Below are 72,089 nucleotides of genomic sequence, written 5' to 3'. Positions count from 1 at the left end.
GGGATGACGATCGACTCCCAGCAGCAACAACAGCAGCGCCAGCAGCAGTAGGCGTTACACTCAAGGATGCATCGGAGGAATCCCAGGCAGGAGAGGACTCATCAGAATTGCCAGTGACATGGCCTGCAGGACTATTGGCATTCCTGGGTAAGGAGGAAATTGACACTGAGGGAGTTGGTGGGGTGGTTTGCGTGAGCTTGGTTACAAGAGGAAGGGATTTACTGGTCAGTGGACTGCTTCCGCTGTCACCCAAAGTTTTTGAACTTGTCACTGACTTATTATGAATGCGCTGCAGGTGACGTATAAGGGAGGATGTTCCGAGGTGGTTAACGTCCTTACCCCTACTTATTACAGCTTGACAAAGGCAACACACGGCTTGACACCTGTTGTCCGCATTTCTGTTGAAATACTTCCACACTGAAGAGCTGATTTTTTTGGTATTTTCACCAGGCTTGTCAATGGCCATATTCCTCCCACGGACAACAGGTGTCTCCCCGGGTGCCTGACTGAAACAAACCACCTCACCATCAGAATCCTCCTGGTCAATTTCCTCCCCAGCGCCAGCAACACCCATATCCTCCTCATCCTGGTGTACTTCAACACTGACATCTTCAATCTGACTATCAGGAACTGGACTGCGGGTGCTCCTTCCAGCACTTGCAGGGGGCGTGCAAATGGTGGCAGGCGCATGCTCTTCACGTCCAGTGTTGGGAAGGTCAGGCATCGCAACCGACACAATTGGACTCTCCTTGTGGATTTGGGATTTCGAAGAACGCACAGTTCTTTGCGGTGCTTTTGCCAGCTTGAGTCTTTTCATTTTTCTAGCGAGAGGCTGAGTGCTTCCATCCTCATGTGAAGCTGAACCACTAGCCATGAACATAGGCCAGGGCCTCAGCCGTTCCTTGCCACTCCGTGTGGTAAATGGCATATTGGCAAGTTTACGCTTCTCCTCCGACAATTTTATTTTAGGTTTTGGAGTCCTTTTTTTACTGATATTTGGTGTTTTGGATTTTACATGCTCTGTACTATGACATTGGGCATCGGCCTTGGCAGACGACGTTGCTGGCATTTCATCGTCTCGGCCATGACTAGTGGCAGCAGCTTCAGCACGAGGTGGAAGTGGATCTTGATCTTTCCCTAATTTTGGAACCTCAACATTTTTGTTCTCCATATTTTAATAGGCACAACTAAAAGGCACCTCAGGTAAACAATGGAGATGGATGGATACTAGTATACTTATGGATGGACTGCCGAGTGCCGACACAGAGGTAGCTACAGCCGTGGACTACCGTACTGTGTCTGCTGCTAATATAGACTGGATGATAATGAGATGAAATCAATATATATGTATATATAATATCACTAGTACTGCAGCCGGACAGGTATATATTATATATTTATTATGTAATGACTGATGACGGACCTGCTGGACACTGTCAGCTCAGCAGCACCGCAGACTGCTACAGTAAGCTACTATAGTAGTATGTATAAAGAAGAAAGAAAAAAAAAACAACCACGGGTAGGTGGTATACAATTATGGATGGACTGCCGAGTGCCGACACAGAGGTAGCTACAGCCGTGGACTAACGTACTGTGTCTGCTGCTAATATAGACTGGATGATAATGAGATGAAATCAATATATATGTATATATAATATCACTAGTACTGCAACCGGACAGGTATATATTATATATTTATTATGTAATGACTGATGACGGACCTGCTGGACACTGTCAGCTCAGCAGCACCGCAGACTGCTACAGTAAGCTACTATAGTAGCATGTATAAAGAAGAAAGAAAAAAAAAACAACCACGGGTAGGTGGTATACAATTATGGATGGACTGCCGAGTGCCGACACAGAGGTAGCTACAGCCATGGACTAACGTACTGTGTCTGCTGCTAATATAGACTGGATGATAATGAGATGAAATCAATATATATGTATATATAATATCACTAGTACTGCAGCCGGACAGGTATATATTATATATTTATTATGTAATGACTGATGACGGACCTGCTGGACACTGTCAGCTCAGCAGCACCGCAGACTGCTACAGTAAGCTACTATAGTAGTATGTATAAAGAAGAAAGAAAAAAAAAACAACCACGGGTAGGTGGTATACAATTATGGATGGACTGCCGAGTGCCGACACAGAGGTAGCTACAGCCGTGGACTAACGTACTGTGTCTGCTGCTAATATAGACTGGATGATAATGAGATGAAATCAATATATATGTATATATAATATCACTAGTACTGCAGCCGGACAGGTATATATTATATATTTATTATGTAATGACTGATGACGGACCTGCTGGACACTGTCAGCTCAGCAGCACCGCAGACTGCTACAGTAAGCTACTATAGTAGTATGTATAAAGAAGAAAGAAAAAAACAACAACCACGGGTAGGTGGTATACAATTATGGATGGACTGCCGAGTGCCGACACAGAGGTAGCTACAGCCGTGGACTAACGTACTGTGTCTGCTGCTAATATAGACTGGATGATAATGAGATGAAATCAATATATATGTATATATAATATCACTAGTACTGCAGCCGGACAGGTATATATTATATATTTATTATGTAATGACTGATGACGGACCTGCTGGACACTGTCAGCTCAGCAGCACCGCAGACTGCTACAGTAAGCTACTATAGTAGTATGTATAAAGAAGAAAGAAAAAAAAAACAACCACGGGTAGGTGGTATACAATTATGGATGGACTGCCGAGTGCCGACACAGAGGTAGCTATAGCCGTGGACTAACGTACTGTGTCTGCTGCTAATATAGACTGGATGATAATGAGATGAAATCAATATATATGTATATATAATATCACTAGTACTGCAGCCGGACAGGTATATATTATATATTTATTATGTAATGACTGATGACGGACCTGCTGGACACTGTCAGCTCAGCAGCACCGCAGACTGCTACAGTAAGCTACTATAGTAGTATGTATAAAGAAGAAAGAAAAAAAAAACAACCACGGGTAGGTGGTATACAATTATGGATGGACTGCCGAGTGCCGACACAGAGGTAGCTACAGCCGTGGACTAACGTACTGTGTCTGCTGCTAATATAGACTGGATGATAATGAGATGAAATCAATATATATGTATATATAATATCACTAGTACTGCAGCCGGACAGGTATATATTATATATTTATTATGTAATGACTGATGACGGACCTGCTGGACACTGTCAGCTCAGCAGCACCGCAGACTGCTACAGTAAGCTACTATAGTAGTATGTATAAAGAAGAAAAAAAAAAAAAACACGGGTAGGTGCTAGGTGGTATACAATATTATATATATATTATATACAATTATATATATATATATATTAAACTCATAAACTGGTGGTGATTATTAAACTGGTGGTCAGGTCACTGGTCACACTATCAGCAACTTGCAAGTAGTACTCCTGAGTCCTAAGCAGACAATCACAATATATATTATACTGGTGGTCAGTGTGGTCACAAACAATGGCAGTGTGGCTGGCACTCTGGCAGCAAAAGTGTGCACTGTACGTTATATGTACTCCTGAGTCCTGAGTCCTGCTCTCAGACTCTAACTGCTCCCCACTGTCAGTGTCTCCCCCACAAGTCTGATAATACAGTCACACTATCTCTCTCTATCACTTCAGCAAGTACTAGTAGTAGTAGTACTCCTCCTAATGCTCCCCAAAATTACTACTGTGTCTCTCTCTGTCTCACTCTCTTCTCGAATCTCTATAAACGGAGAGGACGCCAGCCACGTCCTCTCCCTATGAATCTCAATGCACGTGTGAAAAATGGCGGCGACGCGCGGCTCCTTATATAGAATCCGAGTCTCGCGATAGAATCCGAGCCTCGCGAGAATCCGACAGCGTGATGATGACGTTCGGGCGCGCTCGGGTTAACCGAGCAAGGCGGGAAGATCCGAGTCGCTCGGACCCGTGTAAAAAAAACTGAAGTTCGGGCGGGTTCGGATTCCGAGGAACCGAACCCGCTCATCTCTACCAAATATACAACCAAAATGCTTAGTTCTCTTTTCTATTAAACTTACTTTGTATCTTATATTATTTAATAGCAAATTGAAAGCACAATGAGCCCTATTGGGAGAAAAGTGCAATATAAAGAACATTATTATTATTATTATTATTATTATTATTATTATTATTATTATTATTGTTATTTACGAAACAGCGTCATTGGAAAATGTAAAGCGGCATTAACTTTAAGTGCGAAGCATGCCAGGCTTTACATTTAATGTTAATAGTGTTTTCAATTTTTACCAGAATCCCACCAAGAAGCATCGACTTCTAAAAGCCGTACTATGTAAATATAACCCAATTACTGCGCCTATACTCATCACAGTGTTACATATGCTTGGAATACGTGCTTATAACAGTGGATCTCAAAGATCCTTGAATAACGGTGCACTACAGTATTCAAATATTTTCCACAGCACCCCTAGGCAGCCGGCTCCTCCATTAGGCAGCTTTAGGCACCTGCCTAGGGCACCGGGATCTGGGGATGGGGGGGCACCACTGAGTCGGCCTATCACAAAATTAAGGCTGTCTCTGAAAGAAACATCCATGTTGTACTTAATGCAAGTGGTGGCTGTGGAACTTATAAGTCACACTTTCATCTGGACGGCTGGGATGTGGGTATTAGTGTCATCCTTAGGTTCCGTTATGTGCTGGCGGCGGCCATGATTGTGCCACCAGCACTGATTTTGCTTATCATATTAACCAAAAATCAGTGTATTTGGTACTGGACCACCAAATCAAGGCATTCCCCTGCAAGTGCCTTGCGGCACCCCAGGGTGCCACGGCATCAAGTTTGGGAACCATTGGCTTATAAGACAATATTTGCGTTTTTACTCTTTGTGCTTGGACTACATGCGTAGTAGAAATGAATGCAAGAATAAAACTAGAAAAACAATTGTCTAAGATCAACAGCAACAGCGATGGGTTTTATAGATGAGGCTGGTAAATGTCTTAACTAAAACACAATCCCCAGCGATACAAATATGAGCTGAGACGGAAAGAATGCAAAAAACAAAATGTAAATTCTGAAAATGCTTAAATTTCAAGAGATATAATACAGATGATAGAATAGAAAGTAAATGCCCCCAAAAATTCAATTCCCAAGTGCACCGTAAGTGGGAAGAAATGTTCCGTTGAAGGCAAAATTAAGAAAATCATCCCACAAATATCTAATCATGTATTGAAGAGGCGAATTGATTGAAGGATACTGCAGGCTACAAAAGAAAGACGGAGAGCACAGAGGCCGAAGCGAAATCTCTTGATAATTGGTTGCTAAGCAACAATACCCTTAGCTGGAGGGGTCAGGTCTGATGTCCATAGGTTCTCGTCTCATTTACTGCCCAGTTTTACACAACAAACTCAGCATTTGAGCTTTTATTATTCCGTAACTGTTCTTTCAGGAAGCCAGCCAGGGCAAAACAATCGTTTTAGCATCTGAATTGTCTATATTGCATTTACCTGGAGTGGGCTATTTGTCAGCCGAGGCACTCATCCGAAATCAGTCACGTCCAGCTCAGCCCTCAGGGGTCACTGACCAATTTTGGAACTTCTTTAATTAATATGCAATAAGCCAATTACATTTCTTCTTTCCATCCCCGAACGCTATGCTCACGCTTGCTTGTTAGCTGAGATAATTGGAAGGTCCTAGTATACAGAATGGTCACAGTTATTTAATGACGTGTCTTAGGAAATGTGTCTTATCACTGACATCTGCTCTCCATGAAGTATATGAGGAGGTAGAATTTTTCCATAGGGTCTATTATACATGCAGGCAGATTTACTAAGACATCCAGATCAGTTTTGTACCTCTCGGTGTGGGAGATTTATCAAACCTTGTAAAAAGGACAAGTGAAGGTGTTGCCCATAGCAACTAAGACGATTCTGTTATTTTATAGAATGCAAGATAAATGATAATTAGAGTTTGATTGGTTGCTATGGGTAACATATGCACTTGTCCTCTTTAAAGGTCTGACCGACTGACCAAGCCCCCCCCCCCCCACCACCGCCCAGGTCTGTGAAGACGCTAGTAGCCCAACATTTATTTCCTGTGGTCCACAAATCCCCTAATGTTATCATCTTCCATGTACACTGGGAAGTACGCTGGGGGAAATAAACACACCTCAGGTGAGCCGGACTAGTATACAGTAGACTGGCAGGAGGATATTACAGTCTTTACAGATACATTATACACGCAGGGATGGGGAACCTTTAGTCCTCCAGCTGTTGTTGAACTACACATTCCAGCATGCCCTATAACAGTTTTAGCATGGCTAAATAGCAAAACTGTAGCAGGGCATGCTGGTATGTGTAGTTCAACAACAGCTGGAGGGCCAAAGGTGTGCCCCACCTCCCCCGCCCGTTATACAGCAAAAAGTTAAACTCCTTATATAGGGGAGATTTATCAAAGCTTTGAGAGGGGTTGGGTACGGGATCCTGATAGTCTTACCCAGAATTACCCCTCCCTTTTAGCACCTGAGTGGCATCACAATTTGATTGAGCACCTTACCAATAAATGTGCATTGTAGTCAGGATCCCGGCAATTAAAATACCGTCAGCAACATCCCGACTGTCATAATCCCAACACATTTCGGTAAGTACCATAACCCATACTCTTTCCCATAACCCTAACCCACCCCTCCCACGGTGTAACCCTAACGCACCCCTCCTGCAGCCTAACCCTAACGCACCCCTCCTGCTGCCTAACCCTAACCGACCCATCATGCAGCCTAACCCTAACCCACCCCTCCCGCAGCCTAACCCTAATCCACCCTTCCCGCAGCCTAACCTTAACTCCCTCGCTTGCAACCTAACCATACAGGTGGAATATACCGGGATTCTGACAGTCAGGTTGCCGTTGTCGAGATGCTGACTACATCCCCTTGGAGAAAGATAAAGTACTAACCAATCGGCTTCTAGCTGCCATGTTACAGGCTGTATTTGAAAACTGACAGTTAGGAGCTGATTGTTTGGAACTTTATCTCTCTCCGCTTTAAAAAAATATATTTTTCCAAGCTTTGATAAATCTCCCCTTTAATGTGCACATATTAAACTCCACCAACTACTAGATTTTACATTTTCTACAGAGTTCTACTTTAAGATTGAAGTTTATGTTACCTTTCAAATTCGTGTTTGTGGTAGGGTTTACTATGGTTTAGGATTAGTTGGGTAAAATGATCTAACCCCTCTCCCAAATCCCTATACCTAACTGCAGAGCAAAAAATAAAAAAGCCCTGTATTTCCAAAGTAATATCAGCATCTGTGATTACAGTCTGGTTGGGGAGCGATAGCAGCAAAGCAATGTGCCCTGGGCCAGTTCTGCTACCTATGCCCCCAGGACATATGGCATCACAGAAGAAGGGGTCAGGAAGAAGATGAAGATGAGTAGTGAATGTGTCCTAAGGATGCCCATATGGCTTTCTAGGCTGCAGTGTGCTGTGCCAGACAACCCGCAAGCCAAATACTGGGGAAACAGCAGTGCCACCTCCTCGGCTCTGCGCCCTGGGTGCCAATACTGGTTGCACACCCCCTAGTTACGGCCCTGAGGGTTGCAGTGAGAAAGGTGGGTGCTTGTTGCCAGAAATTATAGTCCCCAGAACTATCCAATGCTACCGACCACTGTTAGAAGCTGTATGCTGCTAAAAATAAGCAGCAAACGTGAAACCTCTCTTACCAAAGGTGAACTATCCTATAGAGAGGTAATTTACAGCCAATCATCGCAGCCTATCCCTATGAGTCTTCCTAGGCAAAGATAAAAGGTGAGATTAAATTAAATCATACTTACCTACTCTCCCGGATTCTGCAGGAGACACCCGGTTTCTCGGGTAGTCCCCCACAGCCCCGGAAGAGTGGGCACCCCTCCCACATTCTGCCCACTTCCTAGTGAAGTGGACAGAATGGGGAGTTAAATAGGGTGTAATTGCGAAACCGGCGGATGGGGCAGGGCCTACTGATCGCAATTATATGCTAATCGTGTCATTGAAGCTCCTCTCATATGCAAATATTGCCCATTCGCAATATTTTCCCATCCAGTGGGCGGTACCTAATGACGTGATTGGCTAAGTTTGAATTAGCTCCAGCTATATGGAAATCAGTGATGAACCAATGCGTCTTTGGATGCAGCTGCTGTACGAAAATATCTGATCAGTTCCTGCGTGAACATCAGTCATATGTACAACCCTCAGGTAACTCAGGATTACCTGTGTTTTTGACGCTGCCGGGGACAGTGAAGCTACGTCATTTTTTTAAACGTTTCCTCGCCCCCTCATACATCACAGTCACGGATCTGCACATGCTCAGATAGATCTACAAGCATCAGATATGTATACAACCATTGTACAGTACATCTCTGAAACTGGCCCTATGACAAGTTAAGGTTTCCGTTTTACTCCATTCATTTCAGACATAAACACAAACCTATAATTCTGCAATAAAAGAAGTGTTATGCTATATTTATATCAATTATTGTAACTAATAAACAAAGAGTCGATTTACTTTTTGCACAGTCACTGAAAGTATTGAATGTAATACCTTGAAAAGGTTCTATTCTTTCAGATCTGTAAAACAAAGAACAGAACAGCGTCCATGCTATTGTATCTGTAAGATAAGACACTTCACGTGTACTCAGAGGTTAAACTGATAATACTGAGTCTGTAGGTTTCAAAGGGCTACTAACATGGGAGTTATTGACCAACAAATTAAAGATTTTTGAAGAATAAAACCAAGGACAATCTTTTAGATGTTATTGAGAGTACATATGTTCTGCGGTTTTAGGAATGGGATCAGTCAAGAAACCCAATAGTCAATATATAGACATTAGCTTGCTATGGTTTCCAGTGAGCCTACACTAACCTGTGTTTACTATCACTCCTATCATTCATTTTACTTCTGCAGATTTATACAATGCATACTATGATAAATGTAATGCTATAACCAGGGGCGTTTTAAGAGGCCCGTGTGCAGGCTCCGTCTGGCTGGCAGCATTTAGCTCTGAGCACTAGGACCCTAGCGCTATCCCAGAGTCTACAGTGCATGCCCATATCTCCAGAAAAATTTCTTGGCGGCCATTTTGTCAGTGATTTTCCAATTGCACATGCGTGAAACGAGAAAATGGCACCGAACAGTGATTTCTGCAGTGCTGCTGCTGCGCCACGGGACTCCGAAGGGTAAGTATTAAAAATAATGGGTTCAGGGTTTGCAGTGTGGACCCCCATGGACCCGGTGTGCACCACAAACTCTGCACCCACTTTAAATATGCCAGTGGCTATAAAATAACATAATACACAACACATCATTGTGTTTTATCATAACTTTTATCAAAGTGGCCCTGTGGTGGACGCAGCTGAGAGATCACATATTAGGAGCAATAATCAGTAAACTGCGCATGTGTAGCCCATACGAAATTCTTACTGCGCACGCATGACATGAGTGTGATGCGTACGCATTTGCATAAGATGTCACAATTAGCTGAGACGACTTATGTGGTGGACACTGGGAGTTGACATAAAGTCTTCACAAAAAGAGGAGGAGTCATGGGTGTGTTTTGGGAGTGTCATGTTCGCAGCACCATAGCCTCTGTGACTACAAATTAAGAAAGTTAGAAGGGAGAGTGGAGAGATAGGATCAGCCAGCGCACTTGAGCATTGCTCAGATGAGAAAATAAGAATTTACTCACCGGTAATTCTATTTCTCCTAGTCCGTAGTGGATGCTGGGAACTCCGTAAGGACCATGGGGAATAGCGGGCTCCGAAGGAGGCTGGGCACTCTAGAAAGATCTTAGACTACCTGGTGTGCACTGGCTCCTCCCACTATGACCCTCCTCCAAGCCTCAGTTAGGTACTGTGCCCGGACGAGCGTACACAATAAGGAAGGATTTTGAATCCCGGGTAAGACTCATACCAGCCACACCAATCACACCGTACAACTCGTGATATGAAACACAGTTAACAGTATGAAACAATAGAGCCTCTCAACAGATGGCTCAACAATAACCCGATTTAGTTAACAATAACTATGTACAAGTATTGCAGATAAACCGCACTTGGGATGGGCGCCCAGCATCCACTACGGACTACGAGAAATAGAATTACCGGTGAGTAAATTCTTATTTTCTCTAACGTCCTAGTGGATGCTGGGAACTCCGTAAGGACCATGGGGATTATACCAAAGCTCCCAAACGGGCGGGAGAGTGCGGATGACTCTGCAGCACTGAATGAGAGAACTCCAGGTCCTCCTCAGCCAGGGTATCAAATTTGTAGAATTTTGCAAACGTGTTTGCCCCTGACCAAGTAGCTGCTCGGCAAAGTTGTAAAGCCGAGACCTCTCGGGCAGCCGCCCAAGATGAGCCCACCTTCCTTGTGGAATGGGCATTGACAGATTTTGGCTGTGGCAGGCCTGCCACAGTATGTGCAAGCTGAATTGTACTACAAATCCAACGAGCAATAGTCTGCTTAGAAGCAGGAGCACCCAGCTTGTTAGGTGCATATAGGATAAACAGCGAGTCAGATTTTCTGACTCTAGCCGTTCTGGAAACATATATTTTCAGTGCCCTGACAACGTCTAGCAACTTGGAGTCCTCCAAGTCCCTAGTAGCCTAGGCACCACAATAGGCTGGTTCAGGTGAAACGCTGACCCCACCTTTGGGAGAAACTGGGGACGAGTCCTCAATTCTGCCCTATCCATATGGAAAATCAAATAAGGGCTTTTACAAGACAAAGCCGCCAACTTTGATACTCGCCTGGCAGAAGCCAAGGCCAATAACATAACCACCTTCCACGTGAGATATTTCAGATCCACGGTTTTTAGTGGTTCAAACCAATGTGATTTTAAGAAACTCAACACCACGTTGAGATCCCAAGGTGCCACAGGAGGCACAAACGGGGGCTGACTCTGCAGCACTCCTTTTATAAATGTCTGAACTTCAGGTACTGAAGCTAGTTCTTTTTGAAAGAAAATCGACAGAGCCGAGATCTGTACCTTAATGGAACCCAATTTAAGGCCCATAGTCACTCCTGCTTGCAGGAAATGCAGAAATCGACCTAGTTGAAATTCCTCTGTTGGGGCCCTTTCGGCCTCACACCATGCAACATATTTTCGCCATATGCGGTGATAATGAGTTGCTGTAACCTCTTTCCTGGCTTTAGTAAGCGTAGGAATGACTTCCTCCGGAATGCCCTTTTCCTTCAGGATCCGGCGTTCAACCGCCATGCCGACAAACGCAGCCGCGGTAAGTCTTGGAACAGACAGGGCCCCTGCTGCCGCAGGTCCTGTCTGAGTGGCAGAGGCCATGGGTCCTCTGATATAAATTCTTGAAGTTCTGGGTACCAAGCTCTTCTTACTCCTCGCCTTCTTATTATTCTCAGTACCTTTGGTATGAGAGGCAGAGGGGAGAACACATAAACCGACTGGTACACCCACGGTGTTACCAGAGCGTCCATAGCTATCGCCTGAGGGTCCCTTGACCCGGTGCAATATCTTTTATAGCTTTTTGTTGAGGCGGGACGCCATCATGTCCACCTGTGGCCTTTCCCAATGGTGTACAATCCTATTGGAAGACTTCTGGAGGAAGTCCCCTTTCTCCCGGGTGGAGGTCGTGTCTGTTGAGAAGATCTGCTTCCCAGTTGTCCACTCCGGGAATGAACACTGCTGACAGTGCTAACACATGATTTTCCGCCTATCGGAGAATCCTTGTGGCTTCTGCCATCGCCATCCTGCTTCTTGTGCCGCCCTGTTGGTTTACATGGGCGACTGCCGTGATGTTGTCTGATTGGATCAGTACTGGCTGGTTTTGAAGCAGAGGCCTTGCCGGCCTCAGGGCATTGTAAATGGCCCTCAGGTCCAGAATATTTATGTGTAGGGAAATAACCTGACTTGACCAAAGTCCCTGGAAATTTCTTCCCTGTGTGACTGCCTCCCAGCCTCAAAGGCTGGAATCCATGGTCACTAGGACCTAGTCCTGTATGCCGAACCTGCGGCCCTCTTGAAGATGGGCACTCTGCAGCCACCACAGTAGAGATACCCTGGTCCTTGGAGACAGGGTTATCAGCCTATGCATCGGAAGATGCGATCCGGACCACTTGTCCAACAGGTCCCTCTGAAAAGTTCTTGTATGGAACCTGCCTAATGGGATTGCTTCGTAGGAAGCTACCATTTTTCCCAGGACTCGCGTGCAATGATGCACCGCTACCTATTTTGGCTTCAGGAGGTCTCTGACTAGAGATGACAACTCCTTGGCTTTCTCCTCCGGGAGAAACACTATTTCTGGTTTATGTCCAGAACCATCCCCAGGAACAGTAGACGTGTCATAGGAACCAGCTGTGACTTTGGACTGTTTAGAATCCAACCATGCTGTTGTAGCACTTTCCAAAATAGTGCTACCCCGACTACCAACTGCTCCTTGGACCTCGCCCTTATAACGAGATTGTCCAAGTACGGGATAATTACAACTCCCTTTTTTTGAAGGAGTATCAACATTTCGGCCATTACCTTGATAAAACACCCTCGGTGCCATGTACAGTCCAAACGGCAGTGTCTGGACTTGGTAATGGTAATCCTGTACCACAAATCTGAGGTACTCCTGGCGAGGATGGTAAATGGGGACATGCAGGTAACTTTCGAAGAGCTCAGGAGAGCCCCTAGTGTGCATCCAACCTCGGCCGGGCACGAAATCTAACTGAGGCTTGGAGGAGGGTCATAGTGGGAGGAGCCAGTGCACACCAGGTAGTCTAAGATCTTTCTAGAGTGCCCAGCCTCCTTCGGAGCCCGCTATTCCCCATGGTCCTTACGGAGTTCCCAGCATCCACTAGGACGTTAGAGAAAAGTGGGTGTCACTAGGTGTTCCCAGTCTGTCGCACGGAAGTACGGAATATGGAATGTATTCACACATGCATATTTTTGCACTTAAATATCCTCTGAATCAGGGGCCTAATTCAGACCTGATCGTAGCAGCAAATTTGTTAGCTAATGGGCAAAACCATGTGCACAGCAGGGTGGGGGGAGGGGGGGGGGCAGATATAACATTTGCAGAGAGAGTTAGATTTGGGTGGGTTATTTTGACACTGCAATTTAGATTTCAGTTTGAACACACCCTACCCAAATCTAACCCTCTCTGCATATGTTATATCTGCCCTCCCTGCAGGGCACACGGGGAGAAATTAGACCTGATTGCTTGCTAGCTGTATTTTGTAGTCCCGCGTTCGCATAATCGCCGCCCACCGGATAGTGTATTTTAGCTGTGCAAGTGTGCGATTGCAAGTGCAGCCGAGCGGTACAAAAAAACTTTGTGCAGTTTCTGAGTTGCCCACAACTTACTCAGCCGCTGCGATCACTTCAGCCTGTCCGGGGACGGAATTGACGTCAGACACCCGCCCTGCAAACGCTTGGACACGCCTGTGTTTTTCCAAACACTCCTAGAAAACGGTCAGTTGCCACCCACAAACGCCTACTTCCTGTCAATCTCATTGCGATTGGCTGTGCGAATGGATTCTTCGTAAAACCCATCGCACAGCAACGATCCGCTTTGTACCCGTGCGACGCGCCTGCGCATTGTGGTGCATACGCATGTGCAGTTCTGACCTGATCTGCAAAAAACGCTAGCCAGCGATCAGGTCTGAATTACCCCCATGGTTTTGCCCATTAGCTAACAAATTTGCTGCTGTGATCAGGTCTGAATTAGGTCCCAGGTTCCATGTGCACTGTATAAAACACTCCTTATATGATGGTATCAAACAGAATGATCATTGGGCAATTTAATTACATGCAACATTGCTTAATGCGTAGTTCCAAAACTAATCATATTTCCAGAAAAATCCTTCTGGCATGATCAGGAATTTGCTCTGGTCATGCTGATAAATCTATACCCTTTCACATCGCACAAATAACCCGGTATCGATCCGGTATATTGCCGTGTCGACACGGGTCACTGTGCGATTTACACGGGTCCCTTCAGAAATCCCGTGTCACCTGACCCGGTAATTCCCGGGTTGAATACTAGGTCAGGGGCAGTGTGAACGGGTTCACCCGGGACCCGTTCACTACATAGGGAGAGGCGGCGCGGAGATGAGCTCCTCTCCCAGCGCTGCCTTCGCCCCTTGCCGCTATGGCAACCTGACCCGGAATACTGCCGGGTCGAGAGGGCAGTGTGAAAGATCCAATGCCGGGTCCCACCCGGGAAGGACCCGTTTCCAATTCCCGCGTCGGACCTGGCATTGCGTTCTGAAATTGGCTAAAGTCAGTCGATGACCCCTAAATATCTTACAAATGTGAATTAGGTCAAATATAAGCATTTACTTCTGTGTATGCAATGCAAGAGCAATTACAGCCAGCTTGCATTCAGCTACTGACAGGCGCAGTGAGTTGTCAGCGTTATTACACTGCGTGATCAGGAATGTAATGAGATGACATAACACAGTGTTCTTAATCAACACGCTCTACTGCCACCATGCTGGCCACACAAAGACTGATCATGTTGAGCATTTAGTTATTTTTTACTTTATTCCATGTGTTCGGCTATAGCACCCAGCTTGTCTGGTGGCCACTTATCTAGTACTTCAGGGTTCTGCGTGAATAATTGGATCAGCAAAAAAAAAACATGAGACAGCAGGGGCAGTGGTGTAAATTCGTCCCAGTTACCCGGAGGCAAGATATATATATATATATATATATATAGTAGAGATATGCGTCGGGCACTTTTTGTGCTTTGTCTTTTGGTTTTGCTTCTAATTCCCCGCTTGTGTTTTGGTTTTGGGTTGGTTTTGCCAAAACCACCCATTCGTGTTTTGGTTTTGGATCTTGATGATTTAAAAAAAAAAAAAAAAACAGCTAAAATCACAGAATTTGGTGGTAATTATTTATCCTATGGTATTATTAACCTCAATAACATTAATTTCCACTAATTTCCTGTGTATTCTGAACACCTCACACCTCACAATATTGTTTTTAGGCCAAAAGATGGCACCGAGGTGGCTGTATGACTAAGCTAAGCGACACAAGCAGGTGGCACAAACACCTGGCCCATCTAGGAGTGGCACTGCAGTGTCAGACAGGATGGCACTTCAAAAAACTAGGCCCCAAACAGCACATGATGCAAAGAAGAAAAAGAGGTGTAAGATGGAATTGTCCTTGGGCCCTCCCATCCACCCTTATGTTGTATAAACAGGACATGCACACTTTAACAAACCCATCATTGCAGCCACAGGGTCTGCCACATGACTGTGACTGAAATGACTGGTTTGTTTGGGCCCTCACCAAAAAAAAAGCAATCAATCTCTCCTTGCACAAACTGGCTCTACAGAGGCAAGATGTCCACCTCATCCTCATCCTCCAATTCCTCACCCCTTTCAGTGTGTACATCCTCCTCCTCACAGAGTATTAATTCGTCCCCACTGGAATCCACCATCACAGGTCCCTGTCTACTTTCTGGAGGCAATTGCTGGTCAAGGTCTTCCCGTAGGAATTTATAATTCATTTTGATGAACAATATCTTCTCCACATTTTGTGGAAGTAACCTTCTACGCCGATCGCTGACAAGATTACCGGCTGCACTAAACACTCTTTTGGAGTACACACTGGGAAGGGGGGGGGGGGGGCAACTTAGGTAAAATAAAACCAGTTTGTACAAGGGCATCCTAATTGCCTCTTTTTCCTGCCAGTATACGTACAGACTGTCTGACATGCCTACTTGGATGCTGTCACTCATATAATCCTCCATCATTCTTTCAATGGTGACAGAATCATATGCACTGACAGTAGACATGTCAGTAATCGTTGGCAGGTCCTTCAGTCTGGACCAGATGTCAGCACTCGCTCCTGACTGGCCTGCATCACCGCCAGTGGGTGGGCTAGGAAATCTTATACCTTTCCTCGAAGCCCCAGTTGTGGGAGAAAGTGAAGGAGGAGCTGTTGACGGGTCACGTTCTGCTTGACTTGACAATTTTCTCACCAGCAGGTCTTTGAATCTCTGCAGACTTGTGTCTGCCGGAAAGAGAGATACAACGTAGGCTTTAAACCTAGGATCAAGCACGTGGCCAAAATCTAGTGCTCTGATTTCAACAGATTGACAACTCTTGAATCCTGGCAAAGCCAAGTCCCACATATTTTGCGGAATCGCTCCATCTTAGCTCCTCCTTCAATTCCTCCAGCTGCTTCTGCAAAAGCCTGATGAGGGAAATTACCTGACTGAAGCTGGCAGTGTCTGAACTGACTTCACGTGTGGCAAGTTCGGAGGGTTGGAGAACCTTGCACAAGACGGAAATCATTCTCCACTGCGCTTGAGTCAGGTGCATTCCCCCTCCTTTGCCTATATCGTAGGTGAATGTACAGGCTTGAATGGCCTTTTGCTGCTCCTCCATCCTCCGAAGCATATAGAGTGTCGAAGTCCACCTTGTTACCACCTCTTGCTTCAGGTGATGGCAGGTGTGTTTGATGGCACTCCAGTCTTCGGCACTTGGTGGCTGAATGCCGAAAGTGGCCCACAATTTTTCGGGCCACCAACAGCATCTCCTGCACGCCCCTGTAATTTTTCAAGAAATTCTGCACCACCAAATTAATTGTATGTGCAAAACATGGGATGTGCTGGAATTTTCCCAGATGTAATGCACACACAATATTGGTGGCATTGTCCGATATCACAAATCCCCAGGACAGTCTAATTGGGGTAAGCCATTGTGCAATGATGTCCCTCAGTTTCCGTAAGAGGTTGTCAGCGCTGTGCCTCTTACGGAAAGCAGTGATACATAGCGTAGCCTGCCTAGGAACGAGTTGGCGTTTGTGAGATGCTGCTACTGGTGCAGCTGCTGTTGTTGCTGCAAGAAGCCATACTTCTACCCTGTGGGCTGTTACAGTCATATAGTCCTTAGTCTGCCCTGTTCCACTTGTCCACATGTCCATGGTTAAGTGGACAGTGGGTACAACTGCATTTAGTAAGACACTGAGGACACTTTTTCTGACGTCTCTGTACATTCTCGGTATCGCCTGCCTAGTGAAGTGGAACCTAGATGGGATTTGATACCATGGACATAGTACCTCAAACAAGTCTCTAAGTCCCACTAAACTAATGGCGGATACTGGACGCACGTCTAACACCAACATAGCTGTCAAGGCCTCAGTTATCCGCTTTGCAAAAGGATGACTGCTGTCATATTTCATCTTCCTCACAAAGGACTGTTGGACAGTCAATTGCTTAGTTGAGGTAGTACAAGTGGTCTTCCTACTTCCCCTCTGGGATGATGATTGACTCCCAGCCGCAGCAACAACAGCAGCAGCAGCAACAGCAGGCGTACCACTCAAGGGTCCTCCGGAGGAATCCCGGTTAGGAGAGGACTCGTCAGTCTTGCCAGTGACATGGCCTGCAGGACTGCTGACGTTCCTGACTGAGGAGGAAGTTGACATTGAGGGAGTTGGTGGTGTAGCTTGCAGGAGCTTGGGTACAAGAGGAAGAATGAATTTAGGTGTCAGTGGACTGCTTACGCTCTTACCGAATGTTTCACAACTTGACACTGACTTCTGATGAGTGCACTGCAGGTGACGTATAAGGGAGGATGTTCCTAGGTGGTTCACGTCCTTACCCCTACTTATTACAGATTGACAGAGGCAATACACGGCTTGACACCTGTTGCCCAGATTTGTGGAGAAATAATTCCACACGAAGAGGTGGCTTTTTTGGTATTTTGCCCAGGCATCACAGTGGGCTTCATCATCCCACGGACAACAGGTGTCTCCCCTGGTGCCTGACTTAAACAAACCACATCACCATCAGAATCCTCATCGTCAACTTCCTCTGCAGCGCCAGCAACACTCATATCCTGGTGTACTTCAACAGTGACATCTTCAATTTGAATATCAGAAACTGGACTGTGGGTTCTACTTCCAGCACTTGCAGAGGGAATGCAAATGGTGGAAGGAGCCATCTCTTCCCGTCCAGTGTTGGGAGGGTCAGGCATCGCAATCGCTGACACACTTGGACTCTCCTTGGGGATTTGTGATACCTTCTTAGAACGCACAGTTCTTTGCCGTGCTTTTTCCAGCTTAACTCTTATCATTTTTCTAGCGGGAGGATGAGGGTTTCAATCGTCATGTGAAACTGAACCACTAGTCATGAACATAGGCCAGGGCCTTAGCCGTTCCTTGCCACTCCGTGTTGTAAATGGCATATTGGCAAGTTTACGTTTCTCCTCAGACCATTTCAATTTTTTGGGGGGTCTTTTTATTGAACTTTGGCTTTTTGGATTTTACATGCCCTCTACTATAACATCGGCCTTGGCAGACGACGTTGATGGGATTTAATTGTCTATGTCATGACTAGTGGCAGCAGCTTCAGCAGTAGTAGGAAGTGGTTCTTGATCTTTCCCTATTTTATCCTCCAAATTTTTGTTCTCCATTATTTTTCTGGAGCTATATAACAATGGGAGTCATTCTGAGTTAATCGCTCGCTAGCTACTTTTAGCAGACGTGCATACGAAATTATATGGATTTATATGGAATTATACGACAGGATTACTGCAATTATACGGCAGGATCACTGGAATTATACGGCAGGATCACTGCAATTATACGGCAGAATCACTGGATTTATACGGCAGGATCACTGGATTTATACGGCATTACCGCTGGACATATATACGGCAGTACCGCAGGACATATCCGGCTGTATCAATGGACATATACGGCTGTATCACTGGACATATACGGCAGTATCACTGGACTGGATTTATACGCCAGTACCACTATAATTATACGGCAGGATCACTGGGCTTATACGCCAGTACCACTGGAATTATACGGCAGGATCACTGGAATTATATGGCAGGATCACTGGATTTATATGGCAGTATCACTACAATTATATGTCAGGATCACTGGAATTATACGCCAGTACCACTGGAATTATATGGTAGGATCACTGGAATTATACAGCAGGTTCACTGGACATATACGGTAGGATCACTGGTTTTTTACGGCAGTACAGCTGGACATATACGGCAGTATCAATGGACATATACGGCAGGATCACTGGACTTATACGCCAGTGCCACTGGAATTATACGGCAGGATCACTGGATTTATACGGCAGTACCGCTGGAAATATACAGCAGTATCAATGGACATATTCGGCAATATCACTGGACATATACGAGTATCACTGGACTGGACTTATACGCCAGTACCACTGTAATTATACAGCAGGATCACTGGATTTATATGCCAGTACCACTGGAATTATACGGCAGGATCACTGGATTTATACGGCAGTACCGCTGGACATATACGGCAGTAGCGCTGGACATATACAGCACTATCAATGGACATATTCGGCAGTATCACTGGACATATACGCCAGTACCACTGTAATTATACAGCAGGATCACTGGATTTATACGCCAGTACCACTGGAATTATACGGCAGGATCACTGGATTTATACGGCAGTGCCGCTGGACATATACTGCAGTACCGCTGGACAAATACGGCAGGATCACTGGATTTATATGGCAGGATCACTGGAATTATATGGCAGGATCACTGGAATTATATGGCAGGATCACTGGAATTATACGGCAGGATCACTGAAATTATACGGCAGGATCACTGGATTTATACAGCAGTACCGCTGTACATATACGGCAGTATCAATGGACATATACGGCAGGATCACTGGACATATACGGCAGGATCACTGGACATTTACAGAAGTACCACTGGACATATACGGCAGCACAGGGACACCACCACTGGACTGATGCAGGACAACACAGCACCACTGCAATGGACTGTACTTATACAGCAGCACTGGACATATGGCAGCAGAGGACACCACCACTGTGACTGGACTGATGCAGCACAAGACACCACCACTGGACTGATGCAGCACAACACAACATCACTGGACTGGACTTATACAGCAGCACTGGACATATGGCAGCAGAGGACACCACCACTGTGACTGGACACAGAGGCGGAACTAGCGCCAGTGCAGGCAGGGCCTTGCACTGGGGCCCGCCACTGTCAAGGGGCCCAAAGCCAGAGCGGCATGTAATGAGTCAAACTGACTCATTACATGCCGCCTGGCTGCCGCTGTGTGCCGCCGCCGCCGAGGAGAGGATGCGCACCGGCTACGGGGGGGGGGGAGAGGAGGAGGAGGGGGGGGGGGAGCCGCAGCAAAAATGACTAATTACGGCACTGTTGCTAGGTATCCATTTCCCTGACCCTGAGCAGGTCCCCCTCACCAGATCCTCTCCAGGGGTGAGGCGGTGGACTTAGATGGAGGGGGGGGCAAAGCATTTTGTCGCACATGGTCCCACCGCTCGCTAGTTCCGCCACTGACTGGACAGATGCAGCACAAGACACGAACACTGAGGACACTGGCGGCAACGCGCGGCTCCTTATATGCAATCCAAACCCCGCGAGAATCCGACAGCGGGATGATGACGTTTTGCCTCGTTCTGCTTTCCGAGTCAGGCGGGTAAACCTGAGCCTGACTCGGATCCGGGTTCGGGTGGTGAAGTCCGGTAGGGTTCGGTTCTCTGAGAACTGAACCCGCTCATCTCTAATATATATATACAGGTTGAGTATCCCATATCCAAATATCCAAAATACGGAATATTCCGAAATACTGACTTTTTGAATGAGACTAAGATAGTGAAACCTTTGTTTTCTGATGGCTCAATGTGCACAAACTTTGTTTAATACACAAAGTTATTAAACATATTGTATTATATTACCTTCAGGCTGTGTGTATAAGGTGTATATGGAACATAAATGAATTGTGTGAATGTAGATACACTTTGTTTAATGCACAAAGTTATAAAAAAGATTGGCTAAAATGACCTTCAGGCTGTGTGTAGAAGGTGTATATGAAACATAAATGCATTCTGTGCTTAGATTTAGGTCCCATCGCCATGATATATCATTATGGTATGCAATTATTCCAAAATACGGAAAAATCCGATATCAAAAATACTTCTGGTCCCAAACATTTTGGATAAGGGATACTCAACCTGTATATATATATATATATATATATATATATATACTGAAGAACAGTCCAGCACTCTCATCATGAAAAACAACTGCGGGGTGCACTACACAAAAAATCCCCAAAATCCTGAGTGATCTTTGTTGTATAGTCCAAGAATAGGCACTCTCCAATATTCAATATGCTTAAGGTATATTTAATCCAATACTCACAGGAAAAAAATGCAAAACATACATAGATGCATGGCAGGCAGGTCAGCAACGTTTCAGTCCGACAGGACCTTTGTCAAGCATTCAACATTTCTATGCCCATAACAGACAACAAATAAGCAGAGCTATTCGCAGCGGAGTTGGTGGATGGAGCGAGACGTGATGTCCCAGATGTGCTCAATTGGATTCAGGTCTGGGGAACGGGCGGGCCAGTCCATAGCATCAATGCCTTCGTCTTGCAGGAGCTGCTGACACACTCCAGCCACATGAGGTCCAGCATTGTCTTGCATTAGGAGGAACCCAGGGCCAACCGCACCAGCATATGGTCTCACAAGGGGTCTGGGGATCTCACCGCGGCCCCCCAAAGAAATGCCACCCCACACCATTACTGACCCACTGCCAAACCGTTCATGCTGGAGGATGTTGCAGGCAGCAGAACGTTCTCCTTGGCGTCTCCAGACTCTGTCACGTCTGTCACATGTGCTCAGTGAGAACCTGCTTTCATCTGTGAAGAGCACAGGGCGCCAGTGGCAAATTTGCCAATCTTGGTGTTCTCTGGCAAATGACAAATGTCCTGCACGGTGTTGGGCTGTAAGCACAACCCCCACCTGTGGACGTCGGGCCCTCATACCACCCTCATGGAGTCTGTTTCTGATCGTTTGAGTAGACACATGCACATTTGTGGCTTGCTGGAGGTCATTTTGCTGGGCTCTGGCAGTGCTCCTCCTGTTCCTCCTTGCACAAAGGCGCAGGTAGCGGTCCTGCTGCTGGGTTGTTGCCCTCCTACGGCCTCCTCCACATCTCCTGATGTACTGGCCTGTCTCCTGGTAGCGCCTCCATGCTCTGGACACTACGCTGACAGACACAGCAAACCTTCTTGCCACAGCTCGCATTGATGTGCCATCCTGGATGAGCTGCACTACCTGAGCCACTTGTGTGGGTTGTAGGGAGGTCATACAGGCACGTGGAGGCCACACACACTACTGAGCCTCATTTTGACTTGTTTTAATAACATTACATCAAAGTTGGATCAGCCTGTTGTGTGTTTTTCCACTTTAATTTTGAGGGTGACTCCAAATCCAGACCTCCATGGGTTAATAAATTTGATTTCCATTGATAATTTTTGTGTGATTTTGTTGTCAGCACATTCAACTATGTAAAGAACAAAGTATTTAAAAATAATATTTCATTCATTCAGATCTAGGATGTGTTATTTTAGTGTTCCCTTTATTTTTTGAGCAGTGTATATATATATATATATATATATATATATAGTGGCCCTCATTCCGAGTTGATCGGTCGCAAGGCGAATTTAGCAGAGTTACACACGCTAAGCCTACGCCTACTGGGAGTGTATCTTAGCTTCTTAAAATTGCGACCGATGTAATCGCAATATTGCGATTACAAACTACTTTGCAGTTTCTGAGTAACTTCAACCTTACTCTGCCTGTGCGATCAGTTCAGTGCTTGTCGTTCCTGGTTTGACGTCACAAACACACCCAGCGTTCGCTCAGACACTCCCCCGTTTCTCCAGCCACTCCTGCGTTTTTTCCGGAAACGGTAGCGTTTTCAACCACACGCCCATAAAACGCTGTGTTTCCGCCCAGTAACACCCATTTCCTGTCAATCACATTACGATCGCCGGAGCGATGAAAAAGCCGTGAGTAAAAATACTATCTTCATTGTTAAATTACTTGGCGCAGTCGCAGTGCGAATATTGCGCATGCGTACTAAGCGGATTTTCATTGCGATGCGATGAAAAATACCGAGCGAACGACTCGGAATGAGGGCCAGTGTTCTGAAAAAAAATGTTATATATATTTACATTCCATTGTCATTTGTTCTAAACCACACGTTTCTTAGCAATCAACACAGGATTGGAACCCATGACCTGTTACACTGAAAGCAGACACCTTACTGATAGAGATATTTGCCTCTCAGTAGCAAGGCTGCAGATTCTAATTATATGAAGCTACTTAGGGGGTAATTCAGACCTGTTCGCTAGGGTGCGTTTTTTGCGTCCCTGCGATCAGGTAGTCGCCACCTACAGGGGGAGGGTATGCTGTGTGTGCAGGGGTGCGATCGCATGTGTAGCAGGACTGCACAAACATAAGTTTGTGTAGTTTCTGCTCAGCGCAGGACTTACTTAGCCGCTGCGATGATCGAGGCCGGAACTGACATCAGAATCCCTCCCTCCAAACGCCTGGCCCGTCCTGCATTTTCCCGGACACTCATTTAAATCGGTCAGTTGGCACCCACAAATGCCCTCTTCCAGTCAATCTCCTTGCAATCGTCAGTGCGTTTGGAATTTTCGCACCATCCCGTCGCTGAACGGTGATCCCCATTGCTGCGGACCTTCGCGTCTGCGCATTGTGGTGCATACGCATGCGCAGTTCAGATCTGATTGCAGGCTGTGAGAAAACACAGCCTAGTGATCAGGGCTTAATCTGCCCCTTAGATTTATCAATTGCTATTGCAATTTGCAACTAGGCAGATCTATGTACTGTGCAGGAACACACTGCATAGATCTGCTCAGTCACTCACAATGCTGACAACTATTTTACAGGTGTATTACCCAGGATTAGAACCCACGACCTATTGCACTGGAAGCAGGAACCTTACTGATGGCGCAGTGGCAGAACTATCGAGCGGTGGGCCTGGGTGCAACAAAATGCTTTGCCCCCCCCCCCCCCTTCATGTCCACTCCCTCACCCCTGGAGAGGATCTGGTGAGGGGGACCTGCTCAGGGACAGAGAAATGGATACCTAGCAACAGTGCCGTAACTAGACATTTTAGCACTGTGTGCAAGAAATGGCATCGGAGCGCCACCCCTGCATGCAAAACAGGGGCAGTGCGAGCCATAGGCGCGCGCAAAAATACATAGGGGCGTGGCTTCGTGGGGAAGGGGTGTAGTCACAAAATAATACCAATTCATAAAACGGTGCACAGTAATCTCCATTATTCAAATTACGCCGCACAGTAGCGCCACTACACCAGGTAGAGACCCTTTTACACCTTACGGCGGACAGATTCCCCTTTTTACACATTACGGCAGACAGCGTCCCCTTTTTACACATTACGGAAGACGACGTCCCCCTTTTTACACATAACGGCACACAGCATGCCCTTTTTACACATAGCGGCAGACAGCGTGCACTTTTTGCACATAATGGCAGACAGCGTGCACTTTTTTTACACATAACGGCAGACAGCGTGCCCTTTTTACACATTACGGCAGACAGCGTGCCCTTTTTACACATTATGGCAGACAGCGCCCCCCTTTTTACACATTACGGCAGACAGCGTCCCATTTTTTACACATCACGGCAGGCAGATTCCCCCTTTTTACACATTACGTCAGGCAGATTCCCCCTTTTTTACACATTACGGCAGACAGTCCCCCTTTTTGCACAGAAAGAAAGAAAGAAAAAGAAAGAAAGAAAGAAAGAAAGAAAGAAAGAAAGAAAGAAAGAAAGAAAGAAAGAAAGAAAGAAAGAAAGAAAGAAAGAAAGAATTATACTTACTGTCTCCGCTGGCTCAGGCTCCTCGGTGCAGCTTCTGGCAGAGATCACGATTCCCGGGCAGGAGAGAAGGAGGAGGAGGAGGGAGGTGGAGGAGGGAGCCGCAGCAGCGCTGTGTTATTGGTGGAGGCGCTGCTGCTGCTGTCCCTCTGCTTCACTATAGGCTGTTCTCCGCCGCTGTGAATGCTGGGATGCGCTTCACAGCGGCGGAAGGCAGCCTATAGTGAAGCAGAGGGACAGCAGAAGCAGCGCCTCAACCAATGAAACAGCGCTGCTGCGGCTCCCGCCTCCCCTCCCTCCTCCCCCTTCCCCCCGTACCGCTGCGCTCCTCTCCTCTCTCTCCGGACGGCTGTGTGCTGCAGGCAGTGGTTGCCCACAGCACACAGGTGCATGTAATGAGTCAGTTTGACTCATTACATGCTTTGGGCCCCTGGACAGAGGCGGGCCCCAGTGCAACGCACTGGTTGCACTGGCGGTAGTTCCGCCTCTGTGATGGAGCTATTTGCTTCTGTATAGGAAGTATAAGAATTCTAACAATATAAAGTTAAATATAATTGTCAGAGAAGTAACTTCATATAGTTAGAATTCTCATACTGGCCATACAGGAGCAAATAACTCCATTAGTAATGCGTCTGCCTCCAGTGTAATAGTTTGTGGGATCTAATCCTGGGTATGACACTTTTAAAATATGCATCTATAATAAAGCGGATGTTGGGGGTAATTCCAAGTTGATCGCAGCAGGAAATGTTTTAGCAGTTGGGCAAAACCATGTGCACTGCAGGGGGGGCAGATATAATATTTGCAGAGAGAGTTAGATTTGGTTGGGTTCTTTTGTTTCTGTGCAGGGTAAATACTGGCTGCTTTATTTTTACACTGCAATTTAGATTGCAGATTGAACACACCACACCCAAATCTAACTCTCTCTGCACATGTTATATCTGCCTCCCCTGCAGTGCACATGGTTTTGCCCAACTGCTAACAAAAATCCTGCTGCGATCAACTCAGAATTACCCCCGTTATCTGTAAGGTGCAGGGACTAGTGTGGGAGGGGAGTTGGCCACGGAAGAGATAGCGGTGGCTGTCAATTAATTTAATTGAATGGTGTTGCTGAACATGGAATCGACTTCGTTGCCTCCCACAGTTACGCCAACCTCCTTGGGACCATGGCAGTGAGGTGCAGTTAGGCCAGTGGCTGGGGAGGCACTGGCTAATATCAGATCTATATTTACACACATATGTATGACTTGGTGATGAGGTTTGACTATAAAAATTATTAGAATAATACGATGATATTTATAAGTTCTAACTATCTTCTTTGTGTTATTCCAATCATTTTATAGCCAAAAATCTGGAGTATACTGGAGTATGACAGGCGAGGCTCGGTCTCCCCTGCCTACCCTGACCGCACATCACTGGCCAGTAGTATGTAGGCAGGTATTGTAATTATAGTCATGAAAAGGCAAATTGTGTTCTACCCCAATAATTAATAAGATGAGTCACTGCTAAGATCAATTGCATTTCTCTTATTGTTACGATTAGGAACAAGAAAAAGGAAAATGCCTACATTTTCCTCCCGACGCATAACCTAGTCCTGAGGCCGCTCCTCCATCCCCCTACCTCATGCCATGAACATCTCTGCTTTTCTTAAATACTGCCATCAGGCTACCTCCTGCTTGCTTGCACCTCATGTCATCTGTCGACCCTTCCCAATAGATTGTTAGCTCCTCAGAGCAGGGCCCTCTTTCCTCTTGTTATCTAATTATTCTTGACACACTTCACTCGCAGCTCTTCTTGACACACTTCACTCGCAGCTCTCCCCCACTCAGCGACCATCTTTACCCGCATATTCTCCTGCTGGTAAAGGCTCATCTCTATCTATGGCCCCTAGTAGTACGATGATTACTCCCTCGCTACTTACATCTTAGCTGTATTATGTTGTGAGAATTGTGGTGCTCTTTGTTACCTGTACTCTATTTTTATTTATTTACTGTAATGCTAAGTCCCTGTACTGTCATTTGTACAGTGCTGTGAAACACTTGTGGCGCCTTATAAATAAAATGTAATAATAATAATAATAATTTCCGATTACAGTTACCCTGTGTGGCATTTACTGGATGTGGTTTCTTGGTCACTATGACAACCAATATAACAATGGATTTGACAGTTTCTGGAATAGTGCTGAGGCAGACATTCACCGTTTGTACATGAAGCACTTAGCAGCATTCTGTTCATCTATTGTCTAAGTCACCAAGAGTGCGTTGTGGGATGTGTGAAGCCCCCCCCCCCCCTCCCCTATTGTCCTGTTGTGCAGGTACCATTGAGTCTCAAGAGATTCAAGGGTTACATGAATACCTCAGAGGTCAGAGGTGAATTTCAAAACTATGTTGATCATTACTCTAGTGCCTGAGATACAGCACCATTTTCTTCTAGACTAACGCAGTAACTAAATGGGAAGTTTCTTATATTTTTGGCTGTGTATGGTAATGATGAATCCAAGGCTATGCAAGGTTTCTTGACACCCGCCTAGGCCAAGCTTCAGCCCTCCTACCACCAAAACCTACTTCTGTGCCCTTAACACACTGACTTACCTCCTCCTGATGTTTGTCAAAACTGCAGTCCAAATGCAGTTATTCAAATGCAGTATACTGTCCAGGCTCCACTGCTGCTCAAGTCCCACTTTTGTAGAAAAAATTCAGAGACATCCTTCATTTTTGTATAATGAATGAGTGACAATCCCCTATCGCCAAGACCCATCATCTCTAAATCTGGCGAATGCAAGCCTTTACCCTGGATGAGTCCCTCCTCGTGTTAACCCCTTACTTGCTTTTTACCTGTCAAGCTGCTTTCAGCTGGTTGGAACTTCCTGTCACAGAGGGAAGTGGGAGAAAGTAGAAAATACAAACTTCCATAAACCAACTTCCTGTGTAGACCTCTGATAATTCACCTGCTGACATTTCAGAAACAAATGTGACAACAATATTCAATGCACCACACACTGAAGCCCCTTTCAGACATAACGAGGGATTTTACTCCCATTTGGCCCATAGAAGCTCCTAATTGGCTGACAAGGGCTGCCTGGAGTGGGTGGGTCCAGATGGAGGGGGCGGAGCGTCCTGCTGCTTTCCGTGCTGCAGTGTGTAGAGAAGCTCTATCACACACGGGCAAACGCAGGATTTCTGGGGGGGAGGGGGGGGGGATTTACAAATGTATGATTTTAGAGCGATTATTGCCAGCCCATGAACGATGTATAATTAGAAAGTAAAAAGCTATAGCCTGCCCCAAAGTGCAGTTCCTGTACTACAGTATTTCAGACATATGCAGGCCCAGTGATCACGGTAAGCCACTTACCAGATTCTCTCTCATGCAATGACTGAGCACACAGATCCTCACACAAATATGCAGCACACTTGAGTGACTTTGGCCTGGACTCCGACTTCCAATTCCAAATTTAATGAAAATTTCTCAATAAAATTTAGTAAAAAATAAAAAAGTATAAAAAAGGGAAAATGTCTAAAAAATAAAAACGCAAAATATGCTTTGTTCTAACAATATTTTGTGCTGACATGGGGCCTAATTCAGACCTGATCGTAGCAGCAAATTTGTAAGTAGATGGCCAAAACCATGTGCACTGCAGGGGGGCAGATGTAACATGTGCAGAGAGAGTTAGATTTGGGTGGGGTGTGTTCAAACTGAAATCTTAATTGCAGTGTAAAAATAAAGCAGCCAGTATTTACCCTGCACAGAAACAATATAACGCACCCAAATCTAACTCTCTCTGTACATGTTATATTTGCCCCACCTGCAGTGCACATGGTTTTGCCCATCTGCTAACAAATTTGCTGCTACGATCAGGGGGTATATTTACTAAAGTCCCGATTTTGGCTGATTTTTTTTTTTTCTAAGTGGCAACACAGGAATTTACTAAGCACCAATCTCGGCAGTGTTGGGGCTATTCATAATGGTTTTCATGGCAGAGATAAGAAATACGAATGAATAGACCATCGGTCAAACGCGGCTGTTTGTTCATACAACACGGGAATTTACTATTCATTCGAATTTGGGTGTTTGTCTCTGAATGGTCAATTGCGGGTGTATTTTTTGCGATTCGTTAAAAAAAGCAGCAAAAAAATAGACCTGCTTTTTCTTGGCGTGTTTGGATAGTCATGCACAGATCAGTGAGATCTGTGCATGCTTATCTATGGGAAAGGGTCTGTTTAGGTGAAAAATGTAAAAAAAAAATTGCATGAGGTCCCCCCTCCTTTGCGTAACCAGCCTCGGCTCTTTGAGCCGGTCCTGGTTGTAAAAATACAGGGAAAAAATTGTATAGGGGTGCCCCATATTTATACAACCAGCACCGGGCTCTGCGTCCGGTCCTGGTTCAAAAAATATGGGGGACAAAACACGTAGGGGTCCCCCGTATTTTTTAAACCAGCATCGGGCTCCACTAGCCAGAGAGATAATGCCACAGCCGGGGGACACTTTTATATAGGTCCCTGCAGCCGTAGCATTACCCCCCCAACTAGTCACCCCTGGTCGGGGTACCCTGGAGGAGTGGGGACCCCTTAAATAAAGGGGTCCCACCCCTCCAGCCACCCAAGGACCAGGGGTGAAGCACGAGGCTGTACCCCCATCCGCGGGCGGTGGATGGGAGGCTGATAGCCATAGTGTAAAAAGAAAGAATATTTTTTTTGTAGTAGAACTACAAGTCCCAAGCTGGTACTTGGAAAACCACAAGTACCAGCATGTGGGAGAATAACGGGCCCAGTGGTACCTGTAGTTCTACTACAAAAAAAATACCACCAAAAAAACACAAGACACACACCGTGATAGTACAACTTTAATTTACATACATGCACACTTACACACATACATACTTACCTATGTTGACACGGAACCCCTCGATCCTCTTCTCCAGTAGAATCCACGGGGTACCTGTAAATAAAAATTATACTTACAAACAAACCGGTGTAGACAGTGTCGGACTGGTGCATGTAGGGCCCACCGGGGGAATGCAGTGGTAGGGGCCCATGTTTAGGGTTGTGGCCAGTCTGCCGAGGGGGTGTGGTCTGCCCCCTCATTGATTTGACTAACCATTAGAGAGTGCAACGTCTGGGCCCCTTCGTAAATATATACAGTAAATTCAGCTGCTGCATGCATGATAATGTACCAGATTAATAACAGCAATGCACTGTAGAAAATACACCATAGTCCACTATAAGGTAACAAATGTATAATGTATAATTCAAGTGCACAGTCTGGAACCTGATCCTTAGAGCAGGAGGTGGGCCCCCAGGCAGTGAGGCCCACCGGTGGTTTCCCCTGTACTTCTGTGGGCCAGTCCAAGCCTGGGTGTAGATCTGTCCTTTTCTTTATCTTTGTAATCCACGTACTTGTTGAAAAAAATAAAACGAACAACCCGAACCACGAACTGAAAGGAGTCCCATGTTTACACATGGAACCCCTTCCCCCGACTGGCGGAACCCCCCGTGACTGCTGTCAGTGAAGGTCCCGCCCAGGTCTGAATTACCCCCATGATGGTAGCCACCAGTGCTCCCAGTGAAGGCTGTTGCTGCTTATAGCTTCACCACGAGTGAGTCTTATAAAGTAGACAAATCCCTAAATCCTGAGAAAAAGTCCAGTTTTCCCAGGATTCAGCACTTTATGGAGCCTATTTACCAAAGTACTGATAAATGCCATTAAAACTTCTTCTTCACGCTGAGAAAGGAAAGGGGATTTTGGAGGTATTATTATGCAAAGCATAGCACTATCTACTGGTAGAGTCGGACGTTTACACGTCCGTCAGTGACGTGCGGTCAGGGTAGGCAGGGAACGCAGTTACTCATCTGTCATACTTCCGTGCACTCCAGAGTTTTGACTATAAAGATGATTAGAATAATACAAATGTGATATTATGAACGTATAAAAATCATATTTGTATTATTTATATCATGTTTGTATTACTCTAATCATTTTTATGGTCAGAGCTCATCGCCAAATAATATATATGTGTGTTAATCTGGCTCTGATACTAGCCAGTGCCTCCCCAGCCATTGACCTCACTGCACCTCACTATCATTGTTTCATCCCAGCAGTGCTACTGCACATGTGCGACCTTATCACAGTGAGGGCCGGAGGAGGGGCAGGGATCACTTCCAAAAGGAACACTCTTCACACTCAAACCCTCTGCCCATAGACAGGAGTAGGCAAACACCATCCAAAATATTAACATTAGTTCCAACAGTCAAGCTCTCAGATTTCAGAGCTTGATAAATAGCACATTCCACACACTGGGGTAAATTTACTAATGGTTCTAAATATGAAAAGAGGTGTTGTTGCCATAGCAACCAATCAGACTCTGTTGCATCCCAGAAAATGATAGCCAGAATCTGATTGGTTGCTATGGGTAACATCCAGGCCCGCCATCAGGGGGGTGCTGGGGGCACAGCTGTCCCAGGCCCAGCCTCTCTGAAGAAAGAGGAGGGCCCGGGATGCTCATGCAGCCGCCTGCCGCCATCTCCGCCGTACCGCTGTCATCCCCGCTGTTCTGCCGCTGTCCTCCGATCCTCCAGCAGCTCTGTATTGAAAAACGTCTCTCCCAAAATGGCCACCGCCACAGAGGAGACAGGAGCCCTCTAGTATCTTTAATAACTGTCTCCATTGAGGCGGCTGCCATTTTGAGAGGGACATTTTCAATACAGAGCTGCAGGAGGACAAAGGACAGCAGCAGAACAGCGGGGACAGAGGCGGGCAAGCAGCAGCATGAGCATCTTGGGCCCTCCAGACAGCGGCACATGTATGTATGCATGTGTATATAATATATATATATATTTTTTTTTTAAATGAGGTGCGATATTAAGGTGTCTGATGGCAAATTAAAAAAATTCAACTAAAATAAATAAAGAAATAAAGAAAGAAATATTCCTACCTTAAATACACAGACTTGAGACTTGAGGGGGTGGCTTCGTGTCCGCAAGTAAATTATTATTATTTTTTTTGCAATATATATTTATTTTTATTTAACTTTTTTTGGGGGGGAGGGGGGCCTTGCTATTTTGTCAGTCCCGGGCCCCACAATTTCTGATGGCAGCCCTGGCAACATCACCTGTTTTCATTTTTAGAAGCTTTAGTAAATGACTCCACTGAATGGGGACTTTGGTGTACTAAGGGGGTAATTCCAAGTTGATCGCAGCAGGAATTTAGTTAGCAATTGGGCAAAACCATGTGCACTGCAGGGGAGGCAGATTTAACATGTGCAGAGAGAGTTAGATTTGGGTGGGGTGTGTTCAATCTGCAATCTAATTTGCAGTGTAAAAATAAAGCAGCCAGTATTTACCCTGCACAGAAATAAAATAACCCACCCAAATCTAACTCTCTTTGCACATGTTATATCTGCCTCCTCTGCAGTGCACATGGTTTTGCCCAATTGCTAACTAAATTCCTGCTGCGATCAACTTGGAATTACCCCCTAAGTTATATCTGAGCTATATCCTGTGCTAGAGGCTCAATAAACTGTCTCCTTAATTAATTAGTGGCAATCATGCTACTGAAACTACTTTAGGCTTGGCAAAAAGGTTTGGTGAATTTTTTTGGCAAATGGGCCTCTCTGCCTTAAATAAACAGATCTGGGAAAATGCTGCTTTTGAGATTAGGAGATGTGATGTTTGCCTAGGATTATCCATCAGTGGTTGATGTTTTATAACTATCAATGGGGAAACTATTGATGTTAAACCATTTGGTTCAGTTCTGGGCATGCACAATGGAACATCGTCTGTGGCCACGTATGTGCAGTACTTCAGAGGGATGGGATTGTGCTATCACCATCAGAAGGAAACCATCAATGCTTCACATCTTCACGCGCCTAATGGAACGTGGACTCTAGCTACGCATGTGCAGTAATTAGAACCGATGGGATTTTACCACTGGAACTTCCTCATCAATGGCAAACCTATTTACCATTGGCTGGAAACCATCAATGGTTATGCCCATCGATGGTCGATGGCCATCCCTATGCTGAATCCTGAGCACATGCAACAATCGCAACACTGCTTGATTCCTATTAAATTTACTAAAGCTTCTATAATAGAGAATTGCTGATGTTGCCCATAGCAACCAATCAAATGCTGTCTATCATTTCTCTATTGCCTTTAAGGAAATTATAAACAGCATCTGATTGGTTTCTATGGGCACAACCACCAATTCTCTGTTTTAATCTCTTAAGTGGCATGCCCGGAAATCATCCTGGCTTGCCAACGATGACAGCAATGGCAACCCTGGAAGATTTCCGGGCATACTACTGACTGAGATCCCAGGGACAGACATGCAGCGTGTATGGCGCCCAGGAATCAGTATACTCCATTATGGAGTTTAACCCGCCCCCAGACTCCTATTGGCCGGGAGGCGGGCTTATCAGTAAAATGCATTATGCTGATTCCCGGGGCGCCGCAAGGTGGCCGGGAATCAGTGCTGGGGCTGGCAATCCCCGCGGGCGATCGTCAGGCAATTTAACTAACTCGCCCTGCCCCATAGTAGCACCTCCCCCCTCTCCAATTTAATTTAAAAACACACCCCACAGGGTGTATTTTTAAATTAAAAAAACTTACCACTGGAGGGGTTAAAAGCTTTAGTACATTTACCCCCTATAGTCTGGGCGCACTGTTGTAAATGACCTAATAGCAGTGCATTTTCTGCACAGTGTGAGCTATTCAGGTCGTATCGCGATAGCAATTTACTTTTGCTGGTGTCAATGCACCTGCGCAGGTCCCGCCCTGCTCGTGCGCGCCCTGCCAATGCGATTGGATTGCATTGTCTGTGAACGCCTCTGACCGTCGATGCACTGTTGTGGGAGCGGAACTCTAAGAACAGGGGCGCCATTTTCGGGGTGGCTGCCGAACTGCAAAGGCAGGGGTCGTTCACACTTGCTGCGACTGCAATTAAATTGCGGTCACAGCCGCAGGGCAGGACGGGCAACATGCTGGCAGGCCTTGCCCTGCGCTGGGTGGCCCCTAGCATGCAATAGAAACGAATGTAGATTCTTCTTTTTAGCAGAATCTGTAATCCACCCTGAATCAGGTCCAGCATCCATTTCATTTGTGGGGATTACCCATCCTACCAATGAGTCAATCAACTACAGTCAAGGGCGTAGCTTCCATAGGTGCAGGTAGTGCAGCTGCTATGGGGCCCAGAGCTGAGAGGGGCCACCTTCCCTGTCACAGTTACATGTGTTATATACATGGGTGTAGCTACCATAGGTACAGGGAGTGCAGCTGCTATGGGGCCCAGAGCTGAGAGGGACCACCTTCCCTGTCACAGTTACATGTGTTATATACAGGGCGTAGCTTCCATAGGTGCAGGTAGTGCAGCTGCTATGGGGCCCATAGCTGAGAGGGGCCACCTTCCCTGTCACAGTTACATGTGTTATATACAAGGGTGTAGCTACCATAGGTACAGGGAGTGCAGCTGCTATGGGGCCCAGAGCTGAGAGGGGCCACCTTCCGTCACAGTTACATGTGTTATATACAGCGCGTAGCTAACATAGGTGCAGGGAGTGCAGCTGCTATGGGGCCAGAGCTGAGAGGGTCCACCTTCCCTGTCACAGTTACATGTGTTATATACAGGGGTGTAGCTACCATAGGTGCAGGGAGTGCAGCTGCTATGGGGCCCAGAGCTGAGAGGGTCCACCTTCCCTGTCACAGTTACATGTGTTATATACAAGGACGTAGCTACCATAGGTGCAGGGAGTGCAGCTGCTATGGGGCCCAGAGCTGAGAGGGGCCACCTTCCGTCACAGTTACATGTGTTATATACAGCGCGTAGCTAACATAGGTGCAGGGAGTGCAGCTGCTATGGGGCCAGAGCTGAGAGGGTCCACCTTCCCTGTCACAGTTACATGTGTTATATACAGGGGTGTAGCTACCATAGGTGCAGGGAGTGCAGCTGCTATGGGGCCCAGAGCTGAGAGGGTCCACCTTCCCTGTCACAGTTACATGTGTTATATACAGGGGTGTAGCTAACATAGGTGCAGGGAGTGCAGCTGCTATGGGGCCCAGAACTGAGAGGGTCCACCTTCCCTGTCACAGTTACATGTGTTATATACAAGGATGTAGCTACCATAGGTGCAGGGAGTGCAGCTGCTATGGGGCCCAGAGCTGAGAGGGGCCACCTCCCCTGTCAGTTACATGTGTTATATACAGGGTGTAGCTACCATAGGTGCAGGGAGTGCAGCTGCTATGGGGCCCAGAGCTGAGAGGGGCCCATCTTCCCTGTCATAGTTACATGTGATATATACATTTTTCGCCATTGGATGGTACGTAGGGGTCCTTTCAAACTTTTTCCTTGTTGACTGCAATATATCTAGGTATGCCCCTGGACTTGCTCATTGTAGTGTTGTATAAAATTACCTGGAGGGCATTTTAATGTTATATAATATGAACCGGAGCACTGTAATGAGGCACAATATGAACGGGGAGCACAATATATCATAATGTGAATTGGGGGTACTGTGCGGCATAATGTGTACTGGCAGCTCTGAAATATGACATAGGGTGAACTGAATCACCACTACGATTCATAAAAGAAACTAGGGCACTACTATAGGGCATAACATTAAATAAGGCTCTACTATGGTTCAGAAAATGAACTATAGCACCAGGGTCGTAACTACGTGTGTGCCAGGTGTGCCTGGCACACAGCACAGTTGTCCTGAGGGTGCAACTGGCCACACTGTAATGAGTCAAACTGACTCATTACAAGCTGCCTTTGTGTGCGGGCCGAGGTGAGGAGCAGCAGCCTCGGGAGCAGGGGAGAAGGAGGAGGAGGGAGGGAGACTCGGGAGTCGCAACAGCGCACTGTAATTGGTGGCGGTGCTGCTGCAGCTGTCCCTCTTCTTCCACAAAGGCTGGCCACCGTCGCTGTGAATGCTGGGATGTGCTTCCCTCATCCCAGCATTCACAGCGGCGGCGACCATCCAATGTGAAAGGAGAGGGACAGCTGCAGCGGAGCTGCCACCAATTACAGTGCGCTGCTGCGGCTCCCGAGTCCTCCTCCCTCCTCCCCTGCCCAGGATCTGCCAGCTGCTGAGCAGCTGCACCGAGGAGCCTGACTGCCTGAGCCAGTGTGGAAAGAGTACGTATCATCTATTCTTTCTATCTCTCTGTCTATCTATCTATCTATTCTATCTGTCGTAATGTGTAAAAAAGGGGACGCTGTCTGCTGTAATATGTAAAAAGGGGATGCTGTCTGCTGTAATGTGTAAAAAGGGGACGCTGTCTGCCGTAATGTGTAAAAAGGAGACACTGTCTGCCGTAATGTGTAAAAAGGGGACGGTCTGTCGTAATGTGTAAAAGGTGGAATCTGTCTGCGGTAATGTGTAAAAAGGGGACGCTGTCTGCTGTAATGTGTAAAAAGGAGACGCTGTCTGCCGTAATGTGTAAAAGATGTACTCTGTCTGCCGTAATGTGTAAAAGATGGACTCTGTCTGCCGTAATGTGTAAAAAGGGGACGCTATCTGCCGTAATGTGTAAAAAGGGGACGCTGTCTGACGTAATATGTGAAAAGGGGTCTCTATCTGGTGTAGTAGCGCTACTGTGCTGTGTAATTTGAATTGGTATTATTTTGTGGCATCACCCCTTCCCCATGAAGCCACGCCCCTATATTTCTGACGCGCGCACTGCCCCTATTTTACCTAAAGGGGGGTGGGGGCGCCGATGCCGTTTATTGCACACAACGCTAAAATGTCTAATTACGGCACTGTATGGCACTATTATAGGGCACAAAATTAACTGCTGCAGAGAAGTGTCTCTCTAGAATAGGGGTGGGCAAAATACGGCCCGCGGGCCGGATGCGGCCTGCAAACCGATCCTGCCCGGCCCACTGCCTTCCACCAGCGAGCAATGACAAGCGGCCCGACCGGCTGAGCTGCTTGTCATTGCTCTGCACTGCAGTACCTCCAAGCTGCCGGCGGCGCCTCTCTCCCCTGCTGCTGCTGTGTTGTAGCAGCCTCCTCCTCCCGCCTCCAGAGTCCCCAGTGACAACGGCTGTGTTCAGAAAAAAAGGGGCGGGGCTATATGCCGATGAAGGGGCGGGGCTACACGGGACCTCAGGGGGCGGAGCTACACTGGACAAGAGCCAGACTGCTACAGATCCATCCTTCCTGCCACTGCCAGCCAGATCAGTAAGTTAATGGGAAAAGTGAGAGAAAGATAGGATGTGTGTGTGTGTGCGTGCGTGCGTGCGTGCGTGCGTGCGTGCGTGCGTGCGTGTGTGTGATAGTGTGCGTATATTTGTGTGTGCGGGCAGTGGCGTCAGACTGTTTTAGGTTTGGGGGAGAGATCTTTAGCTCTCACTGTACCAACCCCTCCCGTGTTCTGTCACTGTGTCGTCACCCCCCCCGTGTTCTGTCATCATGTCACCCCCCCCCCGTGTTCTGTCACTGGGTCACCCCCCTGTGTTCTGTCACTGTGTCACCCCCCCGTGTTCTGTCACTGTGTCACCCCCCCCGTGTTCTGTCACTGTGTCACCCCCCCTGTGTTCTGTCACTGTGTCACCCCCCCGTGTTCTGTCACGTGTCACCCCCACCGTGTTCTGTCACTGTGTCACACCCCCCGTGTTCTGTCACCGTGTCACACATCCGTGTTCTGTCACTGTCATCCCCCTCCCCGTGTTCTTTCACTGTGTCACACCCCCGTGTTCTGTCACCGTGTCACACATCCGTGTTCTGTCACTGTCACCGCCCCTCCCCGTGTTCTGTTACTGTGTCACACATCCGTGTTCTGTCACTGTCACCCCCCCTCCCCGTGTTCTGTCACCGTGTCACCCCCACCGTGTTCTGTCACTGTCATCCCCCCTCCCCGTGTTCTTTCACTGTGTCACACCCCCGTGTTCTGTCACCGTGTCACACATCCGTGTTCTGTCACTGTCACCGCCCCTCCCCGTGTTCTGTTACTGTGTCACACCCCCGGTGTTCTGTCACCGTGTCACCCCCACCGTGTTCTGTCACTGTGTCACCCCCACCGTGTTCTGTCACTGTCACCCCCCTCCCCGTGTTCTGTCACCGTGTCACCCCCCCGTGTTCTGTCTCTGTGTCACCCCCACCGTGTTCTATCACCGTGTCACACCCCCGTGTTCTGTCACCGTGTCACCCCCACCGTGTTCTGTCACCCCCACCGTGTTCTGTCACCGTGTCACCCCCACCGTGTCACCCCCACCGTGTTCTGTCACCGTGTCACCCCCACCGTGTTCTGTCACCGCGTCACACCTTTCCCCAGGGGCCATAAGACACTGGATAATTTGCTTGCTGCACAATAATTATCCTAAATAAAATGTTAATGTGTAAAAAGGCTCTCTACCTGCTGTAATGTGTGTAAAAGGGGGCTCTGCCTGGTGTAATGTGTGTAAGTGGCGCTGTGTGGCGCAATTTGAATAATGGAGACTATTGTGCAGCCTAATATGAATCTGTATTATTTTTTGCCCACACCCCTTCCACATGAAGCCACGTCCCTATATTTTTGGCAAGTGGGGGGAGCTGCTATTTTGTATGTGGCCCTCGGATACTGACAGGAAATGTCAAGTGGCCCCTCAGCTGAAATAATTGCCCACCCCTGCTCTAGAAGCATTGGGATGCGGGGCCCTTCAAAATGTAGCTATGGGGCCCAAAAAGTCCTGGCTACGCCCCTGACTACAGTTCTCCAGCCTCCTAAACATTATATACTATACATGGAATAAGAGGTTTCTAGACTCCTATATCCCTGAATATGGTGTAAACATTTGCCTGCAGGTCCTCTAGTCAGTCCCCTGTATGTGAACAGCCATGGCATGACTGAGTGGGGAACATTCTGTGACGTGAAACGTGAACTATCAGGGTGGATTTCCTGCTGCTGTGACAGAGCTCTCTCCTGGCTGGATTTGCCTGCTCCCTGTGGTATCCCTGGCACAGGAAGTCTCCATGTAAGGGATGCAGTACGCATGCACACAGCCCCCTGATGCATATGGATAGCTGCTGCTGCTGCTGCCTGGCTATGTATTAAGTAATATCAGTGAGGAATTCCTGGATGCTTTTTCACGTCCCTTTTTTTTTTTGCATGAGAGCCAGTGCACTAATGCTATCGAGCTGCACCATTATTCCAGTCACATTTGTCTTGGAGGGTGAGGGAAGGCTGGCAGTGTGCACAATGAGGGGGGATATGAGCACAGCTGCCATTTCCACTCTGCAGCTCAGCCCTCCATTTTATTTGTAAATCTCCTTTTGGCTGCGGCTCTACCTCGTCCTATGTGGATTATCTTTGCAGCAATTTGCTTTTTTTCCCCCAACCCCCCCACTTGTGCATCTGCCCCCCCTCCTCCTTCTCCAGCCGACCTAGTTCTTGCGCTGCACTGAGCTGGCTCTCCCCAGGGATGAGAATTTGCAAGATGGTCCGGGTGGCTAGTGTCCTGGGTCTGGTCATGCTGAGCGTGGCTCTGCTCATCCTGTCCCTCATCAGCTACGTGTCTCTGAAGAAGGAGAATATCTTCACCACCCCCAAGTATGCCAGCGCCGGGGGCCCCAGAATGTACATGTTCCACGCCGGCTTTCGGTAAGTGCACCCCCTTTGCAACATTGCATGGGTATGTGATTGGGATAGGGGTGGATTTGGGCTTTGGGGGTGTCTTTATGTCTTTTGCATGCTTATTCCACCCTTGTGCACGTAGCCGGCTTGCTTGGCACAGTGCTGCTGAGATTGCACATCATCATCACGGTACATGCCTGATATATATTCCAGGGCCATCCGCTTTGCGCATGCGCACCGAGGCTCCATGCGTCTCCCTGTGCAGGGTGGGGGACACCCTGATTCTCATCATAAGGAGGTCATATTGCTGGTGAGATCCACATGCATGATGTCACTCAGTCGCAGCTCCTCCCCTATATACATGACATCATTATATGGCCGGCATAGTAGCATTGGGAGCTCCTGTATCACAGTAATTGTCATACATTAGGGAATGGAAGAAAGAAGATGATTTAATAATATGCAAAATAATATTGGAGCTGGTAGGAGGAAAAGGGGATCTCCCAGATTTGCAATGTGCTGCAGGTTTAGCAATGTGCTGCAGGTTTAGCAGTCAGGTTAGTCTGTAGCTGTCCCAGGTGCTGAATGTATATTATTCTGCTGAGCTGAGTGTACAATGTCAGGGTGCTCTCCAGGGTACTGACCGACCTGGCTAACAGGGAATCCTGATGAAGCTGTTCCCGTACCCAAAGTTCCACCTAGTTTTTCATTATCTCTATGGAAATGAACATTATTTTCAATGATGACCGAACTACAAAATACAATAAATGTAATTTTAATATGCTTTTTATTTATTCTCTAGGCTTTATAAGTTAATAGTTATTTACAGGGTTGGACTGGCCCACAGAGGTACAGGGGAAACCCCTGGTGGGCCCCACTGCCTGAGGGCACCCCCCCTTCCCTCCTCTAGGGATCAGGATCCAGACTGTGCACTTGAATTATACGTTTATACATACGTTACTTTATACTACACAGGACTTTGGTGTCTTTTCTATAGCATTCCTGTTATTAATATGGTACATTATCATGCATGGACTAGCAGTATTTACATATTTATCAAGGGGCCCAGACTATGCACTCTCTAATGATTGGCCAAGCCTCTGCATCAGCATGTCACACCCCCTCTGGAGACTGGCCACACCCATAAGCATTGACCCCTAGCGTTGCATCCCCCCCGGTTGGCCATTCATGCTCCAGTCCAACACTGTTTATTTATGATGCATAGTTAAAATGCAAGGTAGGGTTCTACCGCTCCCAATAGGAGCTACAGAAGTTTATGGTACCACTAGACTGGACCAGGCACCTGCCGAGTCCCTGATAAGTTTTGTGACATATGTACTCTCTTATGTATACACTTACATCCAATGTGTAATGATATTGTGGGTGTCTGCTGTCAAAATATGTGCACGTGTTCTACGTGTGCTGATAAAGTCCCAAGAACAAAAAATATGAACAGCATTTAGCAAACTCAGTTTTCCTTTTGCATGAGAAAAGTTCTGCAGTTGACCACACATCCAATATGGGCATTGCAATAGACAGAAGTAAAACACTTGTGCACAGTGTGCGTGGAAATATAGGTGAATATACAACAATAGATGCAGTTTGCTACTTTTGCATTATCATCAGAATTAATCATTGTTCAAAGACAGTATCCTTTGGAATCCACACAAAAGATCAACTATATATTTTTCTTTTCCAAGTCTATTTTTGTCTTTTTTTAATGAATGTTTCAGTCTGCTTGGATCATTTTAAGGGATAATTTGATAAATAATGAACAAAGGGTAATGCTTTTCAGCCAGGGAGTCCTGTAAACCTGACATATGTATTATTTATATCTCCTGGAGAGCTCCTGCAAATTGAATAGTTTTATTGGGGTAATTCACTTCGTCTAGGTCCACAATAAAAAAAAAAATCACATTTTGGTTTTATGAGCACTTTATTTGCACCCTGCAGTCAAAATAAATATTTCTCAGAATTGAAATGAGTTTCCCTTTAACGAACCCAATACTGCCCTTTAAGAGAATGTACCTTTAAAATGGTCAAAATCTGGCATTTGGCAGCTGGAGTGCATGTTTCGATGTAATTCTAGTATTTACCAGCAGCGTGACCACAATTTCAATCATGGATATTGTATAAATCCTCTGGTTCAAACAGATTAAGCTAAACAACTGGAGTGCTTCTGAGTAACACAAGTTATTGTGCTGTAACAGCTGGTGAAGAACTATTTAATTGCTGCCAATTGCTCCACAAGTACATTTGCTAAACTGTTGTGAAATTTTGATCAGCTTTTCATCCTACTACACAATATATACAGTAATTACATACATATGGGAAGCAGGGAACAATGCAAAACTCCAGCATATGAATATAGCAGTTATATCACTTTATAATGTTGTCTTTGTGTATTACTAATGGATTTGCATTATATTATTGTCACACTTAGGTACAATTAGTTTAACACAGGAAAAAGAAAAGAAAATGCACCTAACACTAAGAAAACTGACAATCAGAACAATTCTAATAAACTTGACGTAAAATGGAATAAAATTTAGGTTATTAGCATATCTTGTGGGCAAAAAAAATATGCCCCCCCCCCCCCCCCCTACCACGACTTAGTGACCTCATATGGTGGGTCCCTAACATTCATACATTTCAAGTCCAGAGCATGGGACCCCGCGGGCCAGCACAACCCAACCACCCAAAGGCATTAAACTAGTGGGAAGTAGCAGTAAAAGGTGTTACATTAATAAGAAGTAGCAGCTCAGTAATAAAAGTGTTCTATCTGTGAGAAGTAGTAATTAGGGTGTTAGAAAATGTGTTACTTTAGTGAAAAGCAATTCAGGTACTAAGAAGTGTTACAATAATGATGCATGGAAGCTGCTTGGCCATGCCCCAAACCCATTCCTAATACTGACATATTATATAAATTTATCCAGGATTTACCATTCATAATGCCTATTCCAATATGTAGTCTGCAAATGCAAGGACCCTATACTAATTAAAAACATTTAGTTTAATACTATTAAAATTGTGTAAGTTTGTTAACCTTGCTTTTGTTTGTCTTGATCTTGTCTGTGGTCTGTCTTCAGGCTCACTCTTCTCTAGGCCAGCCATGGCCTTACTCTATCAAACGATCTTCAAAGTTTTGTTTTTATCCAAGTTGCTGGTTTATAGATTTCACCACCACCACTCTGTTATCTCCAGAGTTTTATCAATAATGGTTTGTTGTCAGCGTAGTTTATACCAGTGGTTCACAAACTCGGTCCTCAGGACCCCACACGGTCCACGTTTTCCAGGTCACCCGGCAGCTGCATTGTGTATCACCAACTGTCACATTTTAAAAATCTACAGGTGACCTTCAAAACATGAACCGTGTGGGGTCCTGAGGACCGAGTTTGAGAACCTGTAGTTTATACCAAACATTTTTATATACTTGGTACAGTTGCCTTGGGGCCAGGAATACTGTATTCTATAGCACATTTGAATCAAATACAAGATGGCGCTGAGGGAGGGTTGGATTTGGGATACCGGCGGTTGGGATCCCGGCGGTGAGCATGGCGCGACCGCCGGGATCGTGATTACATCCCCTGAGAAATAGTGCTAGGGTGGTGCTACCATGTGTATATTATCTATATAACTGTTTACAGGAGGTCACTGGCCACATGAATCCTCATATAGCATGTTTTTTTTTTATAAGGAAAGGAATATTGATTACCTTGCCTATCCTACTGGAGACTACAGCTGCCAAACCATTTGGCAATACTTCCACCATGCCAGTTCACTTCCTCTCAACTCCCAGCCAGAAATTGCCACCTGTCCCCTTGCTACATCCTTATTCAACTACATACACTGCTTATTTGTTCCAATTATCTAGTACTCTTTCAGCAAGATTTTTTTTTTCATTTGTCATGAAACTAAATACCTCACACATCCATTGAACCATAGGAGCTGCTGGAAATAAGTTTAAGATTTTGAGAACAAGCCTTCTTCACATTGTGTGTTTGTGTCAAGGAAGGCAGATTTATTAAGATCAGTGAAGTGATAAATTGGAAGGTGATAAAGCACCAGCCAGTCAGCTCCTAACTGTCATTTTTCAAACCCAGCCTGTGACATGGTAGCTAGGATCTGATTGGCTGGTCCTTTATCACCTTCCACGTTATCACTTCACCGAGCTTCATAAATCTGCCCATCAGTTAGCCACAGAAGTGGGTTTTGATTGTTATGTCCGGAAGGCTTATTCTGTTCACAGCCAGCCCGTAGAGGTGCGAGCATATCTGGACTATCGTAACAGTATGGAAGACGCACAACGCGATCTGCCCATGTAATTGACCTGGCCCCTAATGGTTAATGTTCTCAAAGTGCCATTGGGACAGTCTGAACTCCGTCTCGTTGTTGCCACAATATTGCCAATTTTGTTCGCACCCCATAGATTGCATACGGAAATTACCAGTGTTGTTTCTTAATTCTTGGGTATGTGGGCAGCAGAACATTGTGGTGAGAAATTTCATTCCCACTTTGAACATAGAAACATCGAATTTGACGGCCCAGGTCTGCCCGAGTACATGCAGACACACAATTTTTTTTTTTTTCGGGAGATAACTAACCTACCAGTATATTTTTGGATTGTGGGAGGAAACCAGAGTACCTGGAGGAAACCCACACAAGCACGGATAAATATATAACTCCACAATTAGGTCCATGGTGGGACCGAACCCGTGAACTCAGTGCTGTTAGGCAGTAATGCTAACCATTACACCATCTGTACTGCTCTTTAGAGACCAACATGTCCAGCAAATTAAGATCAGATTAAATTTTTGGGGTAACTCAAAGCAACTAATTTGTGCTGGTGTGAGATAATATGTGTTCACTGACATCTAGCCTCCATGCATGTTTAACAGCTCTTCAAGACGCGCATGACTTAGTTGCGCTGAGCATCTTTTCGTGCAACTTTTTCCATTAAAATGCATCTTGTTCGCAAAACGGTTCAAACAGAATGCACAAGCAGCTTTTGTTGATTAAAATGATATGCAGCATGCCTATATTCTGTGTGCACCTATATCTGCATACGAAATGCTACGTTACAGTGTTTTCCTGGAAAACACTGTAACCTATCATTTCATATGCAGATACATGCCACATATCATTTTAATCAGCAGAGTCTGCTTGTGTGTACTATTCACATAGTTTTGTGAATAAGATACATTTTTGGCAAACAAAAAACACTAATGGAGTTGCATGGGACCTCTTAGCTCACTCACCCCCCCAGGCATCTCCCACTGCATGGCGTATTCAGACAAGATGTATGAGGACACATCTGTATGTCAGAGACACCCACTGTGACCTTCCAGCCAGTCACAGCGGACATTGGTCAGAGGTTGATTTATGATCTGATTGCAGCAGGCCGCTCTGCTCTCCACACATAAACAGTGTAAGTATGCATTACCTACCTCCAAGTGCTACCTACATACTGTAGATCACTTTTTGTTCTTTAACAAAGAATTGGGATCAGCCATGCAGAAAGAGAAGGACCCTGTGCCGACTTATTATGCTGCTGCACCAGATTGAGGAAGTGTGCAGCAGTGGTAAAATGTGCATGCCCATATCCCTGTGTTCTCCATCCATAATCCTCTGTTCACCACCCATAACCCTCTGTGATCCACCCATAATCATATGTGCTCCACCCATAACCCTTTGGGCTCCACCCATATCCCTGTGTTCTCCACCCATAACCCTCTGTGATCCACTCATAATCATATGTGCTCCACCCATAACCCTTTGTACTCCACCCATATCCCTGTGTTCTCCACCCATAACCATGTTTTCTCCACCCATAACCCTCTGTGATCCACCCATAATCATATGTACTCCACCCATAACCCTTTGGGCTCCACCCATATCCCTGTGTTCTCCACCCATAACCCTCTGTGATCCACCCATAATCATATGTACTCCACCCATAACCCTTTGTGCTCCACCCATATCCCTGTGTTCTCCACCCATAACCCTGTTTTCTCCACCCATAACCCTCTGTGATCCATCCATAATCATATGTACTCCACCCATAACCCTTTGTGATCCACCCATATCCCTGTGTTCTCCACCAATAACCCTCTGTGATCCACCCATAATCACATGTGCTCCACCCATAACCATTTGTGATCCACCCATAATCCTCTTTGATCCACCCATAATCCTGTGTGCTCCACCCTTAACCCTAGATACTTCATTCATAATCCTCTGTGATCCACCCATAATACTGTGTTCTCCACCCATAATCATGTGTGCTCCTCCCATAACCCTTTGTACTCCACCCATAATCTAGCCTTGCTTGCTCTGTGTCTCACATATCTCACAGTTATTGCATATTTATCTGTGCATAAATTTTATCTCATTATATATTGCCAGGTCGCAGTTTGCAATGAAGTTTCTGGATCCCTCATTTGTTCCCATTACAAACTCTCTGACACAAGAACTGCAAGAAAAACCAGCCAAGTGGATCTTCAACCGGACAGCGTTTGCACGGCAGAGGTGAGCTCTTGAAATGTACCTTTGTACACCCTATGCATAAAAAGTCATACCAGATATAATTATAAACTCTATGGGCCTGATTCTGAGTTACATGCAGTGTCGAAGCCACCTGCAGTTGGCTGATGTGTTCATTGGCTGCTGTACTGGCTGCCCAATCTGACTTCTAGAAGCTGCAGCCAATGCAGTCCCTAGAAGTCAGCCTGTACTTTACCAGTGCTGGATTTAAGCCCCGCCCCTGGATTTAAGACCAATCTCCCATTTCTTCCGGACTTAAGTCTTCCCTCCCAGTCACATCAGCCGCCAATCCCTGGAAGGGCAGGGAGATGGGAAGAGATCAGCCATACCCGGCCAGACAGTTAACGAGCCACCGCTGGTCCTATGGTGTGTACGCACAAAGTCTCAGTTGCAATTGAGATGCACTATATCCAAAGTGCATTGGAAATGTGCTGGGTGGTGACTTGGAGGTGGCTTCTGAAATGCACGAAGATGGTCTGTCTAATGTGTGTGTTCTGGAATTGTTGTGGATGTGTAGCAGAACTGGTTGCAAACTCAAACAAATAATGGTTCACATAGAAGGTCATACTCTGATGGAGAATCTAGCATGGGGTAGGTGCAAGTATCAATGGTGGGACTGTTGGTTGTGTCTAAAGACACACCAGATGGTATTACAGCGTCTAAAGATGCATAAAGCGTCCATTTCAGTCCTTGTACAGTCAGACGCCACAAGACACAGACGGATGCGGCAGCGTCCGACTCAGCTCCTGCACGTGAAAGCTGTCTAGTGAAAAGGGGCGAGCATCCTGGGGAAATGGGGACACATGAGAACACCGGGAATAACTTTCCTAAAAGGGAATAACTATAACTGGGATTCCTGCTCTTTTTTTTTCTTTTCCAGGATGGAAATTCTGCAGAACGTGGACGTAATCAGAAATTTTTCTCTGACAAAGAACAGTGTAAGGACAGGACAGCTGATGCATTACGACTACTCCAGTCATAAATACGTGTTCTCGATCAGCAATAACTTCCGATTGCTTCTTCCAGACACCTCGCCCATTGTCAACAAGCATTATAACATTTGCGCTGTGATCGGGAACAGCGGCATCCTCACAGAGAGTCAGTGTGGCCCTGAAATAGACCGGGCCGACTTTGTCTTTCGCTGCAACTTTGCTCCGACCGAAGCCTTCCAGAAGGATGTCGGGAGGAAGACCAATCTGACGACCTTTAACCCAAGTATCCTGGAAAAGTATTACAACAACCTCCTGACCATACAGGATCGGAACAATTTCTTCTTAAATTTAAAAAAGCTAGATGAGGCCATACTATGGATCCCAGCGTTTTTCTTCCACACTTCTGCCACAGTCACAAGAACACTGGTTGACTTTTTTGTTGAGCACCGAGAGCAGCTAAAAGTCCAGCTGGCTTGGCCTGGAAACATCATGCAGCATGTGAACAGGTGAGAGACTATGATTCATTCTAAAAGCAAAATATGTACTCCATACTTCAGTACTGGTAGTCAAGATAAAGTGAAAAGTCAGGGTACACATCAGGCCAACCATTAATGGTGCCAATAGTTGAGACGAATTCCCTTCAGTCCTGACTACGGTGGCCAATCCCGGGCCATTTTTTCAATCCCGTATCGGGAATGAAAAATGATTAATCCCGGGCTACCAGGGAATGTTTCTTTTCAATGTGTGTCGTTCACTCCCCCCACCCCCACCCCCACCCCATCCTGCCCTGTCCAGTCCATCTCAGCCCCCATAACTCACCCTCATCCAGATGGGTGGGAGTGTGGGTCCTCTTGCTGTAGGATAGTACAGGCGATGAGGTCTGGGCGGCAGGCTGCACAGCATGACCTCTTACTTCACAACGCACTGCGCAGTGCGCACAGCCGGGGGCAGGGAGAGCTCACCAGGGGGAGCCGGCAGTGTCTGTGCCTCCTGAGGATGCTCAACGCTGCCTGGCTTTGAAAAAACAAAGGGTCTGGCCAATCCTGAAATCCCCGGGATTGGAGTTTCCAATCATGGGATTGAATCCTGGCCAATTTTTGCCCAAAATCCCAGCATCCTGATGATTCCGATCCCGGGATTAGCCACCATAGTCCTGACCATGCAAGATTGTCGGTACACATTGCCTGATGTATTGGCCGTGCACATGGTCGACCAGAAGGTGTTGCATGCGACCAGCGGGAGCGCGCAATTGGTCATACGCACTTGGCAATATGTATGATTCGTGCTGATATCATTCTAGTATTTACCCAGCCTAATGGTGTGTACACACGGTGAGATATTTTCTTACGATTTTGACTATATAGTAATTGTAAGAAAAGTTAGTGCAGATCGCAAGGTGAATGTCACCTTGCGATCCCGATTCGATGCCGATGCGCGGTCCCGCGCGGTCGGCATCGCAAGCATAGATAGACTGTGCAGGCAAGTCAATTTTGACTATCTCTATAGAAGAGACAGTCAAAATTGACACTTAGCCAAAATCGCACATAGAGGGTCATTCCAAGATGATCGTAGCTACGATCTTGATATAAGACATGCGGGGGGATGCCCAGTACAGGGCTATCCCACCCCGCATGTCAGTGCCGCCCCCCCATGCAGAAGTGCAAAGACATTGCACAGCGGCAATGCCTTTGCACTTCAAGAGTAGCTCCCGACCAGCGCAGCTTTAGCGTGCTGGCCGGGAGCTGCTCGTCGCTCTCCGGTCCGCAGTGGCTGCAGCCCGCTACCAGTTCGGCCTGGCCACGCCTGCGTTGGCCGGACCGCGCCCACAAAACGGCGGCCAAACACCGCCACCCCCCCCTCCGCCCAGTGACCGCTTCTGCCTATCAATCAGGCAGAGGCGAACGTAACGGCCGAAGGCCGTCTGGCATGCACCGACGCATGCGCAGTTCTGACCCGATAGCACCGCTGCGATAAACTGCAGCGTGCGATCGGGTCAGAAGGACCCCCATAGTCAGTATTGCAAGCACACTCATTATGTGCTTGCGATGTCGACCTAGCCCCTGTAGCATAGTGAGAATCGGACATAGCCCGAATCTCACCGTGTGTATGGGCCTTTAGACTATAAAGGAACAGTGTCCCTAGTGGCCATCTTAACATGTTACAATTTCACGCTATCATGGTTTTTCCAAACAAAGATATATGAACCAAGCATCATCCAGACATAGAAGTAATCTTTTTAATGTTTGTTAGTTTTTAATAAGTAATGTTTCCATATAATGAGCCTTAAAACTAGACCTAATAACGACTGAACCTGTAATTTCTTCTGCAATGAAATAAATATCTACAGACATATGTAAGCATGTGTATTATAGCAAACTGCATCTTGTATGGCGTGGATAGTGTTACATAGGGCTATATATAGACTTTTGCATGACGATGTTTGTGAGTATTTGAGAGGTACAAGCAATTGTCGATTGTGTCTGAAGGAAACAAAACAGGTCGTCAGGTGATGCCATTTCCAATGGTTGTCTACAGCAAGCCTGTTAGTAGTTTTCAATATGAAAGTATCCTGTAAATCAACTTGGTGTGGAATGTAATAGCCTGCAAAGTTATGGTGACTTATAAGTCACTGCAAATCGCTGTGATTTTCCGTTGAGTTGTCCCGTTCACCATCAATTAGGAGGGTGAGAAATGAAGCTGCCAGTTTACACAATGTTGCTTTTGTTATTAAATAATTTATTTAAATGTGTGCAGGGCACCTCCTTCTTCCAATCTATGCAGCATCAGCTCCGGCACTCTGGTAGGGACACTCCCCTAAGCTGTATGCACCGAGCAAATAATAATGTCAATTGTGTCCCTTTATTAACTTCATTTTATTACAGTTTGTACTTCTAAAATAAAGTATTATTCCCGTAAATAACAGAATAAAGTACTATCGTCCTAATAAAGTATTGCCCTTATCATAGTCAATCATAAAAGACTGCCCCCTTGTTAAAATACTTTAAAAAGTGATGCCATATTGTTAAAATAAAATAAAATTAAATAAACAATGTAGCGCCCAATTGGTGAATTTTTTTCTCTCCAAAAAACGCCATCCAAAAATTGTAATCACCAGATTGCAACTGGGTACTAAGAGCCCCTGAAATGCAATGAATTCAAATTAGGTCTGTGTCTTATCTCCAAAATAAGACAACCAATCAGTGTCTCCCTAGGTCCTGATTGGTTGTATCTTAGCTTGTATTATTATTATTATTATTATTATTATTACTACTACTATTATTATTATTATTATTATTATTACTACTATTATTATTATTATTACTACTACTACTACTACTACTACTACTACTACTATTATTATTATTATTATTATTATTATTATTATTACTACTATTATTATTATTTAAGCTAGTACCCATGGCCCAGTGGTACCAGGGAGCATGGACAGATTGGTATGCCGGGACGCCGGATCACTTCCCCCTTGGCTGGCTCTAATGTGCCAACCTTCCCCTCCCCTCTCGGTGTCCTGGGCTGGCCGCCAGGCTGCATGAAAACCAGCGCTGGCTCAGTGTATCACACTGGCCGCGCCGGCTATAGTAAAGAAGGGGTGGAGCCATCCGGAGTTCAGAGCAGCATGGCTGGTTCCCCAGACCACCCACCATGTGCAGATGCCGCCGGTTACCACAAGTTGTGCTGGACACCCATTGCTATACAGGATAAGCTAGCGGTGTGCCTGGCTCTGAATAGGACCCCTGCGCAGCCAGCAAAACAGCAGTCACTGGCAGCCTCCTAGAGAGCCGACTCCCTCCTACACATAGCCTTGGGAGCCGCAGGACTGGACGCTGATGGGGAGACATCCGTTTCCACTTGAAAAAGGGCTTTCAGGTCAGTGTCTAATCATGGATTGAGAGGACCAGCAGGGGTTGGGGCACAGTAATATGGTGACTGGCAGAACTGGCAGACCATGTGCATAACCCACTGTCACCCTGTGCATGACCCACTGCCACCCCGCGTACATCACCCACTGCCACCCCTCGTACATATGTCCCACTGTGTGCATGACGCACTGCCACCCCGCGTACATCACCCACTGCCACCCCGCGTACATCACCCACTGCCACCCCGCATACATATGTCCCGCTGTGTGCATGACCCACTGCCACCCCACGTAGATGACCCACTGCTACCCCACTTACATGACCCACTGCCACCCTGCGTATATATGTCCCACTGTGTGCATGACCCACTGCCACCCCACGTAGATGACCCACTGCTACCCTGCTTACATGACCCACTGCCACCCTGCGTATATATGTCCCACTGTGTGCATGACCCACTGCCACCCCACGTAGGTGACCCACTGCTACCCCGCTTACATGACCCACTGCCACCCTGCGTATATATGTCCCACTGTGTGCATGACCCACTGCCACCCCACGTAGGTGACCCACTGCTACCCCGCTTACATGATCCACTGCCACCCTGCGTATATATGTCCCACTGTGTGCATAACCCACTGCCACCCCATGTAGATGGCCCACTACTACCCTGCTTACATGACCCACTGCCACTCTGCGTATATATGTCCCACTGTGTGCATGACCCACTGCCACCCCACGTAGGTGACCCACTGCTACCCCGCTTACATGATCCACTGCCACCCTGCGTATATATGTCCCACTGTGTGCATAACCCACTGCCACCCCATGTAGATGGCCCACTACTACCCTGCTTACATGACCCACTGCCACCCTGCGTATATATGTCCCACTGTGTGCATAACCCACTGCCACCCCATGTAGATGGCCCACTACTACCCTGCTTACATGACCCACTGCCACTCTGCGTATATATGTCCCACTGTGTGCATGAATCACTGCCACCCCACGTAGGTGACCCACTGCTACCCCGCTTACATGACCCACTGCCACCCTGCGTATATATGTCCCACTGTGTCGCAAATACAGAAAAAACAGGGACCTGTGGCGCTACTTGATATCTAGGAATTCAGTAATACATAAAAAGTTTAATTATAAAAATCTGTTTATTGTAAACAAAGACAAAACGAAAATCAGTGTTAGATAAGCATATAAAAATGAGAGACAGCAATACTTTTATACCAATGGGTGTGGCTTAATAAGCACCCCACAGCACCTGTCTGTAATTATAAAAATTCACTGCTCACACATTTTCTTGTTCCACATTAATTAATAAAGCATCCGAGTCTCAGTGATGCTGTTAGTGTAAAGCGGTGGTGGTTATTAAAATAGATGTATATGTCTCAAGTAAATAAATGTACCAGTATTCTGATAAAGCAAATGATAATAACTTGATATAATGCAGTCGAAAAACACTTAGTAAAAAACACTTAGTAAGAACACTTGATAAATTCTCCTATTTGAGGAGGAGGGCCCTGTGTGCTGGGTCCAAATGAGAGAGCGCGCTCTCTCTCCTTTCTGCGGCAAAAAAGGAGGATTTCTTTATGTGGATCCGGGTATTGGCAAGTGAGTTTCTTTGGGTCCGATGTTTGTAAAAAAGGTCTCTCACTTACATGTCTTCGTCCCGCTCGGGACTCCTGATGTTTTCACCTTGGGCGGTGTGTCAGTCTCTCCCCGCGGTCGCGATGTTGCTGCAGGCGCCTGCAGTGCTTCTTCCTCGGTCCTCTCTGTACTTGCGGCCAGCGCTTGCCAGGGGATCTGGAACTCTGGGTTGGGGGCGGATGTGAGGGGGGGTGTCCAACGCGTTTCACTCGGCTTCAGAATGCCGGGCTTCGTCAGGGACTAAGCACTGCAGGCGCCTGCAGCAACATCGCGACCGCGGGGAGAGACTGACACACCGCCCAAGGTGAAAACATCAGGAGTCCCGAGTGGGACGAAGACATGCAAGTGAGAGACCTTTTTTACAAACATCGGACCCAAAGAAACTCACTTGCCAATACCCGGATCCACATATTAATTAATGTGGAACAAGAAAATGTGTGAGCAGTGAATTTTTATAATTACAGACAGGTGCTGTGGGGTGCTTATTAAGCCACAACCATTGGTATAAAAGTATTGCTGTCTCTCATTTTTATATGCTTATCTAACACTGATTTTCGTTTTGTCTTTGTTTACAATAAACAGATTTTTATAATTAAACTTTTTATGTATTACTGAATTCCTAGATATCAAGTAGCGCCACAGGTCCCTGTTTTTTCTGTATTTGCGATTGCTTAACGAGGAACCCTTGAAAAGAATTCCTCATAGGCACCTGGGCTGCACTGGTATAACCTATCCCATAAAGACAAATTCCAATTGGAGGGAGCGCAGACCACACCCCCATCTGTATATGTCCCACTGTGTGCCTGACCCACTGCCACCCTGCGTACATACATCCCACTGTGTGCATGACCCACTGCCACCCCGCGTACATGATCCACTGTCACCCTGCGTACATATGTCCCACTTCTTCCCCGCGTACGTATCCCACTGTCTCCCCGCGTACGTGTGTCCCACTGTCTCCCCGCGTACGTGTGTCTGTCTCCCCGCGTACGTGTGTCCCACTGTCTCCCTGCGTACGTGTGTCCCACTGTTTCCCCGCGTACATGTGTCCCACTGTCTCCCCGCGTACGTGTGTCCCACTGTCTCCCCGCTTATGTGTGTCCCACTGTCTCCCCGCGTACATGTGTCCCACTGTCTCCCCGCTTATGTGTGTCCCACTGTCTCCCCGCGTACATGTGTCCCACTGTCTCCCCGCTTATGTGTGTCCCACTGTCTCCCCATGTACGTGTGTCCCACTGTACCCCCGCGTACATTTGTCCCACAATCACCAATGACACATAGGGTAAGGTATGGGGCAGAGTGATTGGTCCCAAGACATTGGTTCCTGTGCCTCCCTGCATCTGCCTGTAAACACAGACTCCCCTATCTCTCTCTCTCTCTCTGTCTTTCTCTCTCTCTCTCTCTCTCTATATATATATATATATATATATATTGTACAGGCTTGCCATAAAATCCCTTGGATCTGGGACACCTATTATTTACACTATAAATCAGTAATTTAGTACACCTCCTTAGGCTCCACCCCTCAACTGACCCCACCCCTATTAGGGCTGCTTCCAGAGATTTCCCAGGCTGGTTTTCCATCCCAATCCGCCCCTGCCAGGGAGAGCCCCAAAAGGACCAGACCCAATGCTGAATAGTTGAGATCCACTGGAAGAAAGGGATTCCCCCACACATTTCTTGTTTACTATTTTTTATTCCCAAATGCTTTAGCCAGATAGCTAGCGTCTCTATTCTTTGGCTTTTTATGTGGTGTTTTCATGGTGACTTGTGAACTCTGCGTTTTGCGATTCTTAATCTGAACTTGAAAAGAAATTGCCACTTTTTCAAAACTAGAGACTGTTACATTCCGACCTTAAGGCCAGTACTCATGGGGAGATGACCCAGAGATGTGTTCCGAGCGAGGAAGGGGGCGCTCATGTCACCCAGCGGTGAAATGAGCGATGTGCTAGATTGTGCCTGCATGCAGGCCAATCTAGCACCGGTGATAGCAACGCGCTGGGCCGCGCATCGCTATCACTGTGGGGCATATACGCGGAGAGATCTAGTCAGATTGCTTAGCATTTAAGCACGGATCTCTCCGTGTGCACCCACCTTTAGGGGTCTATTTACTAAGCCTTGGACGGAGATAAAGTACCAGCCAACCAGCTCCTAACTGCTATGCCACAGGCAGTGTTTGAAAAATGACAGTTAGGAGCTGATTGGTTGGTACTTTATCTCCAGCGACTTTATCTCCATCTAAGGCTTAGTAAATAGACCCCTTAGTCTCTGTAGATAATTTACACGTGAATACTTAGTAAGTGGGAGGACTGATGTCATTACTACTAGACTACAATAATCCCGGCAAAGATGATATTGTGTTGTTAGACCATGTACAATTATGGGGGTCATTCCGAGTTGTTAGCTCGTTATTTTTTTCTCGCAACGGAGCGATTAGTCGCTAATGCGCATGCCCAATGTCCGCAGTGCGACTGCGCCAAGTAAATTTGCTATGCAGTTAGGTATTTTACTCACGGCATTACGAGGTTTTTTCTTCGTTCTGGTGATCGTAATGTGATTGACAGGAAGTGGGTGTTTCTGGGCGGAAACTGGCCGTTTTATGGGAGTGTGTGAAAAAACGCTGCCGTTTCTGGGAAAAACGCGGGAGTGGCTGGAGAAACGGAGGAGTGTCTGGGCGAACGCTGGGTGTGTTTATGACGTCAAACCAGGAACGACAAGCACTGAACTGATCGCAGTTGCCGAGTAAGTCTGGAGCTACTCAGAAACTGCTAAGAAGTGTCTATTCGCAATTCTGCTAATCTTTCGTTTGCAATTTTGATAAACTAAGATTCACTCCCAGTAGGCGGCGGCTTAGCGTGTGCAAAGCTGCTAAAAGCAGCTTGCGAGCGAACAACTCGGAATGACCCCCTATGTGCAGTATTTATGGTAGTTGTGTATTGTACTAGAGACTGCGGGCGTAATTCAGCTTGAGTTGTAGTTTTGCAAAAAAACGCAAAACTACAATTCCGTTCTCTAGCATGCCGGGTCCTTTCCCCCGCTAAAATGCGAGTGCATCACTAAACAGCGCCCGCATATTAAGGGTAGCCCCATGCGCTGCGAAGGCAGTTGCTGGGGCCGCCATGTTTTGGGTGGCAGCAGCTGCGCGTGACATCACACAACCGGCGCAGCCCCGCACATGGGGGGTCATTCTGACCCGATCGCATGCTACAGTTTTTTGCAGCGTAGCGATTGGGTCAGAACCGCGCAGTGCGCTGGCGCATGGCCGCCCGTCACTGCGCTACGATCGCCTCTCCCTGATTGACAGGCAGAGGCGGTCGATGGGCGGGAGGGTGCGAAACGGCAGTGTTTGGCCGCCGTTTCTTGGGCGCGGTCCGGCCAATGCAGCCGCTGCGGGCCAGGGAGCGAAGAGTAGCTCCCGGCCAGCTCGCTAAAGCTGGGCTGGCCGGGAGCTACTCTTGAAGTGCAAAGGCATCGCCGCTGTGCGATGCCTTTGCACTTCTGCGGGAAGGGGGGGCGGACTGACATGCGGGGCAGGCTAGCCCTGTGCTGGGCGTCCCCCCGCATGTCAGGCAAGAAGATCGTAGCTGTGCTAAATTTAGCACAGCTACGATCAAATCGGAATAACCCCCATGGTCCGGACACTGCACTCACGACTCCTAGGTTTGGCGAGCAAAACCATTGCACTCACCACTCCCAGGTCCTATACAATCAATATATAAATATATATATATGTTTTACTTGTTGTGTGAGCTTTGTGTGAGCGGAGCAATAATGGCTGACACCTGTACTTTGTTTGATGTCCACAGCGGCCTGACGAACCTCTATGTGACACATTAATAATCTGAAATTATTTCACCATTCTCGTTTTCCCGTTGTCAGATTCTAACTGTGGTTTTTAAATGTGATTTGGCATTTCATCAAGATCTGTAACCCCAGCAAATCTGATTTGCCAGTTTTTATTACAACAATCCATCTATTACATTTTATAGTCCTCTCACATGGCAGGCCCTAATTTCATTGGCCGACCTTTATTGAGTCTTTGTTGCCGGAGCTGGAGAAACCCTCACAGAGATTACCAAACAACGGTCGACGTTGGTTGCGATTTTGCGAAATGTAATATCTGCCCAGCTCATGGCACAGTTTCAGTAGAGATGAAACTTGGCGTGCAATAGTTATAATGACGTTAACTCAAATTTAATGCAATATATCAAAATATATATATATATATATACAATATATAAAGCGTTTTAATTTTCCATTTATTGGAATTAACTTACCAGTTCTGTAAATAACACTTAAACAAGATGGGCTGTTGCAGAGTTCCCTTTCCGAACTCTACGCAAGTTCCGTAGCCAGGTGCACGATTTTATGGGTTATAGTGTTGTCGCGATGAAGGCATGTAGACAGATTTGCGAGCAGTTCTGAGTTGTGCATACACAGAGATCCATCTGATTTCACGGCTTCTCCTTATTTAACAAGACCGCAAATAAATCATTGATTTCTCCTGACGCTTCATACTCACATAGTACCACAGTGCCCACAGTCTGGTATATGGGCTGCAAATTGGTTTCAATTCAGCAAATTGTGAAAGGTTATGCTTTCCGCAGTTTGAAATAAAAACAAAATGCCACCTTATGCACACCTGCATCAGGCGTCCGAAGTCTCCTGGAGATCATTGTGCACGTGCATGAGCTGTTTCGGTTTGAGCATGCACAGTACCCAGGCAGTTGTAGCAGAGGTTTTGTACTCCAAGATTTCACTGATGCATAATATGCATGCATTACCTATTTCAGCTCATACATGCGCACTGCAAAAGGGAATTCCAAAAAGTTAGCCGAGTGATTGCACCCCACGTATGGCAGATGCACTTACACCCATGTTTTAAAACATTTGTTTTAATAGCAAAATATGTATTTGCAATTAGATTTGAATATGGTTGAAAAAAAATCCTTGAATACAGCAGGTATGACTCTCTTGTGTACAGGTAAACATAGAGACATAGAATATGACGGCAGATAAGAACCACTTGGAACATCTAGTCTGCCCCTTTTTTACCATATTTTTACCTCAAACCTTATTTGATCCTTATTTCTTTGTAAGGATATCCTTATGTCTATCCCATGCATGTTTAAATTGCTCTACTGTCCTAGCCTTTACCACCTCTGATGGGAGGCTATTCCACTTGTCCACTACTCTTTCTGTGAAGTACTTTTTCCTCAAATTTCCCCTGAACCTACTTCCCTACAGTCTCAGTGCATGTCCTCGTGTCCTATTGCTTCTCTTTTGAAGAATGTTTCCCTCCTGCCCTTTGTTAAAGCTCTTGATATATTTGAAAGTTTCTATCATGTCCCCCCTTTCCCTTCTCTGGTCCAAACTATAGATATTGAGATTTTTTTTGAGTCTTTCTGGGTATGTTTTGTGATGTAGGCCATGCACCATTTTAGTTGCCCTTCTTTGTACAGTCTCTAATGTATTAATATCCTTTTGAAGATATGGCCTCCAGAATTGAACACAGTGTTCTAGATGAGGCCGTACCAATGACCTATACGATGGCATTATTACTTCTTTCTTTCTGCTGCTGATTCATCTCCCTATGCAACCAAGCATCTGACTAGCCTTCCTCATTGCTTTGTTACATTGCTTACCTGTCTTTAAGTCGCCTGAAATAGTGACTCCTAGATCCCTTTCCTCCTCAGTTGTTTCCAGTATAGTGCCATTAGCCTTTGTATTTTTGAGACCCAAGTGCATGATTTTGCATTTTTTGGCATTAAACTGTAATTGCCACACACTTGACCATTCCTGTAGTCTACCTAGATCCTCAATCATTTGTTTTACCCCTCCTGGTGTGTCTACCCTGTTGCATACTTTTGTGTCATCTGCAAAAAGGCATACTTTCCCTTTAATGCCATTTGCAATGTCACCAATAAAGATATTAAAAATTACTGGTCCAAGTACAAATCCCTGGGGTACTCCACTGGTAACATTTCCCTCCTGTGAATGGAAAAAACTAATCACAAAATGACTATTATAACATTAAATATTCAAGCAAATTCCAATTTTTTTAGGTAGTTTAAATAGAAAGAACTAAATGACAACATAAAGGTGGTTGTCCAGAAAAATGTACTTTCAATACAGGTTGCAAAATTAACATGCGTTGCAGTTTATCATCTACTATAATGATATCCTTGGCAAAAGTGACACAAGTCCATTAAGTTTCTTTTATGATAGATACCGTCCAGATTCTTCACGCCTGCAGCACACAGAACTTATCGTTATGCAGTGACCACGTCAAAAATGACTGTTTAGGACCATGTTTAAAATGTCAACATATAATAACTTGTCTATATAGTCATATTGTCAATATTACCAATCTTATAGGTAGGGTTAGCATTAGGGTTAGAGTGACTTGTTGACATGTTCCAAGTGGACTTCATGCATGTTGACATCATGAACATAACGTACTCTGGAGAATTCCCAGTAAAGTCAATTGTAAAGGCAGTCATATAGGGGTAAACAGTAGGTATTTACTGCGGCCCAGGACTCGGTGAAGGTAAAGCTTAATAGGGGAAGCTTCTTAATTACCCCTATATGCCAATTACTGTGCCTTCTACTGAAGGTCACTGAGGGTACGCATGCTAAGTCATTTTTTAATTGTAAACGTGTCCAAATAAACTTGTATAAGTCTGCACTATGATCGCCCATTATTTGTTTTTCATGTACCATATTTGAGGACATTGACAAAGAATTGAAAACGACGGGGCCGACTGAGTACAAGTTTTACCACGTTTACCTTTTCTAATTGGTTGGTAGACCTAGGACGAGACCAGATAAGAGAGTTTATCTTTGACTGTCAAAATTTCATTGGGACATTGCTTCAATTTTCTGATCTTCTATAATTAAGGGAGATCAGTACAAGTACTGACTGTAAAATCTCTGAATATTGACTGCTTTTACAATTGACTTTACTGGGACTTCTCTTGATTTTTCTAAAAGTTAAATCTAGATAGGTTTTACACCTATAGACATCTAACATAGAGTGTCTTATACCCTTGATCAGTGCGCAGGAATTTGGTTTTGTGTTTATATTGTGTTTTAGTGATTGGTGGAAGTCACATTTAATTTCTGCAGCCTGATTTTCAGCAAGGAGCGCAGGTGGTTAATTCTTCTTGCAATAACATGTACTCTGTAGACATTCTGGAGTCTAGGGGTCTATTCAAGTGGAAAGAGTGGACAAACAGATCAGTGGAGAAGTTGCCAAAGGCAACCAGTCAGCATCTCCCTTACATTTAATAGAATGTACCTGATAAAGGCTTCCTTCAAAGCTGATTGGTTTCCATTCTATTGGTCCTTTTCTCCATTCTTTTCACTTCTTAATGAATAGACCCCTAGATCACAACTGTAAACGTGTTAAATGTCAACAAGACATACTAAACCCCACTTATCCGCTTAGATTCACTTCCAGAAGCCTAAATGGTTCCTATATTTAATGATGAACCCTGATTCTCTGTAATTGCCTACCAGGCACCATCAGATATCTGTTAAATCTGCCTCCACCCTCAGTGATATTGAAACATTTGCCATTTACTATCACAGGGATGTATTTAATTGTAACGCATAATTCACCTATTTCTGCAACCACTTCTGATGTAGCCAGGACATCTTTGTAAATAAGAAGTAACTTTCAAGATATATTTTCCTTGCAAAGCATTTTCTAAACACATGCATATTAATTAAAAAGGTTCTCACCCGTTTGGATAGGTTCATGTAACTATTTTTACTGTTTCGTAGGTACTGGAAAAACAAGCATTTGTCTCCTAAAAGGCTAAGCACTGGCATCCTGATGTACACCCTAGCCTCCTCCATCTGCGAAGAAATACACCTCTATGGATTTTGGCCCTTTGGTTGGGATCCAAACACAGACAAGGATCTTCCTTACCATTACTATGACAAGAAAGGAACAAAGTTTACCACCAAGTGGCAGGAATCTCACCAGCTTCCTGCGGAGTTTAAACTGCTCTATAAAATGCACAAAGAAGGACTGACGAAGCTCACGTTGTCACATTGTGCCTAAAACCAACACAAAAAAAACATGAAGTGCCAATTGTTATTAAAGTGCCCAGACGTAATTGAATATTCATCAACAACACAAAAACGGAAATGTACTTCATGACCTAGAATGTAGATTCCTTTATCCGTACCTTGTAATGTTTGGTATTTGTCAAATTTAAGCAACAGAGAAAGAATTCCTTTTTCCGCTAAATGGAGAATGACAGTAGTTGAAAGTATTTTATAGAAGAAAAATAATGTTTGTTTAACATTCATTCATACATCTGCTGCTAAATATTCATTTTCATGTATTTTATGACCAATCAGGAATATCGGAGACACCCTGATATTCCAGAACGATCAATGTTAATCCAACCAAGCAGTGAAGCACATGTATTTATTTTGGGTAATATTTATAATAGCAATCAGACTGTGAAAATGTTACGAACAAACCATTATATGCAAGCTTTAATGTGGAAACGTTTAATAGGTCTTATTTTAACATTTCAGTATTTTATATTTATTTTGCATTTTAGAAAGGTTTTTTTTTACTTTAAAATGATTGTCTGGGGGGTACATGTACCATTATTTCTCAGCTGTAAAAGCTGTTAAATGCTATTTACTATCAACTAAACAATGTGTTAGTAATTAGGAAATTGCCAAAATGACATCCAGACAGGATTCTCTTTTCATTGTAATAAGTACAACAACAAAAAAATAGCAAATGTATCTTTCTAAAGAACAACAAAGCTTCTTAACATGGGACTATGGGGGGTCATTCCGAGTTGATCGCTCGCTAGCAGTTTTTAGCAGCAGTGCAAACGCTATGCCGCCGCCCACTGGGGAGTGTATTTTTGCTTAGCAGAAGTGCGAACGCATGTGCAGCCGAGATCTGCAAAAACAGTTTGTGCAGTTTCTGAGTAGCTCTGAACCTACTCAGCGCTTGCGATCACTTCAGCCTTTTCGGGTCCAGATTTGACGTCATACACCCGCCCAGCGAACGCCCTGCCACGCCTGCGTTTTTTCAGATAAGCATGCGTTTTTGCAAACACTCCCTGAAAACGGTCAGTTGACACCTGGAAACGCCCCCTTCCTGTCAATCTTCTTGCGGCCGTCAGTGCGACTGAAAACTTCGCTAGAACCTGTGCTAAACAACAATGCCTTTGTACCCGTACGTCGCGCGTGCGCATTGCGGAGCATACGCATGCGCAGAAATGCCGATTTTTAACCTGATTGCTGCGCTGTGAACAACGGCAGATAGCGATCAACTCGGAATGACCCCCTATGTGTACAAATGTGCTGTAACTCATAGCAACCAATCAGAGGATAACTATCATTTCTCATTGCACTGTAGAAAATGAAAGCATTCATGTGATTGGTCACTAGGGGTAACCCAGATGTACATATAGCATTGTGCGAGAGATAAAGTGGATGGAGGTAAAGTACCAACCAACCAGCTCCTAACTGTCATTTTTCAAAAACAGCCTCTAACATGACAGTTAGGAGCTGATTGACTGGTACTTTAACTCTGTCCACTTTATCTCTCTCCAAGGTTTAGTACACAGAGCCCTATGTCTATGTTTGTTACTAGTCACAGAAGAAATATTTAAGGGTCTATGTACTAAACCTTGGAGTGAGGATAAAGTGGCTGGGGATAAGTACCAGCCAATCAACTACTAACTGCCATGTGACAGGCTGTGTTTGAAAAATGTCAGTTCGGAGCTGATTGGTTGGTACTCTACCTCCATCCACTTTATCTCTCTCCAAGGCTTAGTAGATAGTATTAGTTACCACTAAGCCCCTGTCTTAAAGGTAAAGGGAATAATTTTAGTCTTTGAATCTAGCTGTCAAGTTCTTTTTTAAAAATAAATCTGAACAGGGGCATTACATTTCATACTTAGAGAGGACATTTATCAAAGCCTAGTGAGAGATAAAGTACTAACCAGTCAGCTCCTAACTGCCATGTTACAGACTGTTTTTGAAAAATTACAGTTAGGAGCTGATTGGTTGGTACATTATCTCTCTCTCTACTTTATCTCAACTTTTATAAACCCCCCCCCCGTAGAAATACAATGTTACAGTATTGAAGATAAAATATATTTTAACACAACTGCAGTTATTACAACCTTTACGTACAACTCAACAAATGTTTTGAAATATTCTTCATACAAATATACTGGTAATGTAATTTTAAGTAATGGGGAAAACAGTTTTAAATACACATAGAAAAGAGACTGATAGACTGTGAGATAGACGTAAAACATAGTCTAATTAGAGCTATTTTTCAAAAGAACTGTGAGAAAGTACTATATTCTGATATCATCAACGTACCTGAACATAACTAAAATAGACATCAAAGACTGGGGAAATAATATATTTTATATATTGATCAGTAATGAACACGTTACAGGATATTGCTTTTTGTCCTTATCTTGGACTATTTTGGGTCTGACCTCCGATATCATTTCCAAGTGTCAACGAGAACTTTTCAGACTGAACAAAGACTGTGCATATAACATTCTGAGGCTGATTTGCTAAAGTAGTGCAAGTAAAACACACGTACGGTAACACATAAAAGCCAATAAGATATTAGCTCCTAAAAGACCACTATAAAGTGTCTAGTTGCAGTGGGTCGCAGTACGTTTGTTCTTTTTGCACCATGTTTCTCAAGGGTTCAGTATGGTATGCCGGCGTCGGGCTCCCGGCGACCAGCATACCGGCGCCGGGAGCCCGACCGCCAGCTTACCGACAGCGTGGCGAGCGCAAATGAGCCCCTTGCGGGCTCGCTGCGCTCGCCACGCTATTTTATTCTTCCTCCAGGGGGGTCGTGGACCCCCACAAGGGAGAATAAGTGTCGGTATGCCGGCTGTTGGGATTCCGGTGCCGGTATACTGTGCGCCGGGATCCCATCAGTCGGCATACTGAAGACCACCCGTTTCTCAATATCCCATTAGGAGAAAGCATATGATCTCTTCCCCCAAAATACAACTCAAAATAAGGGGCTAAAGCTCTCTTGTTATTATAGCCTACAGCCAGCCATAGGATGACTTCTTAAAATACATTCATACGTTCAGTGTAAACCAGAGCACCCACTTGTTTTAATAGCCTGCAGTGAATGGTTACATATCTATACGCTTAGATGTGTTTAATCGCCAATTTATAAAGGCTTTAGCATAGAAACATAGAAACATAGAATTTGACGGCAGATAAGAACCACTTGGCCCATCTAGTCTGCCCCTTTTTATTTATCCTTTAGGCAATCTCAACCCTTTTTGAACCTTAATTCTTTTTCTTTAGAATGGAGAAATTATATTAACGGTTCTACGTATAACATGACAACAATGCCCTCTTTCCTGTAAATTAACATATGTCTGTTGAGGATTTCTGGGACCATGGAAAAGTTTTATTTTAGATAGATAGATAGATAGATAGATAGATAGATAGATAGATAGATAGATAGATAGAATAATTTCATAGTACAGTTCACAAAAATCTGCATTGACATCTAATTTACAGTGGGAGTGCACTATTCCTTATAGTATACTGGTTTTCCCAATGAATATTTAAGTTATTACAGCAGAACTCAGAACTATTTAAGTTATTACAGCAGAACTCAGTAATGATGCCACATTTGCCAGGAAAATATACAAGGCAGTTAATAGACAAGTATTAAAACTACACAACCACCTAGTTAAAATAAACTATATTAGCTTATCCCTTCCTGCATCCATATGCCCGAAGGGTCACTGCAAAGCATTTAACCATGAAATCAGCTGGTTCTGTAACACATTGTTGAAAAATCAATTTAGTTAATAAATTATAGGAGGGGTGTGGATGGGGGGGAGGGGAACAGTAGAACCAATCACAAGCTGCAGTCTCTGGCTTGCATTTTGTGATTGGGCCTCTTGTCACGCCCCCACACCCAGTTTTAAGTAAGGGCTATGAAAATGAAAGAGCATCCACCTAGGGGCAGGCCTTGTTAGTGCAATGTTTTCCATAGTCACTGTGTGGCAGTAATTTGTGATTCACTTGCGCAGAATTTCGTAATCACACACAGAACCCGCAGAGAGTATGTAGATTCCATATTTAAATACTGTAACACACACAGGCTGTATAATACATTTAAAGTTCTAAGTCTATTATTTTGCCAAGGTAAGTGTTAATAAGGGTCAATTGCAAAAGTGCATAAACAGCAAATGCTAATTGTCACTGCATTTATGCAACACAGATTTTACAATTAATTGAATTCCAAGGGTTGGAGAAGGCACATTTCTGGGAATATCAGCTTGTATTTTCCATGTGTGAGAGAAGGTAGTAGCCAGGAACCCACCACTGGGATGATGCTTAACTTCCATGTGCACTAATAAACAAGAAAGACCATTCTATGTGCAAATTCCACCAATGCAACAAAAACATTACATACAAACATAGTTTTGATCTCTTCCAGCTTTCATGGTTCGTTAAGAACTTAAAGAGAGTTATACCCACCAGTATTCCTGGAGAGTCATGGCGCAACATGAACACTAAGAAATTGGGTGGCCATATACTGTAGTAGTAGGATGTACGGATACTTTCACTTTTTCCACCATGCAATTATCCAGTGGCATTCACAATTTTGCAAGTATAGGCACAGACTAATTTTCCAAAAGTAGTTCTCAAAACTGGAGTTGGGAAGTGCACCAACACATATGTACGATACGAACCAATAGGTTAATTTGTGCACAGTGTAATGCTCTACATTGCCACAAGTTGTGTACTTTTGCAAATGACCTTTAGTGCCAAGAAATGACTGTAATGGAAGGATTAATGGAATCTGGCTAAACACGCTACACTATTATGTGTTCTCTGAGTATTTGTAACACATGAAATCTGAAATGAGGAGCACAATATTTTTTATTTTTTTTCTACCAATCTGACTTTAATTATGCTCTTTCATCAAAAAAGGATTACTTGCTTCTCCTATATAATAATCTTGGTTGGCCAGAGCTAATTTTTTGGATGAATGTATACCACTGACGGTGTCCAGATTATCAAGCAATTTGCCCGTCTAAATGTAACAATACTGGTAAATTGATATCTGTGAACATCTTGACTTGTTTTTTTGCAATTCTATAAAACAGCATTGGGTGAAATGTTGCGTGGCCAGTGTCTCAATTGACTGACAGGCGGGAATCACGCAAACCTTGCACATCATTCCTCACTGCCTCCAGTGAGCGAAGCCAACACTCAGTGCAGTGAGACAGAACTGGACATATAAGCTCAGTTTAACTGCAATGATATCAGTATCTTTTTGTTCATGAGATCTTGTAATCATTACAATTTGTGAATTTTGCAAAATGTTCCCGTAAATGTAATTTTTAGTTGCATGGTAACCGAAAAGTTTTACACAAAACTGTGTTTTACATGCGTTATAGAGTATTATAGTGCAGATCATTAAATGTGTGTGTGGCAATCATGCCATACTGTTTATGTTGCTAAGGAAAAGACACATTTAAAACTAGTTTTGACAACAATTTTTGGGGCAACCACTTATACACCCCGTATTGTGTTATATTGCATTTTATTGCCAACAAATCTACTACCTGACACGATGGTTACTTAGATTAACAAAGAAAAAAAAAATACTTTTTACAGATCTGTAATTAACTACAGGGTAGAGATTCTCTGGGAATGCATGATTCTAAAATGTCAGATATTGACAGTATTTAACATACTATTTTTACACAATGATTAAAAATTTCTGATGCTAATTATGCTAATGTTAGTGACATAAGGATGACCGAAAACTAGTGGAGTGGGCTTTGTTGCACATTCATTGTATCCCTTAAATCGCATTTTACAGAACGCCCCAAGATGCCACATGCTGTATTTCAGTGGAGTCAATGTGAGCAGATAGGATTAAATTCTGCAACAGAGGCTGCTCCACCTAACCTATGTTGTATATGTATGTATAGACTTAGTAGCAGATGAAATGGTGTGTATATATATATATATATATATATATATATATATGGAAAAGGCAGCACTCAGTGAAAGATATAACAAACAAAACAAATGGTGGTGCAAGGTAAAAAAAAGGGTTAATATTGACACTCAGTTTTCCCAGGTAATGAAAAAAGAATATACCAGCACTCACTTTTGGAGATGACAAAAATTATTATTTATTCTTCATAAAGATTCCATTGCATATAGACCAACAGCCGCAGCCCGACACCTGTTTCAACCAGCACAGAGTGGTTTTCTTCAGTGGCCCGAAGAAGAAAACCACTATGTGCTGTTTAAAATAGATGTCGGGCTACAGCTGTCAATTTATATGCAATGGAATCTTTAGGAAGAATAAATAATCATTGTTTCATCTCTAAAAGTGAGTGCTGGTATATTCTTTTTTCATTACCTGGGAAAACTGAGTGTCAATATATATATACAGTTCTAGAGAGCTGATGTTGTAAGATAGTATTGTCAAAATAATTGATATCATATTGACAAACAAACCTAAAGTAATCCATTCTCCAACACTCGATAATAGTTAATTAATTATTTTACCCACATTTTGCTCGGGATGAAACATATAGATTAAGAAACAAATGTATTTCCCCTTTATTAAACCATGTAGCACTTCATGCAAATAGGGGGTGACTAATTTGCATAAGGTGCCTACACTGTGAGCTTCTGGTTAGTGATAGAAACCCCATTCTTTTGGCTCTGTGGGATTCATTTTAGAATTGTGTTTGTTTGTCCTACAGAACTTCCTCCAAGGTTCTCTTCAGTAATACTGAAGTGCACAGCACAATAATTCCACCAATCAGCTTTCTTGTGAATGTCCGCTAATCTCCATTAATTCATCTGTAAATTTAAACACCAGAGTGTTTTCTATGCGACGTATACAAAAAATAATAATGATTATTTAAAGGCCATATTAAGTATTATTTGAGGCTAAAATACTTATGTAAATATTTTGTCCAGTATGGAATCTATATTTCTTACATTGTAGAGGTATTCTACACATTTAATTGTATCTGTATTTTGTGAATAAAGACTGCGATGATTCACTTTACATCTTTCGGTTTTGGTAATTGGTCGATGTAACGTGCCTACCACTTGAAATTGTGTGCCAAACACAGTGATGAATGCTCTGTTTTTCTAATAATAAAAGTTTCAAGGTGCAAAGGTGTAGTGATCATTACTGATGTATAGGAAAACCAAATAAATGCTCTGCGTTTGTGCTGATGGGGTATGGGTCGTTGGGTCAACACAATGGTCATTAGGTCGACATGTAATAGGTCGACAGGTCAAAACGTTGACATGAGTTTTTTCACTTTTTTGGTGTAATTTTCTTCGTAAAGTGACCGTGAACCCAAATTAGTGCACCGTGTCACCTCTCATGGCTCGCTTCACTCGCCATGCTTCGGGCAAGGTGCCTCGCTCCACTACCGCTGTGTTCGGCACAGGTTACCGGTCCCAATTGTAGTTCACGTGGATTGTAAAGTATGAAGAAGTCCAAAAAAAATTCAATTTTTAAAAAAAACTCATGTCGACCTTTTGACCTGTCGACCTTGTACATGTCGACCTAATGACCATGTAGACCTAGTGACCCTGTCGACCTAATACATGTCGACCTATATTGGTTGACCTAATGCATATCGGCCTAAGTGGTGTCGATCTAACGACCATATCCCGTGCTGATGAAGGTGTCAGTTTGCACAGCATTGTCTTGTTTTGCAGCTAGAACTGTAGCTCTGATTTTATTTCATAGTATGTACTGTATGTGTAAAATGATGAAAAATTTTTATAATCAAGGCTGGCATTTGGGCGTGGCAAAGAGGGAAAATTTCTGGGGACCCCCCAAAAAATTATATATATATATAACCGAATCCGCTCATCACTAATATATATATATATATATATTACTATTATTATTATTATTATTATTATTATTATTATGTTCTATGATACTAGGTAGCACGCCTGCATTTTATCCATGCAAAGGACTAGATCCTGTCACCTTCAGTCAGGGTTGGGCTGGCCACAGGGGTACAGGGAAGACCCTCAGTGGGCCCCACTGCTTGGGGCCCCACCTCATCCTCTAGGGATCAGGTTCCAGACTGTGCACTTGAATTATACTTTATACATATGTCACATATAATGCACATTGCTCACTGGATTATAATAGGTTGGCATGAGAGGCAATATAGATTCAGGGATTATATCAAGCCTTGGAGAGAGAAAGTACAAACCAGTCTGCATATGTTATTTTTCAAACTAAGGTGGACATGTACTAAGCAGTGATAAAAATGGACAAGTGAGCCAGTGGAGAAGTTGCCCATGGCAACCAATCAGCTGCTCTGTGTATGTTTATAGTATGCAAATTATAAATGTTACGTCAATGCTGATTGATTGCCATGGGCAACTTCTCCACAGGCTCACTTCTCCACATTTATCACTGCTTAGTACATGTCCCCCACAGACAGTTATGCTGGGTACACACATGACGACGGGGCAACCCAGCGACACAATGTAACGATACGTCACATTGCCGTGCACATTACATGACCCAATGTATACCACCTTGGCTATGGAATTTTCCCATTGGACGTGCAGAACATCCAATGGGATGATGTGACCATCCTATTCATGGAATGATAGGGGTGGATTTGAGGGTACACACCATACAATTGTCATTCCAATCCGCCAGAGATCGCAGTGTCGTAGGACATGTATACATGGGGGGGGGGGGGGCGGCACTGACATGTGGGGCGTCCACCCGCATGTCAGGGAAGATGATCGTAGCTGTGCTAAATTTAACTCGGAATGACCCCCTTACTTCGTGCTAATTTTGATCACATCTCAGCTCATGACTGAAGGGGCGATTCTGGTCACTAATGGGGTATTGTCAAGTAGGCAAAGCTCAGAGGGGACGTCTCAGCGGAACTGCACTATGCAGAGTCGGATGGAAGCGCAGTAACGCAGCTCACCTGGCTGATTATTTACAAGGATAGACGGGGCAAGTCCGCCATGATGATGATGATGACGATGATGATAAGTATCAAAGTAAGGCGCCAATTTATCAACGAGTGATAAAACTCGTGAAAGATAAAAATCATGTAGTATGATAAATGGTGCTCCAGCCAATAAGTTTCCAGCTGACATTTTTCACACGCTAGGCCGCCGCCCTCTGGGAGTGTATCTTAGCTTAGCAGAATAGCGAACGAAAGATTAGCAGAATTGCGAATATAAAATTCTTAGCAGTTTCTGAGTAGCTCGAGACTTACTCCTACACTGCGATCAGCTCAGTCCGTTTCGTTCCTGGTTTGACATCACAAACACGCTCTGCGTTCGGCCAGCCACTCCCCTGTTTCTCCAGACACTCCTGCGTTTTATCCTGGCACGCCTGCGTTTTTCCGCACACTCCCAGAAAACGGTCAGTTTCCGCCCAGAAACACCCACTTCCTGTCAATCACACTCCGATCACTTCAACGATGAAAATTCTTAGTTCAGACGTGAGTAAATCTACTAAGTTTTGTGTTAAAATACTTAGCCCATGCGCACTACGTACCATGCGCATGCGCATTTTTGCCTTAATCGCTCCGTTGCGAAAATCAGCAACGAGCGATCAACTCAGAATGACCCCCATTATACGCAACATGTTTTATCTTTCACAATGAGTTTTATCACTCGTTAATAAATGAGCCCTTATGGGAGAGATGCATCAAGCCTAGGAGAAAGATAAAGTGGAGAGAGATAAAGGGGCTAAATCAGATCTGATCGTTGCTGTGGATTTTTACACAGCCGGCGAACAGGTCCTAACTGCGCATGCGTATGCACCACAATGTGCACGCGCATTGGACAACAACAACGGGCATCGCTGGTCAGCAACGGGATGGTGCGAAAAATTCAATCGCACGGGCGTTCACAAGGTGATTGACAGGAAGAGGGCATTTGTGGGGGGTAACCGAGCGTTTATTGGGAGTGTCTTTAAAAACGCAGGCGTGCCCGAGCGTTTTCAGGGAGGGTCTCTGACGTCAGCTCCGGCCCCGATCAGCCTCTTCACCAGTTTGCACACTGCTGTTTTTCGCAGCAGTGCAAACTGGTCAGTTCTGCGCATGTGCGGCGGCCGCAATGCGCAGGCGCGTCATTTCCCAGCGACGCCCATCGCTGGGCAACGACAAGAAGAACGAAGAAAGCGATCGCTGCCGTGATCGCAAGAAGATTGACAGGAGGAAGGCGTTCCGGGGCGTCAACTGACCATTTTCTGGGAGTGGTGCGGCGAACGCAGGTGTGTCCAGGCGTTTGCAGGGCGGGGGTCTTACGTCAATTCCGGGACCGGACAGGCTGAAGACATCGCAGTGTGTAAGTAACTCCAAAGCTACTCAGAAACTGCACAAAATGTTTTTGCATAGCTTAGCTGCACAAGGGTTCGCAGCCTTGCTGTGACAAAAAAAACCTCCACTATAGGCGGCGTCCAGTTGATCGCATGGGCAGCAAAAAGTTGCTACGTGCGATCAACTCGGAATGACCCCCAATGTGGGAGCAATGACGGACGGATTTGAAACATTTTTTAGCATATGGTGATTTTCCGCAGCAAATATGTGAGAAAAAAAAAACAATTACTAAGATGGTGTTGGCCCTTTGGAGACAATGACTTACACGCGCACAATTTATTGTATGGGGTAGTAACGCAAAAGATGGCTGCTCATGAGCAGTAGCTAAGCTGCCTAAGCGATCATTTTACTGTTGCTGGGACAGAGTCCATGTCACGCCACGCCAGCAATGATAACTATCCTAAATACTGATACGCTGTATTTATGAACTGAGCCGCTAGACTTGGATTTGTGATACCGCTCCTGTGCTTTCATATGCAGTCCATTCATTAGCACAAGCAGGGCCGGTTCTAGCCCTTGTGGTGTCCCGGGCAAAAATAGGGGCGTGGCTTCATACAGGGGCATGGTCAGTTACGCCCCCTGTAGAGTTGAGCCCCCATTTGTGCCCCCTGTAGAGTTGTGCCCCCATTTGTGCCCCCTGTAGAGTTGTGCCCCCATTTGTGCCCTCTGTAGAGTAGCGCCGCTTAAAAAATAAAAAATAATAATAATTAATACTATCCCCGCTCCTGATTCCCGACCGCTGCTGATCGCCGCCGCGCCGCTCCTCGGATCTATGGGAGAGACGTCATGATATCTCTCCCATAGCACAGCATAGACACTAGAGGTCAATTATGACCCCTAGCGTGTATGTGCCAGTCCCACAATGCTGTGCGGTGCACAATGACGTCATCACGCACCGCACAGCAAAGGTCCTCTACACGAAGGGAAACTAGACGGGTAGCGTCTCCCCGTCTAGTTTCCTTCACAGCGCCGCACAGCATCGGGGGGCACTGACCAACAGTAGCGGATCTTACCATGGCGCGGCACCCTCCGGAAGGCGGCGCCCCGGGCAAAAATCCCGTGTGCCCGTAGCAAGATCTGTTACTGAGCACAAGCTCAATGTCATACACAGCCCTATAAAGTTGGGTTCTTGCACTGAAAACAGAGGATATATTTTTATTATCTCTATTATTTCTATTTAAGTTTTTCATGTTGGATTCAATTTTTAATAATGTTTAAAATGTCGCACTTACCCTAATCAATACAGTGTCTCTCCGCCATTCACACGGGTGTGGATTCAAAGATCGACAATGAATAGGTCGATAGTCAGCAGGTCGGCACCATTCGTTCCATATGCAGTACGTCAACATAGTCAAAAAG

At 45.2% G+C, this 72,089-nt stretch overlaps 1 protein-coding gene across 1 annotated transcript; it reads left to right on the top strand.

Annotated features, from left to right (window-relative positions):
- The first annotated feature begins 39,059 nt into the window (after positions 1 to 39,059).
- On the top strand, positions 39,060 to 63,043 carry ST8SIA3 (ST8 alpha-N-acetyl-neuraminide alpha-2,8-sialyltransferase 3). Its single transcript, XM_063959696.1, has 4 exons — positions 39,060 to 39,317; positions 45,696 to 45,818; positions 46,714 to 47,271; positions 60,094 to 63,043. Exons 1-4 carry the CDS (start codon positions 39,139 to 39,141, stop codon positions 60,374 to 60,376), a joined length of 1,143 nt encoding a protein of 380 aa, XP_063815766.1. The 5' UTR covers positions 39,060 to 39,138; the 3' UTR covers positions 60,377 to 63,043.
- Positions 63,044 to 72,089: the final 9,046 nt, after the last annotated feature.

This window comes from Pseudophryne corroboree, chromosome 1, assembly GCF_028390025.1.
Source record: "Pseudophryne corroboree isolate aPseCor3 chromosome 1, aPseCor3.hap2, whole genome shotgun sequence".
NCBI classification, from domain to species: domain Eukaryota; kingdom Metazoa; phylum Chordata; class Amphibia; order Anura; family Myobatrachidae; genus Pseudophryne; species Pseudophryne corroboree.
Note: the sequence above shows the minus strand (reverse complement) of the source record. Positions and strands in the feature narration are given on the sequence as shown.

What these genes read in the sequence shown, in the direction of transcription:
- ST8SIA3 (XM_063959696.1), top strand. Translation starts at nt 39,139, where the DNA reads ATGAGAATTTGCAAGATGGTCCGGGTGGCTAGTGTCCTGGGTCTGGTC. An exon ending in ATGTTCCACGCCGGCTTTCG is followed by an intron (nt 39,318 to 45,695) that starts GTAAGTGCACCC and finishes ATATATTGCCAG; the next exon opens with GTCGCAGTTTGCAATGAAGT. An exon ending in ATCATGCAGCATGTGAACAG is followed by an intron (nt 47,272 to 60,093) that starts GTGAGAGACTAT and finishes ACTGTTTCGTAG; the next exon opens with GTACTGGAAAAACAAGCATT.